Source organism: Tauraco erythrolophus, chromosome Z, assembly GCF_009769465.1.
Source record: "Tauraco erythrolophus isolate bTauEry1 chromosome Z, bTauEry1.pri, whole genome shotgun sequence".
In the NCBI taxonomy this organism is placed as follows: Eukaryota; Metazoa; Chordata; class Aves; order Musophagiformes; family Musophagidae; genus Tauraco; species Tauraco erythrolophus.
Genome location: NC_141496.1, coordinates 60587351 through 60659439, shown reverse-complemented (window position 1 = coordinate 60659439; position 72089 = coordinate 60587351).

Below are 72089 nucleotides of genomic sequence, written 5' to 3'. Positions count from 1 at the left end.
GACTTTTTACATGCAAGGAGGAGACAGGATGAATGGAAGGGAAAGGCAGAGGACACCAAAGCAATCTCTGAGGGCCACATGGGTAGCACACGGTGAATCTAAGTTGAAGAATCCATGTGCAGTTCCCAGAACAGTATCCAATTCTGCAGTACACTCTCCTTTTATGAATGGTGTCTGACATGGTAAGTTTTTCTTAAGATTCCCTTACAGAAATGTGATTTTAAAGGAGGGAAACTATTGTTTGCCTTAGCAAAGTGTCCAAAAACTGTCTCAGCATTCCATAAATGGGTGCATAAAGCATATTTCCTCTACTAAGAAATATCGTATGACTTTTGGATGCCAGGAGCTGTGACCTTCTATATAGACTAATATAAGCTCCAGTTGTAATCCTGGATGCAGACACACATACTGGAAAACAATTCACAAAGCTAAAGTACAAGCATGATGTGGTAGCCATTTCTTGGCTCATCTAAAGTAGCTTATTTAATGTTTTACATTTTTCTTTTCCTTGAAATCTCAAGAGTTATAAATAGATATTGCTAAGCTTTCAACTGGAAAAAGCATTAAGAAGCATATCTCAGCTTTCATTTGGCTGGATTTTGTTTTTCAGGAGATCTCTAAACTTTTTCTACAGCACTGAAGATTAATTCAGGCCCAATTTAGCAGCAGGGGAAATCATGCTTCTAAAATACAGAAACATAATTTTGTCAGGATTAACCAGAAACCAGTGAAGAAAATGGAATTTGAACTCATTTTTTCCTACATGCCAGTTCAATGCTATGAAGGCCTAGCCAGTTTGCTTTAATAAAAAATGCAGAAAAAATAAAAGGAGTGATCAAATTTCACAGTGTCCTGAGATATTACATACATCTATTTGTGTGTGTGTGTGTTTGTGCGAATTGTACAATTTTGGAACAGCATGTTGTGGATGTGATTTTGTTGTGGTGAAGATGGTATCTTTAAATAGAGACTGAAACTTTGGAATGTTGCATTTCAAATCCAGCCCCTTCCACTGGCCTTGTGATGAACAACTTCCCCTCCCTAAGCCTTCATTTTCCCTCCTTCAAAGAGAAGATAATGTAACTGACCTCCTTTATAAAGTACTTTGAGATTTACTGATGAAAAGTACAGGAGAAGAGCAAGAGAACTTAAGTTATTTGATGTAATTAAGAACTTAATGAAGCTTAATGCCATGCTGATGTAACATTTGCATTTTCTTTGGGTTTTCAGTGTTTTCTTTCCAGCTTAGCAAACTAGTGGATAAGGGATGAAGGAATAATTTCTTGTGAAGAAATAGAGAAATAGATGTCTTTGCCTTTCAAAAATTAATAGCAGTGTTAAATCATACAGCCTGAGGCCACAGCTCTTGAACTGCTAAAACCAAACTTTCACTCTCAGCATTGCTTGACAGGCCTACGAAGTCCCAGGCAGAAGACTTGAGGGAATCCATGATAACGAAAAATGTAGCTGCAGAAGTTAACGCGGGCCTTGTTTTAAATGTAGGCAGCATTGGGCAGGGACCTGGGCTCCTCATGGGGCTCAGCCTTCTTCCTCAGTGCTACCCGCAGAGCCTCTGTGGCGATGGCTCTTCCCGTCAACTCTGGGGGCTACATCTGCTTCGAAATGGAAGTGGAGACTTTCCTGGTTTAAATCAGCAGCTGAGGCCTGAGGGAGAATAAACAAATCTGCAGAGACCTGTGACAAAATCACAAAAGTTGAAACTGCTGCTTTAAAAGCCTGGTTCTCAGTAGGACTTAGGAAATCCATTCTCTGCACAAATAAAATTAATCATGCAACTAAGATATCCCAAGACGCAGGGTAAGTTGTCCATTATTAACTTTATATTCTTGCTTCGAGATGAGTTAATATGTTGAAAGTTCGTTCAGCTCTAGCCATGTGAGAACACGGCCATGGCAGTACAGAAATACTGTGATAGATAGGCAGGATGCTGTAAAATAACTCGTTGGAAGATGCTTTACCCAACTCAGTGCTTTTTGATACTACTGGCAAGCTGCCTTTGGTCTTTCCCAGTCAATTCCTTAGCATTTCTAGATTCATCTTTCTTCAAGGAGGCTATAAAGGAACGTCTTCATTTCGGCCTTGGTCACTGTTCATTGCTATACCGCTTGTGTGATGCAAAGATTTATTTCCTTTTTCTGACCTCCCACTGAGGTTGATTTGAGGTTTGTATTTCCACAGCACAAGAAGATGGGATTATCTGACTCTGCATTCTGCCTAGTCGCAGGCAGGATGGAGCTCAGTGTGAGAAAATTTACCTTCCTGCTGTATCTAGGACAGCACCAGCTCTACAAGCAGAGAGGTACCTCAGCTAAGTTCTCAGCTCGTTAGTCCTCACATTGGAAATTTTGGCAGAAACTATTTTTATTCAAACAAAGCCAAGGTTTTCAATATTAGTTCTTCATGACTGGATTAAGCAAATGGAAGCTTCAGAGATATTAGAGATAAAGGGTTTGAAACTTGCAATGTTATTACAAGGAAGGGAAACAAAATATTGTAGAGAGAAGAAATAGGCTGCTTCTGACATGACTACTGCTTCATAATGATTTACTTCCTTCTGTTGACTCTTCTTTGAGAAGCAATTTCAATTTCAAGATAATTAGAAAAGTCCTAAAAAATATCTTACCAGGCAAAGGTTGTGTTGCATCAAAGCCCTAGAGATACCTTACCATACAATCCCATGGGTTTGCAAAAGAGTAATATCTCCTGAAATATACTGGAACACTCTTCTTCATAAGCAGTATTTTTTAACATCGATTTGAGACCTATCAATTAACTTCTCTGTAACAGGCAATTTTGCCATCCTCTGAAACTGGGGCAGAACTTTCTAACATATCACTGCTCTGGTGTATTGAAATTGTGGGACAGAGAATTTATTTCCCACCAAATTTCCCAAAGAATAATGTGCTAAGAGGAATCGATTACAAGCAGACATGTATTGTGCCATTGGGAAAGGCAGCTTTTAGCCATAGCTGGAGGCTGTGAAGATATCTTTTGACATAGAAAATATCGAGAACACTTGATAGTATTGCAATACTTTTGCTGGCCACCTTCAGATTTATCCTACGATTTGCCCGCTTGAGGAAAAAGGATGTCATTTTAGGCCTGATTAAGCTTCTACTTTTCTACTACAATTTTTTAAATACTAAGACTTCAAAGGGATACTTACAGTGCTACACCCAGTTATGTAGGACAAAACCACACAAAGAATCGATTCCTCTCCAAGTTGCTCATAGCCCAATTTTCAGGTTTCTGAGTCCGTTTCCCTTCAATGTCCTCTCTGTGCTAGGATGCTCTAACCATGCTGCAGTGGCTGCAGTGAGTGATTGGATATGACAACAATTTCCAACAGCTGTCTTCTTTTCTGAGCATTAATCCCTTACTGTGGAACAGAACACAGCACGTATCTTGAGCTGATTTTGGTCCCCTGATGTTGCACAAGTTTGAATTCATGTGGTGTGTTTGGGGAGGCATGGGGAAGCAGAAGGAGGAAGTTCAACAGGAAGAACGCACCACTGAAGTTTTGAGAGCGTTCATAGGCCTCCTATTCATTCAGTAGTGCTAAGTCAAATTGAAAATTAATCACATCCAAAGCTACGGCAGTGTTTAATTATGGTTTGTCTGTATTGTACATTTCCTTTATTCTTTTAAGTCTTAAATTTAACCCAAGCTAAATTTAGTAACTGAAAATCCTTAATTAGCCAAAGCTAGTATGCTAGCCTAGCTTCAGTAGTGAGATTAAACCCAAAAATAGGTAACCCCCAAAAGATAATAAATGTTTATATGGCTTGCGTATAGATATGCTTGCAGTTTTCATTACAAGGCTGGTTTCTGACTCTTCATACTAGTAACAGAATAAGAACGCAGGGAAGGAATTTTCCGCATTGCATTAATTTTGCCCCAACTCTGTTGCCGCCCATGTTACACTGTACAAAGTGGGAGCTGAGGAGCTTCATCTCTGTAAGTGTGTGGCTAGCACTACGGGAGCAGTCACATGCCCAGGAGTGCACAGGAGTGTAGCAGAGCTTGCTCACCTTGACTCCTCTCCACAGGAGCTGACGAAATCCATCTTTATAAATGATATATGTTCTTAAACTTTCAGGGGCTATTCCTAGTTCACCTCAGTGACTTTTAGTGGAGCTGGTAAGCAGCTGGTTCCCCTTGTCCAGAGAGGGGAATTTTCTAGGGGGCAATAAACCAGTTTAAAATCTCTGGAAATAACCTTATGCTAAAAAGTGGGATGGGTTTGGAAGAGATTCTTGGAAGGAGACCATGACTGTGGCTGGAACTTGCATCTCTAGGGTGCTAGTAGACACCCTGTAGGCCAGTGTACCCAGTCATACAGTGCTTCTTCACAGAGTGGTTTCCAGAGTCCTCACTGTTTTTTCCCTTGCCCTCTGACTGTTCTCCCTATCAAACTGTCCTTCCAAGCAAAGCTTCCCAGTGTGGCAAGACATGCAAACTAGACTGGTGTTTCCTTAGTTTGTTGAAATATATTATCCGATTTGGTACTTGGACACTTAAAATACAAGATACCATCATTCACCCAGAGCACAAAAACATTTCCTTCTAAAAACGCAACCGTGGCCGTTTTGTAATTTCGATTTTATTTCCTTGTGAAATAAACTTCCCAACTGGCTTACATTTTGATGGCAAACAAAATGACCTCCATTTTCCCTTAGAAACTGTGGGAAAGACAATACGCGTGCTCAACAGAGCCAGCCCTCAGCCTCACTTCCCACTGGAGGCTGGAAAAGCTCCGGGGCTCTCAACAGTGCAGCTGTCTCAGAGGCCTGAATATATGTAGGAAAACACCACTGCTCCTAAGATAGAGCTTGTGCGTACATGACCACACACGTGTTAGTTATAAGACTGCTGTCATGCTACCCCTCTGCAATCATGTCCTCCATCTCTGCTTTTGACTGCATCAAAACTGCTGATATTAGTCAGGCTGTGTTTTATTGGAAACTGGGCCTCGAAAGCGGAGCAAGGAAATACGTTTTTCAGCCGTTTGTGTTGCAGTGCATGTTGCTCGATTTGTGAAGTGGGAATGCTTCATCCACTGTCAAGGCTGTCTCATTCCTGGTGTTAAAATATGACATGACCCAGTTTCCTGCTGGAGGAACATGACGTTCTATTTATATATTGCTCATGATTTCTGCACTTTTTATTGCCAGAATGGAAAAGTTCAGATCATCCTTCCCAATTCATGCTCCAAGGCCACGTTTCAGCTTCTTTCCCCAACAAGAGGCAGCAAATCCATTGCACCATTTCCTCCTTCCTTGCTCCATGACACGGATGAAGCCCCTGTGAAGGGGTGGATTTCCTTGTCCTGGAGGCACCGGCAGTGGGGCTGCAGGGGCTGGGCAGCCGTGGGCTGCATGGAACCGCTCACAGCCACTTCCAAGAGCCTCCCTTTGCAAGCCCTGAGGAGCCTGCGCTGGAGCAGTGTCTTCCTGAAAGGAATCACGGCCATGGGGAACTCGCACCAGAGAAAGGGAAGGTGTGAGAGGGATGAAGCAGCCAGGAGAAGCTGGTAAGTGCTGCCCAACCCCCTGCCCCTCTGCGGTGCTCGGTGGAGCTGGAGGAGCCTAAAGGGAAGGGGGGTGCCTCACCTGGCAGGGTGAGGAGGAGACGTCCTTTCCTGGATCTCTTTTCTTGGATCATGATTGAGCTTTGAATACCTCATCTTCCAATATCTACTCTATGGGAGACATATTTCTTTGAAGGAAGGCATGATTCTTGCTTCCTTCTAATTAAGCAGTTTCTTAATTTCTAAGTGTTGGCCTAGTGGCTCAGGGTTTTCTTTTCATGAGGAAAATGAAACATTTTTTTTTTAAATTTGAATACATTAAAAGGAGGGGAGGTTTGCCTTTGTAATAAGGTGTGAAGAACTACACATCCACCAAATTCCATATTTTGTTTGACTTTGGTTTTCTTGTCCCATAATAGGTTAAAAATGAACTATTGCTATCTGGAGGTGTTGCAAAATGTTTAGATATCAGTTATATCCTGTATAAGCAATGGATGTACCTTTTAAGAACAGGCAGTGTTCCTGGCACAGGAAGCATCCCTGTGTCATGCCCTATTCTTGCACCCTCTTACACCCTCTCCTGAGCCTCTGTTCTTGGCCATCTTCGGTGGCCGCTATCTTCCAACAATACTGGAACAAGCAGGCCCTTGGTTCAATCCAATTCAATTCATTTAACAGTTTTCTTGTGGCCTTCAGGGAGTATGTTAAATCCTTCCTCATTCGTTTCCTAGGGATTTCAGGAAGCCGAAACTGCCCTATCTTTACAAACATTACTGAAAGACTTGACACCAGCTCCCTGTTCCGCAGGAGATACGAATGACATGGAGAAATCATCTGCTTGTAATATGGCTGTTTATACTGTAAAAATTATTAAAATCTAGAGGATCTAAGTTTTTTCAGCTTTAGTATTCTGATCACAGGTACCTGATCTGGTACACAATTCTTATCATGGGTTTGTCTACTCTTTTTGATCTTTATAGCATAAATAAAGACCTGTTTATCCCAAAATATAAAATGGCAGTGGCATATGACCAGAAGGGCATGAGGAGCTTGGAAGACATTTTGGGCAAAACTCTGGGATCCACTAAAACAAGTGGAAACCCAAAGCTGAAGCATGGAACAGTATTAGGGTTAATGTAAGTAAATCTCAAGAAAGGAGACCATTTATGCAGTATTTTGTATATATTTGGTGGGGAGTGAGATGATAATGTTATTCAGGGCCATCTTTGCACTACAAAATGCATAGTCAGAGAAAGCTGTAATTGCATTACATTTCTGTAGAATGAGTACAAGAGTCCAGCAGAGGAGAGCTACCCTTCCTTCAGGCAGACATGCACCCAAAAAGAATCAGACTTTCTGCTGACGATGTTCTACAGCTTCCACTGCTCTCTTTGCAAAGCACAGGGAAGGGTATAGCAACAGAAGCAGTCTGAGAGGAAAAAGAAAAATTGCTGACCGAGCCAGTGATGGGGTGGAGGCTTTGGAGGTGGTTGTAGTGATATGAGAAGTAACCACTCGAGAGCTAGAGACTATGCCTCCACTGCCCTGTGGCTTGGCTTGAGATTACAGAGACAGCGTTTCACCAGTTCAAAATAACTCTCTTACCTGCACTGAGGTGGACTGAGGGCTTGCACTGGAGCTGCTACAGGTGTTACAGGTGTTCCTGAGATGACTGTGTTTATGCCATTTACCTCCACTTAGCAATGTGCATTTGGTGGCATCATGAGGCTACTGTAAATGAAACATGCAACATGGCTGGCAACAGACTGAGCTACAAAACGTTTCTTTCTTTCTTCTGCAGTTTTGTTGTGTAAGTGAGCTGTTCATACAGAGGTAAAGCAATGTTTGATGGCAGTCCTTTGTTCCATTCATGGGTATGAGGTCCCACCGTTCATATTCTCTTACTCCATGATCTAACCTAAATTTTTTGCTGCTTTATATTACCTTTCTCCTACTTCTGTCCAGTCCAAATGTCTACTTGTTGCTGGCACTCATGATACTAAGCTCTGAATGTACTCACTGCTCAGGTCTGGTGTATGTTATTCAAAGATACTGTTGTTTGCATTGTTATGACTGCAGAGTTTGTTCCAAAAGAATGACTGAATTTTAGAATAATTGACAAAAATAATCCAGTTTATTCTAACACCTGTTCTGTTGATCTTGTAGGAGTCATGGCATAGAAATCCTCTTACAGTTAGGTCTATTTGTACTGCCAGTTTCTTTAAAGATTTTTGTAAGGTTTAATTCAATCTCTAGGATAAATATGTCTGGCTAGTAGCACAGTGTCAGGCAGTAGTGAAAGAACTGATTTTCCAAAATTTGATTGAGTAAACAGATTATTTAGGAAAAACTGGGGGAAATTGTCCAAATGGGAAAAAAATGTCTCTTTGAACAGCTTCATAGGAGACTTTTAGGTTTTGGGGTTTTTTGTGTGCATAGTGATGAATGACTAAGTCTCAGAGTAGTGACCCAGACAGGTGCACAGGGCCCAGGATCACAAGTTTCTCATGTCTGGAGCTTCCATTGAGCACCACCACCCACAAAAGATTTCCAGATTCTGTCTAAGCAGTGAGACAGACCTTCTTGCCAGCAGACAACTTGTCCCCTGTTGTTTCTGCCTTGCACTCCTTGGGTAATGTCTTTAGGGGAACACATAACAATGATGGAAAACATGCTTTTCAACTTTTGTTCTCACTAGTCTGTTCTTGGAAGAGGGAAAGAGTACTCAAGACTTGGGGCAGCCCTCACTTCTTTCGGAGATCTGGGACCTCCCAAGTAGGATATAGTTTAAAGTGAATTGTTTTTTTAAAAAAAAGAAGGAAAAGGGATATATGGGAACAACAAGGGGAAAGTAAAAGCTAAAATGGATAATTCAAGACAACATATGAAAAGGCAGGAGAGAGATTTTAATAAATTACAAAAACAAGTAACAAATTAAATGTAAATAGTTTTACAATCGTATTATCATACACATTAATTTCTGCAAAAATTTGATTCCCTGTTTTGGGCTTCTTCCCTCAAGCCCCTTCTCTCTGTAGCTGGTGCCATTCACAGTCTGTGGTGAGGATCTGAGCCACTGGAGCCAATTTCAATTCCAAATCCAAATACAAGCAATTGTGAGCTTGCAATTCCTTTGAGGCTCACCCAACTCCAATTTTGCTTCATTCCTCCGGGGGAAGCATTTTCTCTTTGAAGCTACAGTCCAACCCACTGCATAGCAGGATATAGATTTAGGTTCTCCTTTAGGCTAACCTGTCCTGGGACATTTTATGCAGTGTCCCTTCATATCACACTGATAGAGAAAGAGAGCTCTGACATATTGAAACTCTAAGTGATGAGGTGGTGTTAGGAGTTTTAGGAGTTTAGAAGGCTGGAAAATATTCAGTTCTCTAGATCTCTCTGTCTAAATTAACATCTAAAATCAAAAGCACTGTGAATTTAATTAGTCCAGATGTTTGAAGGTGCAGTATTAATGGTAATTTATCTTCCTTTTTTTTCCTTACGTAATCTTGGAATTATCATGAGAAAGATGGTTACCAGAGGGTTATTACATCTACTGTTTTCTTGTTGTCATATGCCACAGGCAAGAACAATACTTTGAAGAGAATAGTTTCTTTCTGAGAACAAAGATAAACTACTGTAAACTAATTGCTAAGCTGCAGCACAGTAGGTAGTAATGGAAAAGTACGGCATTAATGAGTTGTATGAAGCAATCTTGTCTAAAAAATGAGCTTGCTCTAAAAGCACTGATGGCAAATTACAAGTACTTTTCATATAGTTGTACACGTGGATCCCACAGTGCTGGGTGTTGTATAAATGCAAAAGGCTAGCCCAACGTTCTTATGGACTAACTTCTAAGTAAATAATAAAATTGTGAAGGGAGGACTAATTCATGTTACTATCCCAGAGGATATTGGAGAGGTAAACAGGCTATCATTTTATGCAAAGCTAAGTAAGAAAGAGTAGTATAAAACCAAACACTCTGGCACCCAAAGAACCTAAACTTTATCCTGAACAGTACAATTATCTTTGGGATTTAATAGAAATGTGAACCTCCAAGAGCCTTTGTGACCAGAGCACCTTAGTGTTCACCAGGACATAATAATGCTTGATACGTGTCTGACTGGGTGAGCAACATGGTTTCTTAATTGGTCAGAAGCTGTGGTTGAAGGCAGAAAGAGCTTGTATATCTCTTTTTCCTATCTTCTCTGTCTTCCAGTGGAGTAAGAAATCTGTAGTGTTTTATTAAAAGTATTTGTTCTATTTAAAGTATTCGGAAAGAAGGAAAGATTGTCAGAGTAGACACTGCATTTTAAAAATCCATTTTGAAAACAATTAACATTTTTATGAGTTTAATCCCTGAATTTTCTGAGATTCTCAGAACAAAGTTTACGGATTTGAAAGTTTCTCTTCTCAGTTTCTTTGAAGTTGTGAAGTTAAATGTAACTATCATCTGTGTTCAAACTAAAGGAGGATGTGGACAAGGTGTTTCTGTCCTCTGTTTTCCATTCGCTTTTGATTACTATCTCTTCTTGTAAACTTTCTATGGAGAAACATATGGAGAAAACATTGCCTTCGTTAAAGCTAAGTGAGAAACATCACTTGAGCACACTTGAATACACCACAATTCACACAGAACAACATCCTCAGAAGTATGTAGTGACTTTTGACTGGTTAAGAGCATGATTTTCAAAAAGTGCTGTGTTCCATGAGGGGAAACTATACCTTGTCTTCAGCCTTCAAACTCTCATCATTTTTTGCAATCTAACCTGCGATTACTAGTTTCATGCATCTTCTTCCTGTGAATTTTCATCTCTTCTTGTTTCTGTTTTTCTGCTTCATAAAACAATGGACTGATTTGAAAGAAGCAAGGATTTTTTTTTCTTTTTTTTTTTTTTTGAGATCAACTTCTTTTAACCAAATCAAAAGTCTTTCATTTTTAGGAGGTTAGTTGAGGGGCTACAATGGGCCCCAAGAGTATTTAGGACAAAGACTCTTGCTGATTCTTTCATTGCCTTGACAGAGCACCTGGGGCAAATCAGATAATTTGTTTGGCTGTTGCTGATCCTCCACTGAAGTATATGCTGAGGGCAAGGGGTCATTCCACGACCTGTTGACATTCTTAGGAACATGTGACTGTTCATTGAGTTTTACCAAGACTGGGCTTTATCTAGGCTTCAAAGTTCTGTCACATATCAGCAAACTGTGTTTAACAGTAATATTTCTACATGCTGCCTTTCACCCAAAGAAATCAAAGAGTTCAGAAATCAATTAAAGTTTTGCAATACCTGTTGGCATATTTCCTGTAAGATTTGTCCTGCTCTAATTAAGGCAGTTTTTGATAAATTGGGATCCTTTATCACCCCGTAAGCTGTGGGGCTCAAATAGTTCCACTAGGTTTTTTTGAACAATCTCTCACTGAAATGATGAAGATTTTTCCTTAAAACTCTCCGTTTCCTCCCCCACAACATGCTGTTTTATGCAATATGCTACTTTATGCCACTTCTAGAACAGACAATAAATGAAAACTACCACCCTTGTTGTCTTGTCTTTGGATGTGGCAATGTATCGCCCTCTGAGCTTACCCAACCACACAATTATCCCTAAATTAAAAAAGAGAGAGGGAGAGCAAAGAAAAGCAAGAATGCAGAGTGGGTGGGAATTGGCTGATAGGAAGGCAGCTGGCATATTAAACACAGACAACTGAAGATAGAACGACATGCGGGTGCTGCCTTGCCAAATCCCTACAGGGGCAAAAATGCCAACTAGATTTCAATGAATAAGCAATTAACATTATATTAGATTACTGCAAATAAACACTGATTTGGTAAGAAGCCAGGCAAATCATTAATATGAAAAACAGGGGGATCCAGATGGGGTAATTTGTGAAAGCTCAAACCAAAGCCATCCTGTCTGGGCTGTCAGTTTTACAAAATCAGTGTCAGGGTCAGTCAGTATCTGAATGTTGTTGGTCTAAATCCACGTGGCCAGATGCTCCACAGAGGTGAATCTGGGAGCATTTCAAATAAATTAGTGTAATCAGGCTGATTTCCACCAGCCAATCTGTCTCTAGAGGCTCGATGTGCCTTTTCTGGTTAAGTATCATTGCTAGTTAAACTTCTAATCACTTTCAATAGCAATGAAACAGAAAGCAAAGGAAACAAATGCAACAGAAAGGTATATATGGGTGGACAGCCTGAAGAGTAAGATCATGGAGACAGAAACAGAGTAAATTGATGCATGGTGTCAGGCGCTGCCCAATGCTATGGCCCTGCTTCAGTTTGGAGGACCAGGGAATCTGAAGTGAGGTGAAGAGGGAAAGGGAATTCAAAGCCAAAGCTCCAGTTTGAATGCATTCCTTTCTCACTTCATATCCCACTCCAAACCTGTTCCTCACCAGTGTGGGCAGGAAATTCTATTTTCAATTCTATCAGAAATCAGCTGTTGGAAGGTGACCAAATGAACCCAGGAGCTGGCCACTGTTATCTGCTTTATTGCTGTCCCTGTGCCTTGATCCAGTCCCAGGTGAGGAAGGCTATACAAGAGAAAGATGCTACAGCTAGCTGAGCCAGCACTTCCCTGGGGGGAAATAGGATGTATAACTTGGTGCAGAGAAGTTTCTCTCTATTTTCTGGGACTAAACAGGTTTGCCAGGGAAGCAGCAAAAGAGCAAGTCAATTTTTTATCCTGGAACTCGATAGTATCTTGGACAATTTAATCTGATCCATAGATGAGTCCTTCAGGTGCTGTGATAAAGATTTTATCGATGTATGACCTTTTTAGGCGAAAAGCTTTACTTTCATTTTGAGCATATAATTGAGTTCTGAAAAAAGTTTCAAATATATCCTTTAAATCTTTTCTTTCTTGTTGGGGAGAAATGACGCTGAGAATATAGACTTTTTATGCTAGAAAAGACATCTGTGTTCACCTCCAATAGGGGCTCTATTGTACAATGGTCTTTATATAAGGAATGCCACTGTCCCTATGCTGGTGACTGAGAATGGAGGCCATGCCATGTAACTTACGCTAAACAATATTGCATCAGGATGTCCACTGATTTTGTTTGGCTTGACTTGAAGCAATATCTCCTACTGTTTCAGCAGAAATAATGCTGGATGGACGTACTGAATACCATTACTCCAGCTTACGCTGGCCTTCAAGTCACTAGCTTTAATTTTGCTTTGGCTTTAGTTTATCTGGACTATTTCACTTTACATTCCTCTCTTCTTCAGAACTGAGGCTGACTGGAGCTGCGGGGAAGAAGGTTGCATCAGTTTAACAAAAGTCCCATGATGAAGCAGTGCAGATTATAGGAAACTTGGATTTCATTAGAACCATGTATTTTTTTTTTCATAAAACTCATTCAAATTTAAGTTTCACTTGGGGGGAAAAAAAAAGTAGATCTTCTGAAGATATGTACTAGCTTTTTGCTAAGAAACATACTCATTTTTGCAAGTGAATAAACCAAAATATCAGCTAGCTTAATATTTCAAAACTGTTAAAAAGTTTTGAAACTATTTTAAAAGAAGTTGTGAAAGGTCCTCTTCTATCCTGACTGAGGAAGGGGAAAAAAACATTTCAGCTGTGGGGGCACTATAAAAATATTTCTTCTGTCCTTTTTAATCAACCCTTTGATATTGAATGACCATAATGCATGAGAAAGTAACAAGCCTTTGCCTTAGCTGTGATCATATATGGATATAGGTGAGAGGCTGAAAAAAGAAAAGTGAAAACTTTTGGGCAGACAAGAAAGAAGAGCTTATAATGCTAAAAGCCTCTGATTTTATGGCAGCAGTATCTGTCAGTTTAAGATATGATGCCTCCTTCTAAGCCTTGTACTACGATATCGTGATAGTGGGCATTAGTTGTGCCAGCTCTCCACTTTTTACAGCTTTACTGACTATGAATATGTTCCCTAAAATATATTAGAATGCATAAAGTACATTAAACGTTGGAATTTTTCTTACCACTCATTCGGACTATCAGATGTTACACCAGGATTGTGTGTCTAAACATGAGTTATTCACTGTGTTATGCAGACTTTCTAGGTTTACTACTTGACAAATTTATGGCCTAAGATGGTTTCTCTTTGAACACCTGATGCTGTTGGATGTTTGTCCTATCACTGAGTTGAAAAAGTTTGTTTTAATCTTTGACAACATTTTGTACGATTCGTTGAAAGGAAGCAGCAGGGCTAAAGAACTGAAAAAAATGCTGAGTTAAGACCTGTCTTTGAATTAAGCGCGATGGAAATGTTGCTTTAGATAGAGGCATGTCACTTCTGTAGCCTGCCGACATAGAAAGGTTAGTATTGTGCAAATACATAGAAGCAGCAGCACGTGAAAGAGAGGAAGAAAAGATTAACACAAATGAATCTGAGATCATGAGCTTTCCCAGAACTTAAAATCTGAATGTTCGTGAAATCATATCAGTGTAAGAAATTACACCACCTTTGCCCCCACACACTTGCTGTCATGGCTACACTGTGTTGCATTTTCAGTCTTGGATGTTCCTTCTTCTCCTAAAGTTTTAAATAGATGACTATACTGAATCACAACAAAAGTCCATCCAGCCCTGTAACCTGACTTTGGCAAAGGCCTAAAAGGTAGGTCCTAGAGGACTGCTATTTTCCTGTAATCTTTTTCTGGTCTCCAACAGTTTGAAATTCAGGATATTCCTAAACTGAAAGTGCGTTACGCCTTTTCTGTAATGCTCAACAGATTTGCCTTCTGCTAACTTATCTCTCTCCTTGAAACCATGCAAACTTTTAGCATCTTCAACATCCTCCAATGCAGAGCTGTACAGCATAATCACATATGTTGCCTCTTCAGACCATTTCTTTTTGCTCTGAAACTGTCATGTCCTAGTTTCCTTTCACACCTTATAGTTCCTGTACTATACTACAGAAGCATCAAAAAAAGGACACATGGCCCAGCGTGTGGGACAGAAGAAATGTAGATTTGATTTCCTGTGATTTCACACATTTTCTGTGTGGCCTTGAGTGGGTTAGTTTAGCCTAAAATGAGAAGGAGAGATCTTATGAGAGTCTTCAACCATCAGATGGGTGGGCATAGAGAAAATGGAGCAATGTTCTTCTGAGAGGTTCAGAGTAAAAGCAGGGAGGGGGAAAAGGCACAAGTTTCAAAAATGAAATTCTGACTAGATAAAAATAACATTTTTTTCATCAAGATGTGATCAAACCCTGGAGTAGGAGCCCAGAGAAGCTATAGGATGTCTATCCTTGGAGCTACTCAAAACTTACCTGGCTTTGGAGTAACCTGAGCTGGTTGATTCTGCTTTAAGCAGAAGTTAGACTAGAGCCACTTGAGGTCTCTTCCAACTTAAATTGCTCTGCAGTACAGTGATTCTAAAGTATTTGATGTCTCTGTGGCTCAGCCTATAACATAAGGGCACTTCTCTACCATTGCTGAGTGCTATGAAGCAAAATAAATATAGTAAGAAGTTCAAACACCTGGCAACAAAGACATGATGCTGTCAGCGGTTCAGTATTGAGGAGAGATCATGGGCTTGAAGTTTCAGAAGGCACCAGCCAGTTAGATCATTGCTTTTAGCTGTTAGGACATGTCTTTTCTTATAGGTGGTAAATAAATGCCTTCCTCAAAACCAAATTGCTTGCAAGTTTCTGGTTTGGAAAGAAGTTTTCTTCATAACTTCACAGAGACCTTGAAGATTTTGTTCGTCTTGTCGCACTAGCTTCTAGCCTGAAGAGTTGGTAGCCACTTAGCCTGTCCAGAGACATTGTGAGGACTGATGTTTACTGTCCTGGCTGTAAATAATGCACACCAGTAGGGAGGTATGTATAAAGTTTGGTAAACTGTGGTCAATAGGAAACCAGACTAGACAACCTTAAATCCTCAATTCTATTGGTCTTATCCTATGAAATGAAGAAGAGTAGGTAGATACGCACTTTCTTCACTTTGCAGAAGTAAAACATGCAAGAATTGTTTCCTTATTGCTACTATATTGAAGTGTAATCAATGGTACTCTTCAGGGGAGAAAGTGTCTGTATTTGTCTCCAGAACAAAACTATTTAAAAAAAAAATTACCCTTAGATGGTGAGAATTCAATTAAATGTGCCCTGCTAACTGGTGGCTTTCACATTTTGTGGTAAAGCTATGTCAATTTAAAAAAAAAAATTCCTTTTGAATATATATATTTGATTTTGCTCTTGGTCCTGAGATACAGCATGTTGTTTCACACCTTATTCCATCATCCTGGACGCTTCATCAGAATAAAATATGTTTTCATTTACAAAACTATTTGAGAAAGACAATGAAACAAATAATCTTTTGTACAGCTCAGAATCGAAGCACAGCCAGATTTCTTGAGTCACAAAAAGGTTCACAGGATCTGGCAAAAGTGCAGGGGAGCACATTTTAAAACCAAGTTAGCATGAGAATTAGGAACTCTTCAGTCATTGAGGTGTAAAATTGGACTGTATTTCTGGTACCTGCACACTGTCATAAGAGTTGGGCTGCTTGTATCAGAGCCAATCTCAGGAAAAACGAGCTTTATATTTCCTTTTGGTGGTGTTCCTCTCCCATGACTTCGGTGAAACTTTGGAAAGGGTGAGAAACATGAGGTGCTGTGACATTTCTTGAGGCCACAGGTTACTAGAAAGCACAGAGAAATATGGAAAGACAAAGTTTTGCCAAAGGGGATTGATGAGATCAGAGTCTAATGGAGCAGCTTGAAGGACATTTCTCTTTAGCAGCATGCAGAGATTTGAGCTGGCTCCACACATGGTAATGCTGACATCTGACATGCTGTGGCTGTGAAGCACCGTGTCCTGACCTAGCGGGAATCAAAAAGGATCACAGCTCTTATGCAACACTGTGACCCTGATAATAACTCTGGTGCCACTGGGATTTACCAACTGGGCCTGTGTACCGTTGTCACTGTGTTTTATCGAGGTGAAGACAGACCGGAGCAGCTTCAGCTTAAAGTAGCTCCTTGCCAGACTCAGCCAAAACAGGGGAAATTGGAGTTCAATCTGAGTGACTCACACCACTTTCATTAAGCTGCTTTAAAATTACGCTGGGGCTAAGCGGCTGCAGATTCATGGCCTGGAAGATGGAACTTCTTTCGAATTACCAAGAATAGAGGTTTTATACTGTGGGGGATATAGAGGGGGGTTGTTATTAAAAAGAAACTTTGACAAATAAGGCTCCAGTTTTACAGACAGCATGTGAAAGACAACAATGTATAAATTGAAATTGTGGAAATTATTACACAATTTTAATTCCAGTGAAGAATTCCTCCCTTCCGCATAAATCTGTAGATAATATTCTCTCCAGTCCTTGCCTGGCTTCTGTTTTTTCGAACCCACATGTCTAAACAACTGTCAATTTCAAGTCAATATGTGGCTAACATGGATCTGCTTGTGGTGGGGTGCTAAATTACCTCCTCCCCTACTCTCAGCTGCAGGTTTCTGTACTCCTGTGCCATGCAGTGTGCTCACAGTGGCATGTCCCCACTCAGATTACAGCCATGCCCTTTCCTGGTTATAAACGTACAGGCTTACAGAACAGAATCCCTTAGGAACAGTCCCTGATGTATTGTATAAAAAGATTTAGGTTAGATAGGAGCAGAAAAGGGAAATTTTATCAAACCTTGCTCTGCCCAGAATGAAAAAGGGGATGGGAGACCCTGAATGTGAGACTTTTCCCCATCTTTGTGCATAAATATTTTGTTATTTTCAGTCTGCTAGATTTCTGTTGCCTGAGTTATAAGGGTCTATATGCATTCACATGTCTAAATATGAACACCTTCTAGCGCTCATATTTACCTGAAATGAAGGAGTAATGGAAGCAGGTCTAGAAACAATAGAGTCATGTTTATTCAAGAATGCAAATCTAAATGGCCTTGGCTATAGGTGAGGAATTTGCAGATCTTGTAAATTATCACTACTTATGAACCAGAGTGCAACTATATGAGAAACAATTAAAAAAAAAATTAATGTAGTTAGAGAGGCTTTAAGCTGGGTTTTGGTTGGGTTTTTTTCATTTTTCCTGAGATTGCAATGAAACATTTGGAACAGTTTTGCTGCCGCTTCACTCAATACATAGCAATTTAATTCCGACCCAGAAACAGCACCATCTAGCGATCTGTAGTGTTTTGTACCCAAGGGAAATTAAGCACTAGTTGATGCTGAAAATGGTGTTGCAATCGCATATTATGGCAAGTTAGTTAATCTACAGATAATTTGAATTTGCATAGTAAAATTAAGGCAAGTCTTCTGAGGCAGTAATAATCATTAACTGTGAAATGAAATAAACGATTCAGAAAACAGACAGCTTCTTCACTGCAACAAACATAGTAGCTTCTCTGAAGCCACTGGAGTCAGAATGTAAGTGGTAATCTGTCATAAGGCAAAGGTGATGTGGGGCCTGGTGGGAGTGAAGTGCTGGATTATAAATTAGACTCATAAACCTTGCACTAAATTACACTTGCTGTTTGTAATGTTAAACAGTGAATTAATCTTTTTTTCACAAAGATGGGAAAATCCTTATTCAAATGTAAGGCATCTTTTAAATGTGGAAGTGACCTAGAAGCTTAATTGGAAATCTCTTTTGATGAGATTTAAGTTCTTATGTCCCTGTTGGACTTTAAATTCAACCTGTAAAAACTGGGCCATCTGATTTTGTCATAGTTCTTTTGGGGTTGTGGCTCTTTCTGACCTAATCCCACAAATCTTTTTTACTATTTTCTTTAAATACAAGTACAGAGACAGTCGAGAAGATGGGTTTATTTAGTGCTGCAGGCCATCCAAATTGTCATCTTCATTGTTTTAAATAGATATTTATCCCTGTGGAAGAGTTAGAGTGTTGAAAGAAGGCCTTGGATTCAGCAAAAAAAATGTATTTTTACAAAGATAAACAGGATTGACATGTCTCTGAAATATGTTTTTTTCTACTTAGCTTCTGTTTCGTCACAGGATTGATAATGTACCCTACCCCATTCAGCCTTTCTGGTTTGTAATTGAGGAGTTACCTGCACTGTTAGCCACAGTTATTTGTCTGCTACAGTAGAAGAACTGCAGTATCTGAGCACAGTAACTCTGGAGCCTTAGAGACAGGAAAGACAAAAGTCTTTGAGGAAAGTCAAGAGAAAACTGAAATTCAACAAGTATCCAAGTGGCTTACTTCCACCAAAATAAGTTTGAGAAGCTAGCATTCAATTTCCCACATCAAAATTTTCACTGCAATTAGTGTAAAGGCTCCTAAAGTAATGCGATCTATCAGACCATTAGAAACGAGAAACGTATTTTTTATTACTGTGTTAATGATTTAGAGGAATTCAGTAGTCAAAGCTATTAATGTCTACATTTTGCCCATAGAAAGTCATCTCTACTCTTTTTTGTTTTTCTCTTGAGAGTAATAGGGAGGAATTTTTTAGTTTTGAGACAAATTTCACTGCCAGAAATGTAAAAAACACTAAGCCACATGGTAACTTCAGGAAACAAACAGAAGACAAACTGAGAACAAAAAAAAAGCCCAAAACCAAAAACAAACCCCCTATGCACAGCAAAATTGCTTATTTTTCTCATATTCATGAAAAAAATTGAGAGGGCTAAAGTATGGGAGAAGCCAAGATGATACCAAGCCAGAACTTTCTTGTGCTTCTTTCTTTTCTTTTTTTACTGTTTTAACTGGGAAAACTTTTGAAGTCATTGATTCCAATCTCCTGGTTTTACATTCAATCTTCTTTTTGGCTCGCTCTCTTAATCAGCTGGAATGTATTAGCTGAAATCCAAATGTTTCTCAATTAACAGTTCAGCTTCAACCATACTTATTTTTCCCAAGGAAGAATTTTAAATTCAATGAAAATGGTCACTTTGTTTCAAACTGGTTCTTTTGGCCAAAATAAGAAAAATCAAAATCGAATTAATTTGTTTTTCTTGTTTGATCAACTCTAGCTCTGATCCCTTTAATTCAACAGCAGTCAGCTATTGTAAAAGCAGTTGTGTAAGTAGAGAAAGGTTTTGTGATATTCCATTCCACTGCCTTGATGAGAAGATTTTATAAAATTACGTAGTCTCTTTCAGTCTGTGTGTTTGCATCTGTTGAATGAAGATAAGTTATTCACCTCATGTTGCATTCTGGCAATTTACATTTGAACTGCAACTTACATATGGAAAATACCACCGATTCTAGCTGGTGTAAGTCACCATAGCTCCCGAATATCTTACTAACCCTGTAATTTCTTTGCTACATGAAAACTTGCGCTCAGTTCTTGCATCTCAGGCTCCTAGTACAAAGTCAGATTAAAAGGTAGCTGCTCAGAAATTCCTTAGTCAGCCCCAGGGCAAAAGACAGACACTGTGTTCCCCTGCAACGTGGGATTGGAAGTCTCTGCTGTAAACACAGGCTTTAAACTCGCAGCCTCAGCACCCTGGGGGCAATTGCTACCTTGTGGGGAGAGTATGGGATCGTGCCCATGGGGCTTGCAGCCAAGGTTGGGGGCTCGGCACCTGCCTGTCCTCCTTGGTGTGGGGCAAAAGCCCCAGTGAGGCAGGCCAGGGCTCTGAGACTTGCCCTGATAGTCTCTCCCAGCACTTGCATGGGCTGCAGTGCACACTCTTGGCGTCACATCAGTAGCTGTGGCAGAGAGAAGTCAGGTAAGGAGAGCTGACTCCAGCTCCCTGGTCCTGGAGGCAGCCCCAGAGACACATGGCCCACGGACAGAGTGCAGAAACTTGCCTCCAAGGCTTTTAGGTCTCTTCAGCTTCTGCTTGGAGGATTCCTCTGCCCTAGTGAGTCAAGACATTGAAGTGGGAGACTCCAGAGAGGTGTCAGAGCTACTGTGTGCTCCTTCAGCACACAGGTTGGGGCAGTGCTCCTGGACAGCTCAGGGACTCATACCAGTTTCCATTCCAAGAAGCGGAAGTGAAATGTTGCCTCCATTGTTTCTCAAGGAAGCTTCAGAATTGTAGCATTTATTTTTCGAAACCCTAATTTAAAAAAAAAAAACAAAACGAAAAAACACTAGAATTTCCATTGAGTTCTAGACCCTAATCAGCCTCTGTTGCTCTTTCTTTTTCACCCTGTCATCTGACCATCAGCTTTAACTCTTCCACTGATGTTCTTTTTTTTTTTTTTTTTGAATATAGGAGAACAATTTAGGCTCTTATCCTTTTAACTGAACAAGTAAACATAATGTCCAACATAATTAACTGAGCCACAAACATGCCTCCCTGTCCAAAGACTAAATTAGGATGGGAGAAAGTAAGGAAAACAATCAGTGTGATCTCATCAGATCTATCTAAATAATAGGTTAAAGAAAGGACAAATTTATAATTAGATGTATTTCTGTTTCACACTCTCCTTACTGGCTTCATAATTTGCATTTTATTTTCATTAAAAATAGATGTAGCTGTCAGAGCACAAGCACACACCCTGCACATTCCATACCTGCCCTGAACACACACCCATGTGGGATCACAGTTTTCTTTTTGTACATCTAAACCATTGTGTCAGACTGTATTCTCATATGCTACTGTTATAAAACTAGGAGCAGTGATCCTCATCTTGCTACCTTTCAGGAAATCAGTATGATATCCATTGTGACTGCAGGGAGCTGAGTAATAAAAATTCAGACTGACATGGTGAACAAAGCACCAAGTTTTCTCAATCTTGTTATTCACTGCCAAAAGGTGGGATGAACCTCTGGACCAGCCAATATACAGTACAGGTTAACTTATTTGGCAGCAATCAGATCTTAATATCCTGATTGAAAGTCCACTAAAGTTTTTCATTGTCACTTCACACTCAGTAATCTCAAGGATGTGTTCAAAGTCCAGGAAGAACAACACTGCCAAAATCTGGTCTATTGCTTAGAATTACTTGACTGGGGATTCAGCTTTGTTTCTTTGTCATTTAATGTAAGATATTTTATTCTTCACAAAATTATTAGTGGTTGAAAACTGGATTCTCTGGATTCTCATATGTAACTTGTCTGACCATCACCAGCATCAGGACACGTATATACTAGCAGCAGTAATGCTTCTAGATTCTCCTCTGCTCCAGAAATTCTCACTGTGCTTATTTCCCCTTTTTCACCTCAATCCTTTATTGACTGTTCACCCTCACCTTCACTGTCTGCCATTTCTATCTCTGTCTCAAGAAATAAACATTCTTTCATAGAGTGAAATCATAACGTGAAAAACGTGTGATGGTGGTGCCAAACATTTAAGCATGATCTTAATTTTAGCAAGTACCAGTGTTGTTTTTATGGAGATCCAGACAGGATTTAGAACTGAAAATGTGAAGACTGAATATGACATTCTGCAAAATAAAATGGTGGGGTGTAAAAAGAGCTAAAGAATTTTTTTCTTTGTATGCTGTCTTCTACCAGGCAGAAGAGATGAGATGAGATGAGATGAGATGAGATGAGATGAGATGAGATGAGATGAGATGAGATGAGATGAGATGAGATGAGATGAGATGAGATGAGATGAGATGAGATGAGAACAGAGGAGATGAGAAAGAGCTGCATATTTATACATTTCCATGGTAGAACAGACAACTCAGGTAAATCTGTCTATACTAATTGAGCTGGTAAGAGTACATCTTCCTATGCAGACATTCTCTGTTTGAAAAGGGAATATAACAAAGTACAGAAAAACACTGGGGAAAAGTTAACTAACATGAAAGAACAAGAAGGAAGATTTGTGTCTCCTAGACAATTTATGTCACCACTTTATCTCAGTAACGAAATCTGGGAAACAGCACTTCCCTGCCTTTGAAGGTAGACACAAAAGACTGAAAGGTTTTCAAACGCTGCAGTGACAGTGATCCACAGGAGCACTATGGTTTGTATCAGCTGTGCCAAACTAAGCATGATTTTTCCTCTCTCTGACATCACTTGGGCAAATCAGTGGTCTAATCATGAGTCTAAACAGCCCTGACGCAAAGGGACCTGAAACTTGATTAAGTTTTCGGGTGGGAATTTAAATTTGAACTAAATTAATTATTATTGATTTTAACACCTTTTTGCCCTTCTGTCTTTCAGTTGGTGGGTTGTTTTTTTTTTTCCTTTATTCATGTGACACATTCCTGCTGCATATGAGAAGAACTTAATGTCTCTGACACAGCCAGAAACTAGTCTATAAAGTTCCTTCAAACATGCTGCTTCTTGCAGTCCTACCTCTGAGTATAGAACATGGTAAAGGAGCCTCACTGTGTGGCTTGGAAAAGGATAAGCGCTGAAGTCCAGCAGTTGAAAAAGACAGAAATAAGGAAAAAAAAAAAAAAAACAAAAAACCAGAAACCTCCAACCCTATATTTCTTCAACTCCGAATGCCCAAGGGAGATTCTGTGAGATTAAAAATACTTCTGATACTAAGCCAACTTGTACAACAGGATTACCTAAAAATGTATTAGAATCTCTAAAGTGCCCTGCATGTGTTATTTCCTGGAGAGACTGCAAGTAGAAAACTGATTAGCAGGTTTTTCTGAAATTCCATCAGTGTCAAATAAAATAGGCTTTGCATTATCTTGAATGCTGGACGTGTCAGAGTTTGAACTGTTCTTTTAAACGTGTGCAAAGTTAATAAATGGTTTGGAACCAAAGAAAGAGATGGCAAACCAGAACTTCAGCTGGGATAAATCAGCATTGTCTTAAATTTCTGTGGGCTGAGTCTTAGACATCTAATGCCAAAAGATAGTTAAACAAGGTTCAGGGCATATCGTTTGGCAGAAACTTCTGTTTTTATTAAGAGGAAACTCTGACAGGCATGTGAAAGCTTTCTGTTTGTTTCTAAAACTGAAAATCTAGAGAAGCATATAACACAAAATAACAGACACAATCTGAAAACTAGACGCTTTTCTAGTCTTTGAGAAGAGAGTAACAAGGTCCTAGTGGCACAGGATGGGGCAGGGAGGAGGAGGGGTGGGAAGTAATTTTCTTCAGACTTCTGGCTTTTCCGATTCAAAATTCAAAATCCTTTACCAAGACTGGTAAGTCTCATAATATGTCTCTAATAAATGTTTTGCTTTTCATATTTGTTGGACTGAAATTAGTATTGGCATGTAACTGCTGAAATGGCTATCTTCAGCAGCCTGGCAGAAGAGTGTAATGCTGGAAGCTAGATCTGGCTAAAGATCACCGCTGCAAAGTGTCACCACTGCAGCCTGCAGTGGGATTGTGTTAGCCCCTGGTTAGCAGCTCGGCTCCTCAGCCCTGCTTTCATGCAGCAGCAGCATGGCTGTCTTGCTTGGAGTTGTAAAGCTAAAACGATTCTTACTAACACAGATGCTGCTACACCATGGTCCACTGGGTGATAGAGACATATCTTTGGAGATTTTCAAATTTTTTTTTTTTTTTTTTTTAATATTTTTGCGGAAGGTTAGATGTCAGGGAGAAAGGCAGGGAAGTGTTTGGAATACAAAAGTCAACACACTTTCATTGTGTGCTTTTTCAATGGAGATTGCTTCATTTTATAAATGAAGATACAAAGTAGGTTCAAATTTGCTAAACTTGTGATAGAAAAGTCTCTTGCCAGACTTCCGATGTATTAATCTTTTCTGAGAAGCTTAGACTACTGACTTTGTTAAGTTTGAGGACTAAAAGTAATTGATGGCCTCTAGAAATCCTCTAGGAAACATACTTTCAGCAAGGGATTTGGTTTGGTTAGTTTGGTTTGCAATGGAAGCAAATGTTGCTGTAAAATTTCTAGGTAATAAATTGGATGTGCCATAATCACAGCCGATGGCAAGGCTGGACAAATTTTGTAGCTGCAGCCAAGAGGCAAAAAAAATAAAAAAAATTACTTCTGAAAGACTCTTGTCAACCCATTCAGTTTTCACTCACTTGTGCAACCAGATTTGTAGACATAGGAACTGAATGGTGAGTCAACTTGCTGAACCTTATAGCTTATGTATAAACAATAACAGTCTGTCTTTGTAGGGTGTTGGAGGTTCCTACCCTGCCTCTCCTCCTCGTGAAGGATTACGAGAAAACTCTACCAAAATCTTTCCTTTCATCAGCACCTAAAATACTTTTTGGGTTCTAACTAATGGGCAATACTGCGTATCTGGCATTTATCGTATTTCATATTGAGCATGCTTGTGACTGCAATCTGGCTGTACAACAGCAAGTGTTTTTACCCATTAGTCTTACAGTTTATTGCCCAGACAAAATTTTCACTCATGAGGTTCATGAATGCTTGTGTTTCAGAAGTCTTGGAGTAGCAGCAGAAAGTGGAGAACACCAGATTGATAATTTATGCACCTTTTAAAAAGAACTGTGCATCCACTCTATGCTAAATGGATTATACGGCAAGGCACAAGGCCTTCATTGAGTAATAACTTGTGAGAATTTATATAAATATTAAGAATTAGTACACACACATACACACATGTAAATATTCTGTCAGTGTGAAGTCTGGTTGAGTATTTAAGGAAGGAATAAAAAGGAGCCATCAATGGAATCAAATACACTAAGCAAAGCTGAAAATTGCAGTTTGCTCTGGAAATAATGAACTACAGCTTGAAAATACTCCCTGACCTTTCACATTTACAAAGCTCTTGATCTCAGTTAAATTACTTGCAAAAGTACTTATACGCTTGTTCAGCTCCACTACATACAGACCTGGTTCAAGCTCTGAAAGCACCATGACATCACTCAAAGTATGTGAAAGAGGCCTGGATATATGTTGTTGTTTTATTTTTAGTTTGAAGTGTTTTACCTGAATTGAATGACCATAATGGGACATATTTTGAGGTAGAAATACCTACCACTCAATATATTTGTGGAATTTTAGTTTGCTCCTTGCTCCTTCCTGCTTTGAGGAGCAGTCTGGATTAGGTCTATGCCTCAGAGTCAAGAGTCTCACATTTCACATCTCATGTCTGGTGAAGGGAACATTGTGTGCCTCACTGGAAATAGAGGGCGTAGCATTTCCATCCACACTTCCTATCTAACTTCCATCATCATTCCAGTCAGCTGTCTGGTCCCAGTAATGTGTCTAAGAGTTTTCGCAAGAGAAAAGAGATGGAGCACCACTCACTACTAACATGCTCTGAGTGTCTTGAACTTCACTGCAACTTGAATGTTGACTCTAGCTCCACCTAGATACTTCAGTACTGCATTGTTGGCAGCTTGACAGGTAACTTCTGCTGAAGAGTATTGATTCATAAAAATAAACCACAGAACAAGAGGCAGTAGGCTTCATGACTGAAGAGGTTACACTGCATTGCTTTGGGCTTTTGAGAGGCTGATTACTGCTGTTTCTACTAGTTACAAACACTAAGAACAAGCAGATTTGGCATGCTTTGTTTTGTAAAATAGCAAGTCTGTTACATGCAAAATAAACAGGACCCTCCACCAAGTTGAGGTGAGAGATGTGACCTTGGGAACATAAAGCCTAGAAAGCAGCAGGGACAACAGAGATTACAAAACAGAATATGACATTTCTATAGTGTCTTCCTCCTTTTTTCAGTCACTGAACTCACCCTGAGGATACAGAGAATCTCTCCTTAGCACTGGAGTTTGAGTCTCCATGGTAGTCGGGTACAGGGAGCACAATCTCATCTCTTGAGCCTTTAGCCATATCAGAGGACATTTTATCTTATGGATCCAGGAGAGGGAAACCCCGCAGATTAGATAGCCATAAGGTATTTATTTGAAGTGTGTGAGCATATAGAAACACATGAAGGCTTTGCAGAGAGCACACATTTTTTCTACGCCTTTGTTATTCATGAGGAAGGGCAATTGTTTAGGGAAGATTAAAGAAAAATCCACATAAAAAAAGCCTTCCCTAGTGCCTCGTCGCCCATTTTCACCCTTCTCTCAGCTCTCCTGGGCTACTCTTCTTGCACTTCAGAAAGATGATCTTTCTCCCTCCTTTATCTTCTTCACAATGTAGATGGCTGAAGAAGGGAAAATGAGAAGTATATCTCTGCCCATTTCTACAGCCTAGTCACGTTTACCAAATACAGCCGTCAGATTATTATCTTGCTGACGTCTTCCCGTCTTCCCCCTACAAATAATGGTTTTCTTCCATTAGTTGTTAGAGTGAGCGTCTTTCAAATCCTCAGCATTTACACCACCTACTGACACACTTGCTGCACACATCTGTGGTACTTCAGCTCCTTGTCCAGAGGAAAAGTGAGTGCTTTTACTCCAGAGTGGGGTGGGAATTTTGATGAAGATGGACACAGGATTGGCACACAAAGGCAATGTATTATACAGGGACTTCATCCATTGTTGTTTTCAATGAATGTGAGACCTCAAGGTCTAACCAAAGATGACATATGGGGGATGTTTTTGACTCAAGATCCTGCTAGCACATATAAAGCATAAAAGTTCAGAAGCTAAACAGTAAATTCCTCCTTAATTTCTCAGTGAATTTGTCTAACTTCTGCATACCTTTATGAAACATGGGAAAAAATGCTACCCCATAAGAAGAGATCTTTTTCCATAGCAATTATGATTTTACATGTCTCTACCATATTCATTCTCTTTTGTCACTCCTTCAAAAAGTCTTGCTTTGATGCTTTTATGAAAGCCATTTAACATTTTTTACTAGTGTATTCTCCGGTTTTGTGTTCTTTCTAGTTCTTCCATGGTGTGGATCATCTGCATATTAGATGGTGGCCATTTTAGAACAAGGGCTCCTTTACCTAATTATTTCATGTAGTGTCATGGATCTTGGACTCTGGGCTTTCAGGCACTTACCATAACACAGGTGCTTGGCATCATGGCACTGATGTCCTTCTGTGATATTAAAACCACTAAGGAATGTGAAAATGTAGCTGATATCTCTGGTAGTGCTTTGTGGTAGATCTTCCATAGCACACCCATGCATTAAAAGAAATGAAATAGTTAATGATGAAAGTGATGGCCAAAGGCTGAAGTAGTGCTGTGGTACATAAGGGGAATCTGTTTACCCAGCATCCATGAAAACTAGTAGTACTATATAATTATTTAATAAGTACTTCACAAATATTGTTTATCTTGACTAACCAGCACGTTACTATATCTGCTAATGAGTAGACTTCCCTGTTATTCAAAGATGCACCATAAGTTTCCAGACCATAAGTTTTCATACTGCACAGTTTTTTAGAGGAAGTGTTGCTGTAGTAGAATCTAGGCCAGGTGCAGGTCATTACAGTAATGGACTCTGGCTTCTTGCAGAAGGCAAACCACACGTTTCTCCAAGTGACTCCACCTCATTCTCTGGCCATTGGTGAATGAGTAAGTGCTTTCTTCTGGAGAAGGCATGCCAGCTTCACTTGAAAACACCCCGTGATGGAGAACTTAATGTATCGTACCATCATCACCCCCTATGACTGGGTTTCCTTATTTGCAAAATTGCATGTCTTGCTTTAGGTTGAACTGTGTCAGTTGCCAGTTCCACCAACTCAGCTGCACTTGTCAAACTCGCTTCATAGTTTTAGGGACTTCTCTGTGTCATGCTGAAACCAAAGTGTTAGTTTCTTTACTAGGCTAGTGTTTTCATTGGTATTCCAGTTTCCAATGTTAACATATGTCTAACGTTTAACTTCTATTGTCATTCACAGGCACATGTGTGTATCTGTACTAACCTCAAGAGAAAGTATGAATCTGTTATAAAATGCTGCAAACATATCTTCTTTGTTTTGCTTCAGATATCACCTATCAAGGTAACCCAGGTTGTCCTAAGCCCGTTTGGAAAATAAACTTTGGCAAGAAACTTGATCCTAAACTTTTACGTTACAAACACCTTCTCCTTCACTCTTTTGGTCTCCTGGGTCTGCTCTTGGCTTAACCTACTTTTTGTTGTCACTGAGTGAGCTGCTGATAACCTGACTCTGTTCTAGTCATGCAGGACAGTGACTCTCTCCTAGCTGTATTCAGGCCAGAATTTCTTCTTTAAATGGCATAAAACTGGAGGCTTTGCCAAGGTCAATGACAATTGAGCCATAAGTTTTCATAAAAACTTAAAATTGAAATATGTAACACTAAGAGAAGTGGAAACAGATTTCTTTGGTTTTACTGTGAGCAATTTTATTTGGGACAATTCCAGTTAACACATGACGGGGAAAGAGAATGTTAAAACTTTGGAAAGGATCAGAAAAATGTTGTGTTTAGCATCAATAGGACCCAAAACAAGCTTCAAACTTCTTGGCATATCACTATACTTACTGGCATTTAAAAACAGGGTAGGGATTTTTTCCTTAAAAATATCAAAACTGAGAATTTCGGTGTTTTCAAATAAAAAGTAAATTATTCAAGAAAGTCAATGGGAAATCATGAAACATGCAGTTTTGGCAACCCCACTGTTTCTTTTTATTAGCTATTTTACCCAACTGACATTTATCTACACTTTTCATCTTTCAGCTACAGGATAGCATTTCCCCTACTCGGTACCTCTCGTTGCTTTAAATTAAGATCTCAAAAGCACACACTTTTCAGAGAGTGTATATTTCCTCTGCTCACAGTCAACACTGTGGAAAGCAACATTCACATGCTTGGGGTCTTGTGCTTGTTATTAATTACCATAACGAATTAGAATGATTACAGCCCTCTACAAGGGTGTGAATTTCCCCCACTTTATGCTTTGAGATTACAATAAAACCCCTTTAAGCTCTCCACTTCAAAGATTTTAACAAACAACAATGAAAATAAAAAGGAATAATTGCACCAGCTCATGCAAGCATGTAACTCCCTGTGACTTGGGACAGACAAGTCCATTTGTAGGTGGTCCTTTTACTTGAATGTTGGTTGACTAAAACTCCTGCTTATCTTGATGTTAGAAAGTAGGAAGTGGAAAATTCAGGAAAGGACGAATCAGAAACTCTTTGTTTCATTGTCATGTTCTCAGCCTCTTCTGACCTAAGGGGCAACTTTGACTGAAAAGTTTAAACATCTGGTACAGCACAGAAGTAACCACTAAGAGTATGAATTTTTAGTAGCGCAAAACAGTTTTATTTTTTTCTAATTCAAGATTATGAGACCATAGCCACTAGCCCAAGTCTTTAAGTCTAATGCCCTCTGCTGGCCATGAACCGATTTTCTTAGCGTTAAAAATAAGGTTTAAGTATGAGAGTTAGTTCTAAGCAAAACTCGTGTTTAACTGCAATCTTTTAATTTTTTTTTTATTTATTGTCTTGTGAAGCAGATCAGATTGTTGGCTGGCTTAAGCTGTTCCTATATTTTGATAGATGGTTGCTCTTTGCCAAACCTTCATACTTCATGTCTCTCAGGAAAGAAAGCTAAAATACTAAATCAGGAAAGAAAGCTAGAAAATGAGTCAGCCAAGAAAGAAAGCAGAAAATGTTTATCATTTTTGTGACAGTGTAACTTCATGCCCACACTAAAATCAGGGCCAAGTTATGAAAAAGCCATGCAATATCCTTGTACCAATGTGTCTTGAAAAGATTGCAGCCATGATGGAAAAAGGGAAAACACAGAACATGCCCAAAGTCATAACAGAAAAAAAAAAAAAATCTTTGATAAGGTCCGGATTTCAACCCATATTTAATGAGTTTTCATTACCTGTGACAAATGAGACAAAGTCAGACTTGAAGGCACCTGAGTTCAGTTAGGGAGGGGAAGGGACAGTGGAAGCATGCTTACTCATGCAAACTATGAAGGCATGAGTACATTCCCCTTCCTGGAGCACTTCCATGACTTTGTTTTCTAACATAAGGCCACAATTTACCACCTCTCTTACTACTTCATTTCCTTGAGACACTCCTGTCATGCAGTTGTCTGTCTTTGCATAACTGTCCAAAGGACAAGTTTATCAATACAGACCATCTCACTGGAAGTAAGCAGAAGAGCTCTTCTGTTTCTTTAGCTGATACATGTTCTGCTTAAAAGCAGGTGTGCTTTTAATAAATTTAGGAAATGATGAAATACAAGTGACTTGAGGATGGGCAGTGAGCTTGTAGCCAAAAACTTATTTTTCATAGCTTATCATGAAATGTATTAATTGACTCCTACAGTTTTTTCTACACATCGGCCTGGTCGGAATTGTGGGTTGGGAGGTGAAGAATAGGCTTGAATCCACCAGAGTTATGGTTTTAGAGTCACAGCAGCTTAAAAGGCCACAGACCCCAAGCAATGTGGCAGCTTGTCAAACACACATTTCAGCTTCTACAAACTGATAAGGCTACAGCTCAGGTTTCCATGGGAACCCTATAAATGGGATTGGGATGCTCACCTTCCTTAGGCCAAACAACAACTGCATGCATGACAACCACAGTCTTTTCCTGCAAGCATTGACATCCCCTGAATGATATCAAAGCTCCACACCACGCTGAAAATCATGGGGAACCTGTCCTTTGGGAGGACGCGGTCAAGATTTTTGACCAAACTCCTGAGCTTCTTGTGTCCTGGAGGAGAGGGCTGACCTTAGCAGGGGTGCAGCACACACTCTTTCTGCTCACGAAACAGCAGTGAGGTCGGCAGATTTACCACGCTCTGCCACTTGGGCTGTACTATCACCGTCCTGGAGACTGACGACCCAGACGGCTGTTTTCAGCGGTGAGGGTTGAGCTCACCAGCTGTGAGCCATCTCTGATCTGAGAGCTGTTTAATAACTGTCAGGCATGTAACACTAGAGCCAGCATGCAGAGGACTATACCCTCCTCCTGGGCTGTTAGCCCACCCTGTTAGAGCCTTGTATAACCTGAGAGATACTTCAGGAGAGAGGCTGCACAGTCTTCCTGGAGAGGGGTTTTGATGTCCTGCCACATTCTCATTACCAGCCTCCTAGACATTGATACGCACTTGCTACCCTTCTTTGGTCTGTTTTGGCCTGATTTTGCCCAGTACATCTCTTTGTGTGTGGATTTTCCCTTTAATGGATGGGGTAGATCACAAGGATTGACCAACAGCTTGTCTTGGACTTCACTCATTCTCTCAAGAGACAAACAGTCAGACAATCTTATTTCTGCTGTGCTGACCAAGCAATCATCAGAGTATGAAAAATTCCTGGAGCAGGAGCAGTGGCTGTCTTACATTATCTGTATTTAAGTGTGTGTTGTTTTTCTCATGGATTAAATCTGTTCTCTAATTATGACTTCTAAAAGCAGGAACATGGTGATTTGGGTGTTTTTTTCAGCTGTAAAAGCCAGTCTCCAGAATACCTGATGAGATTATTCTCATGGAAAGCACAGGCATGCAAGCAGATGCTGTAAGATAGGATGTATGGAACAGTGGAGAAGGAAGGGGCTTAAAAGCAGTGCTTATAATTTTTCTTTCAGCAGAAGGTGGTGCAAACTTTCCTAAGGAAGGGAAGGGAAAAGGAAGGGAACAAACTCTTGCAACATACTGTTGGACATTTTGTTGGACAACAAACTACAGGACATTTTCATCTTAGGGAGAGAAGCCCCAGCCCCACTTCTGCCACTGGACCCTGCAGTCAACCTTGTACAACCCTGTGGTTGCTGGGGCTCCCTCTGAACAAGCTGTGTCCATCCCTGCTGAGGTCCTTGGAAATGCGGGTGAGCTCCTCAGATCAGGTTTGAGGGTCACAGCCTCAGCTTGGGCATAGGATGTATGTGCTGGACATGCTGGAGGGAAGGGATGCCATCCAGAGGGACCTTGACAGGATGGAGAGGTGGGCCTGTGAGAACCTCATGAAGTTCAGCAAGGACAAGTGCAAGGTCCTGCATGTGGCTCGGGGCAACCCCAAGCACAAGTATCTCATGAGACCCTACCAGGAATACTGCATTCAGCTGTGGAGTCCCCAACACAAGAAGGACATGGAGCTGCTGGAACGGGTCCAGAGGAGGGCCACGAAGATGATCCGAGGGCTGGAACACCTCTGCTATGAAGACAGGCTGAGAGAGTTGGGGCTGTTCAGCCTGGAGAAGAGAAGGCTCTGGGGTGATATTATTGCAGCCTTCCAGTACTTAAAGGGGGCCTACAGGAAAGCTGGAGAGGGACTTTTTAGAAGGGCGTGTAGTGATAGGACAAGGGGCAATGGCTTTAAATTGAAAGAGGGGAGATTTCGATTAGATATAAGGAAGAAATTTTTTACATTGAGGGTGGTGAGGCAGTGGAACAGGTTGCCCAGAGAAGTTGTGGATGCCTCGTCCCTGGAGGTGTTCAAGGCCAGGTTGAACGAGGCTTTGGGCAACCTGGTGTAGTGGAGGATTTCTCTGCCCATGGCACGGGGGTTGGAACTAGATGATCTTTGAGGTCCCTTCCAACCCTAACCATTCTATGATTCTCTGATTCTATGATTCTATGTATGAGGCTGATCACTGACAGTCCAGCTCTGTGGAAGAAACTTTCCTTGGATCAAATAACATACTTCTGACCCTGCCAGAAGGCACAGATCTGTAATTTTACCTTGTAATTTAAAAAAAGCTGTTGTCTCACCTTCCAGCCATTCTAGCGTGTTTTTTCTAGGAAATGCTATCTTCACATATCTTCTTCATGAGATACAAAATCATTGTTCTAGAGTGGTGGTGGTGCCCTCATAACAAATACAAGCATACCTTATTCTAGAGCTTCTGCTTTGTTAGTTTACTGTATATTACAGAACAAATTTGTCAAGACAAATGGCTTTAAAAGATTTCTCAATATAGTTGCACGTTACTTTCACCAACAGAAGAAATATGAGGTTGAGGTTCAGTAAGTTGACACAACATTTACATGGTTTTTGCCATACCTGTTTCCTGTTCATATTCTCTTTTGGGGTTCCGAGGATGACCTTCTGAGATGAGAATAGCTGAAGATGTTTTCTGTGTCGAATTTCTGTGTCTGTCTCTCCTGTGTGGAGACACGGAGACATCTTTTTTTTTTTTTTTTTTGTACTGTAGTCCTCAGTTATGAAAGTTTTTTTCCTACTCCCTTTTGTGCTTGTGTTTACATTTTACATTCCTCTTAAGCCTCCCTGCACTCTGCCCCTAAGGAACTCAGATTGTTTTTAAGCCTTGCTCTGAACACCTGGTTTATCTGTTCTTTGGCTAAAGGATTTTTCCTGTCTCCAGACTACCACCATAGGGAAAAACTTGGAGGGACATTTTTTCCACAATCTAAAGAAATGCTGCTACTGCTCTGTGAGTAGACAGCCCTGACAATGTGGTCTGGATTTCTTATTTAGCAAAGCTTTCTCTGATACATCACTGTCTGAGCCTGAATTGAATGCACATAAACATAACCTGCAAGTCAACATGAAAGAAGGAGAAAGCATTTTGATGACAGCCCTTGATCAGTTGAAAACGAGATTTGAACTTTGCATGGAAAGGCACGGAGGCATGCTTCAGGGGCAGAAGCCTGTGTGGAGGGGATATTCAGAGGAAAAAGGAAGGACAAAGGAAGTAGAGGTCAGTGACTTTTTGGGCTAGGGACATTTGGAGAGAAAGGGACAGCTACAATTGTGTTTACAAGACGGGATTCTTAAAGGATCAGTGACTTCACCTGAACTCTGCTAGTCAATACCAGTTGATGGTCTGAATTCTTACAAGGTGTGTTTATGTTATCTCAATAAGCGCGCACAGGGCATCCTCTCATCTGGAGAGGGCTCAGAATAAATCAGTGAGGTTAGATACAAAATGTGAACCAGGCCACTCTGACATGTCCCCAGCCCTGTCTGGTGAAGAGTCAAGCCACTCCACACAGACTAACTGAGGTGCTAGAAACATTTTTAACACCTTAATCCCTCTGATTTTGGGTTGTTGGGATTTTTTATTTATTTTGTGTTACTTGAAAATTTCTGGCAGATGCTGCAAAGTCTTAATTTAATCCACAACGGGTTAAATGCCCACTGTGTGGCATTTTACAGCACAGAAAGCAGCAAAGTTAGACAGACTGTGCTGTAGGCATGTAACAGGTATGAGCCAGTACCTCTGAGGCAGTAAGAGCACTTTAAGCTTTTGGAACAAAACCAGACTTTAGTCATTCTTTCCTAAGGGTAGTACTGTGGAGGTAGCCAATTGCTAGTCCCTGTGCTGTTTTAATTTATAAAGCTGAACGTAATAGTGCACACCATCTCTTCTTAAGAGTGGGTAAGAAAGAGCATAAGGCAACAAAAGCAAGTACAGAACCTAAACAAAACATCTTGGTAAAAGGGCATCTCTCCAATCTGAAGACTAACCCTGCTGTTTTCTCTTAAAATGTCAGTTTGCTGCCTTTCCTTATGTTTGGGTTGGTGACTAAGAGCTTCACCCGTTGGTGGGAAAGTCAATTCTCTCTGACACGTTCTTGATCTGAAGAGAAATAACCTGTGCAAGCAGGGACCATGGCACCCAGTGTGAGAGCAGAGTGGGGCTGGGTTCAGACAAGGTGTATTGAGGCACCATGGAGCTGGCATCAGCCTGGGAACAAGCATCCTGGCTGGCAGGGCGAGGTCTGGAGGAAGTAATTTTTCATTGACGTGTCCCATTACCTCCTTGGAGGGCAAACTCTGCTGGACCCCATGAGAAAGTGCCACGTGTTATCACCTGCCTTCCTCCAGTCAGAGTCCTCGCAGGGATTGTCCCCCTGAGGGTGTTGCTGGCCAAACAGGGAAGCTGTGCATACTTGTATCAGCTTCACCAGGAAAATGAGTGTCTCTGTTCAGCTCCATGGCCATGGACAGTCCTGCATGGGCACTAGAAATGCAGACCGGTGAGCTGATAGTGCTTTGCTTCCGCGAGATCAGCAAAACTGAGGATGCCACGTGGGCAAGGATGCAGGGGCTTGGGAGGCGATACTTCTTACTCCCCAGGGCCCAGTGTCTTCCCAAACCAGCACTTTGCCTCCTTGATGAGCTACCACTCCTATCAGCTGCTGCTAAGTGTGGCTTTCCTGACAGCAGGAAAGAGCTCCTCTGAGAGGGACAGATTCTGCCCTGTTTTGCCATGTACTGTTTTTAAAACAGATTTAAAAAAAAAAAAAATCTGATTTACTGTGAGGTGAGAGATACTCAGCTAGGACTTTAAGGGAAGATTATTTTTAGGGATATTTCTTCAAAGCTGGTCCTAAGACACAACATACCATATGTAGTTATTGATTAGCGGTATCTGAAACAAGAACAAGGCTTTTATTGAAATGAAATACTGAGGTAGGATCCTGAAAAAACTGGGAAGGAAGTGTCAGTCTGCAGTTATTCTTATAGGTTAACATCTATTAAAATAATCAACAATAAAAGCAAAAATTTTACGCTAATCGAATCATTAAGTGTGTTAATCAGTGACAGCATATGACATGAGATCATTTAATTATGTTTACGCAAACTATTTTATTTTAATATGAAGTGTTCAGTGATAGCACTGTAAATCATTGATGGAACTTATTACATGTGTCCGGCTGTTCCTGTGAAAGGCAAGGTCTTTTCTAAACATAGGTGAAAATAGAGGACAAAGTCTCTACTTGCTTACATCAGTGCACACTACAGGCATAGTACTGCCTCGTACTGAGCTTTAAAGAAGCTACTCAATGAAAAAAAACAAGTCGCGACAATGCCAAACCTAAGGAAAATCCTAGCAAAAAGATGTTTACACAAAAAAAAAAAAAAAGTTCACACATTTAGAGACCTTCCTCTTTACCTTCATCTCAGAAGTGTCATTTCTGTGACTTGTGCTTTGATTTTTGTGACTTTGCATGGCCCCCGTAACGTGAGGTGAATGTAAGAACACTGGAAATGGATCTAAACATCACTTGTGGCAGTGGCGCCATGCCCAGGGACTCATAATCAAAGCATTCAAAGTGTACAAACCGTAGGGCGTTGTGCAGGCAACATCAAACAAAGTGCCTGGCACCAGAGAACTCTTCCTAAGCCCTTTCATGAAAGTAGGCTCTTACAGTCAAAACAGGATGACGTTCCTGACTGACATCTTAGAAAACTTGAATGATTTATTGTACGCCCTCAGCATAAAAATGCAGCTAGTCTCTTAAATCTCTGACAACCATTTATTCATGAGAAATTTATCTTTATATGAGATCATTAAAAACATGGAAGTAATAAATAAATAGACACTGAAAACACATTTTAAGGAAACAAACCAATTAAACATTATTTAAATAAACACTGGAATAGCTTTACAGAGGAGGCAAACTCATCAATACCTACAGCGTTTTTTTAATAGAAGGTTGGAGACAGCTTATGCAAGAGAAACTGTCCTGTAGGTCATTTTGGGCATTTGTAATGGTCTCTTTCAGGTTTAAAATTAGGGACTTCAGCAATCCTCTCTCTTTCTTTACTTTCCATTGTAGGCATAGAAAGAAGAAAAAACTGTAATCACAGCTGAGATAGAAATGGTACTTCTTTCTAAGAATATTTCAGATTTAACTATATTTTTCTGTTTTGCAGTGTATTCAAACCAAAACTGTCCATGTTTAAACAAGGAAGAGAGATGAGATACTCACTTTCCTAGTCACAGTGGCCAACAGAAGAGAGAGAACTGAGTGTGCGTCCAAGAGAATCTACATTCAAATATGTTTGAATATCTGTCATTAACACAGCCCAAGCAAAAAATCGTGGTTACTAGCATTATGGGTTTGCCTAAGGCCCAGCTTCCACCTCCTTTCCTGTTGAAACTCTTCCACTTCTATCAATGCATAATGAGCAAACCAGAGAATGAGCAAGTAAGGTAATCTTTTAGTAGCAGGGATAGGGCGGGCACTTATACATTGCAGGAGGCTCACCTTCTAATATGTCCTTGATCTATCTGAGTGATAGCATCTGCGTCCCTCCTCCTGATCTTTGACAAAGGTCCAAACCAGCTTAACTCACATTGTTTTTCTGTAAGACAGCAGTGCAGTGAAATATCAGATGCTTAACAGCTTTATCAGGCCTCTTGAGATACTCAAGTGGTACAGTTGTACTTGATCGGATAGCTGTATTCTGGATGGACATCTGGGATTTAATTTCCTTTCCTCTGAAACCCTGTAAACAGCTATATGTAGAAGGACAGCATGAAAATTTCCATCAGCCCTTCACTATCAGTGACTTCTTGTCAAGCTGTGGATTTGCATCAGAGAAATTGAAGAAGGGTGAGTCCAAGAGGGATATTTGCTAAAGGTTCAGCACCACACTAGCGCTGCTGTCTTCTCTTTGGTGTTATCTGCATTTTTGGAAATCGCATGGCAGCTTTCACACAGAGCAGAGTCAGAACTAATAAACCTTTCTGGAACCATACTGGCTCCACACAGAACGAGAAGCAGCCCAGGGAGCCTTGCAAAACTCCCCCAGTGGTTCCTCATGGAGGCAGCTCAGCAGCACACAAACCGGAACCCACAGCACAAGGATAGGCCAGTCAGGATCACATCTTGGGACACCTCAAAGCAGGGATCTGTAGAGTAGAAATGGAGTCTGTTTTGAAATCCAGCATTGGCCAGGAGCCCCTGCCTTCACACAGGGAAAACAACACCCTGAGTACAGACAAAATGGAAGGTAGCAATTTTTCGTGCACCTAGTTTGCCAAAAACTCCAAGCTAACTCTGCAGCTCAGGTCCAGCCGAGCTTATTAGCTCCAGCACAGACCTTAATTGACTTAATGTGCAATCTTGGCCTCGAAGCCCTGTGAATTTCTTATAATGCTTGTTTGGTATAGGGCAGAGTGTTTGCATGTGCCCATCTCTAATAACGCACCGTACTTGAGGTCATAAATCTCCTCTGGGAAATACATATTGCAGAATCATCTCTAGCTGAACTGTTCCTGATAAATACGACTGAATCAAAATAGAGTCAAGGCAGAAAGTGAGATTTTATCCTGTACTAAATAGTGAATTTCCCGCCTTATTTTAAGTTAAGAAAAAGCTTGGTGTCTCTGATGTTCCTTCCTTATCTCAAGTAATGAAGACTTGATGAAAGTGATCTGTATTTCATCTCATGCATATGTGAATTAAGCTGTATTGCTTTATACAATGTGGACCTCACCATAATGCTTGAATTGTACACAAACGGGCACGTTTTTAGGTTTTTTTTATCTGTAGCATGAGTAGGCATTGTGTGACAACAATAGGTCAGAAGGTTTAAACAAACTTGGAGATGCATAATTTCTACCACATTGCTGTCATGCATGGAACTACTCAACGAAGAAGCTATAGAAGGGGCATAATCCAAGACTTCTTAGAAATACTGCAATATAAATAGATAATATTTTAAAATATTTTCAAAAAGTGGAATTCCTGGAGTCAGAAATAACTGTCACCTTCATCTCAAGCTGGTTAAAAACTATTGGCTTTTCCACTTATTTTTGGACATACAAAAAGTATTCATGTAATTCAAAATTGAATGTATACTGTGGTTATTCAAATAAAAGAACAAGCTGTTTTCCTTCTGGTTTGCATTTTATACCATTTTCCAGTGGGACAGAGAGAGAAAACAACTAAATAAAATAAGAGAGAAAACACTTAAATAAAATAAAAGACAGGACTGTCACTGAGGCTCAGGTTTAGCAATGACGTGCCCTTGCAGTGCCTCCCCTCACTGCCTCTCTAGCTGGCTCCAGAAACAGACAGCACATCAGCCAAGGACTCTCTTATGATCCATTTCCACCTCATCTAATGTCTTCTCTTTACACCTACAGACCACAAACATTTGGGTTTGTTTTTATAATAGCGTACGTGTCATCTGCAAAACAAAACGCGCTTCTCACAAGTATCTCCACGAGGCAGAGCTACAAAATGTGGCTGGTTGTGACAGTGTGGTGGGAACCAAGGGAATGAGCCAAAGAAGCGACAGGCACAGAGGCAGAGAAACCAACTAAATAAAATGGCAAGGGGAAAATGTTTTCAATGGGAAGCAGGAACCCAAAATATGTGAGAGAAAGAGTTTTCTCCAGATACTTTTTTTTTTTATTTTTTTTAAAATAGGCTTATTTTGGCTTTGTAAGAGAAAACTAGGCTGCTTCATGAGGGTGACTACTTTCTTTTCGGTGAGTGAGAGGTAGCAAGAAAGAGACACTATCTATTAGGAGTTCAAAACCACAAAAATCTAGAAGCTTTTAGTACACTTTTTGAGATCATATAGCTTTCAAGAAAGCTTAACCTAATGAGATTTTCACTATAGTTTACTGCATGGGCTGAGAGAAGCTGCAAGAGCTGTGGAGCATCAGACTGGTTGTCAGGAATTCCTGGCACTGAAAGCACCTCTGTGCTATGTTAGTCATTTAAACTCAGAAGACCCATCTGTGTGACAACCGTTTCTGTCCACCGTTTAGAAAATGTTTTGAACTTATGATAACAACTTTTACTGCCAAAACCTGCTGGTAGCACCTATTATCTATAGAAAAAATTAGTGATATAACATAGTTTCTGGATTGGACCTGGCTTTCACCCAGGCAGAGAGGAAAGCGGGTAGAATGAGTTCAGGTCTGTCAGCATGGAGACACATCCATGCTAATATCAAGCCAAGCAATGATTCAGCTAATATGATGGTGGTAATGCCTTTGCTGGGTAAGCACAACAGTGCAGAACAAAAGCCAAGTTCAGTGGAGTCTTGCTGTGCCTGTAGCCATAATGGGCAAAGTGAAGGAAGGAAAAGTCAACTTAGTTTTTCTATTCAAGTTATAGTGACCACTGAGTTAACTGGTTCGTAAGGGAGTCTGGACTGCTATTTACTTGCCAGGACTGTAGCTGGTTGTTCTTGGTTTTTTCAGCTATAACTAAAATTAAAGTGAAGCAGTGTTACAAGGGAGCCTTTTATTGTGAAATTTAAAATCTAGGAGGTTTTCAAAACTACAGCTTGGCATAAACTCTGGCAAATTTTCTTCTTGACGGCAAGAATCACAGCATGCAGGTGAAGCTGTGTCGAGGTGACTATCATCTAAATAGTCATAAATTAACAAGTAGTTGGTTTATACTGTATGTTATTCCTTTATTTTTTACATAATATATGAATGGAAGTAACATTGGCATGTATGTAATTAAAATAACTGGCATTAGCTTAGCTCAAGTTGGTGCACTTATTTCTCTCCATATGGAAATACTGCAACACACAGGTTTTATGATGCTGTTAGATCTGGATAAATTAAAAAAAAAATAAATTGTAGGATCCTTTATTACCCTCCTGAAGTATATTGTGGTATGACAACAATATCTTTTGTAACACTTTGAAAAACAAATTATTTAAATAAAAAATGTATATGCTTTCTATGTACACAGTGTGAAAAAATCAGTCAAGATAGCTGCAGCTCTAAAGCACAAGATGTAAATTCTCAATATCAGTCCATGAAACCTTGGAAAGTATGGCATTTTTTAAGCATATGTCATTAAAGTTCTCTAAGATATTTGTTCAAAAAATCTCTTTTCAGCTTCCCATAAGATTGTTTGAAGGATGAAGAACAAACAAGGGGACAAGAACAGAGAAGACTCAGGAATGTAAGTATAGATATATCTATTACTAAATACACATATATATCATAAATTCACACTCACGCTTTTTTTCAGTTTAACCATTGAGGGAATTGTAATGACTATTTATAAACTTTCTGATAACCTCAACCAATCCTTTGTACTCAGAATAAATCAGTAGTATTAAAAGAGAATGCAGAATTTAGAGCATGCCATTTTTTCATAGTGAACTCTAATTTACCCAGGTTAATTTCAACTTCTGCATCATTTTCAAACTGTATGTACCTAGACTTCTGAAGATGGAAAGATGTCTTTAAGCCAGAATCACTTTTTGCCCCAGTTAAAGAAGTTTTCCACGCTTCTGCAGAACAAGCTCCTAAAAAAAACTTTTTAAGATGGAGAAAATCTTTCAATCTGGGTTAGTTATAACCAAAACTATGCTTCTACCTGCACCAAACCTGTAGCAGGCCTCTTTATGTAGCTGATATTTTTTCTTGCCCTCTTTCAAGCATCACAGCCCTTAGGCTAAGATGGCACATGAGACTTCTCCAGCACTCCAGAGTAAAACCAGCTTACCACGATCCAGAGGATGACACACTGTAACATGGTCCCTTGCAGGCTTAGGGATTTTGCCAGTGCTGCTCCTTGTAGGAGCTTAAAGGTGTCTGTCAGCTAAGCTGTATCTCTTGGCCAGTGTCCTAGTTTTAGCTGGGACAGTTAGCTCTTCTTTTAAGCAGCTAGAAGAGCTCCGTGTTTTGATTTTACTCAGAGGGTCGCTCTGAGAAGAATGTTGATAGCAAGTTGATGTTTGTGGTTGGAGGTGATACTCCAAGGACTTTTCAGCGTGCCAGAGTGCAGAAGCACAGCGGGATAAGGGGGGAGCATAGCCGGGACAAGGGGGACACGATTCCCCTTGTGATTTGTGGTGGAACTTAAGATTGAGGGCCAAACTGGCCAATCAGTATTCCATATCATGCAGCGTCATGCCCAGTATAAAAGTGAGGGGCAGCCGGACAGAAGGGCTTTTGCGCTTTGGCTCTTTCGCTGCTTTTGCTCTTTCGTGCTTGCTGCGCTTTTGCTCTATTGCCTTTTTTTTCCTCTTTCTTCCCGTACTCCCACTCTCGGAGTACTATCTCTCTCTGCCCCTCTCTATTTCGGGGCCTTGTGTTCATCCAGGATTGCAGCTTCAGGACGAGACGGGCTGCGGATAAGAGGGGGTGGTGAGCACCTACACTGTGTATTAAATCATCTGTATTAAATTGTTCTTATCTCAACCCACGGATTTCCTGTTTCTCCTTTAATTCTCTCCCTCATTCCTGGGGGAGGGGGAGGGTGAGTGACCGGCTGTGTATGGGGGTCCAGTTGCTGGAGCAGCCCAACCCACGACAGCCAGATTTTGCATGGTTTTTTTTTTTTTTTAAATTCAGCAAGAAAAGGTATGCAGAAGGCTTAGGAGCCCCAATAAGATTCTTGAGTGTTGTTGAGGACTTCTGTTTTTCTCTTCATCTAAAATGAAATCTGCCTGTCAAATAGAAGAAGAGTAGTTTAGGAATCGTCATAACTTGAAGCAAGGGTCTTGCTAGTATTCTGGTTTGGGGAATATCAGGCACTCTGCGAGATAATTTATCTGACTTCTTATGCAGATTTTTCAGTTCTCGGTTTACTTCATGCACACAGCTTAAGATTTTTTTCAGACATCATCATCACAGAGCTGGACTAGGGGAACTAGCAGTCTTTTCGGTGCAAGCCTGTCCTATATACTATGTCTCATTTGGAGACATCTTTTTCTTGGCAGCTACAATTTGATAAACTACGTTTTCTTCTTAGCTATGTCACTGGTACAGCATTCAATTTAAGACAAGTAATTTTATTTCTGTAGGCTGTAAGCCAATCTTTTAACCTAGTGTTTGGGGGTGGAAGGTGTTAAGGCCTCATGAGGTTCTTCAGCTTTTGAGTTTCCTCACAGGATCTATGAAGTTTAAAGCGCGTTTTAGACTACAGGTTGAAAACTCCTAAGCAGCAAGAGAAGCAAAGTCCTTTTCTATCCTGCAGCTGAGATTTTCTGTTAAGCTTTCTATTCTGCTATTTGTGGATTGAGTTACCCCAAGATCCCGTATCATTTTCTTCAGTGTACCCACATCCATTTTGCAAAAAACATCAGTTAGATTACCATTTTCTCATAGCAGTTCCAGGTCAGCAAGTATTTTAGAGCATGTCAATCTGTGGAGCATTTTTTCATATTTCACTGTTTCCTGAGTTTTCTTCTGTCAAGTTTAAAGTCTATCATGGTTGTAATGGCCTGGAAGCAGGAATGGAATGGCAGTGGAAGAACTAATGTGATGCTGAAAATACCATGCAGTCTATCAAGGCTCAAGCCATAGTACAATTGCTTTTTATCCTGGAAGGCTCGTCCATTCCACAAATTTCACTGGTGTAAATCCCTTACTTATTCACATCCTTAATGTTTTTCCACTTGCTTTGGACCCATTTCTGTACAGCCACTGTGATTCATAATTTGCCTTGGGCCATATCCTTATGTCGTTAAAAGAAAAAATAAATCCACGACTGTTTTCAGGAACACAAGCACAGATAGAATTCAAATGTGTTGACAAATAGTCTGTTTGCAGTTGGAAGAAATAGTATCTTCATGTTTATTCCTACTCCAGTCTATTAGTTTTTGCTTGGAGTTAAATATCAGTTACAGTAAGTGAACAGAGGAAAACTCAGCACTCATAGTTTGTAGTTTTCTCTACAATCAATATTAATCAATTTTGTTCAGTTTCAGACACAAAATATGCACTTATAACAGGCATTGTAACATCTGTTGGGCTTTCTGAGAGTCCATTGACAACAAAACAAAGAAAAATAAAAAGTGAAGAAAGAAAAAGAGAAAGAAAACATAAGAAAAAGTAAAAAAGATAAGGAAGTTTTTTGCTGCAGTTGCAAAGGTATTCTGACCTTCCATGAAGCACCAGAAGGACATGCATCTTCAGCTGTCAGTATGTAAACATACAAAACCAAAACAACGTATGCATTCAATCAAGGTCAGATTGTAAATGCTTAGGGTGAAAGAAGATCTGTCAGTATGTGCTTGCCTGAATAGCTTTCCTTTGTTAGCCAAACTGAAAATAATCTTCCTTGCAATCTGCAGAACCTCTCAGTGGACATGCAGATACTTTCAGCCTGCCTCTGTTGGCATGTTTAATCTGGAGACTATGTAGGAGTTCTGTGAGCAAATAGTTCTTTTCTTCCACCATGGCAATTCTTTTTATGTCTGAACTGGAGGTAGAGAAGGGAGGAACGAAAGAGTGTTTCCTGAAGAAAGATGACAAAAATCACCGTGCTCATCACTAACACTTTGGAAAAAGTAGGAGTGTTGTTTGGACATGCTGCATTTTCATTGGCTGTGTTTCTCAACTGTGTCAATTTTATTAATCAGGTACTTGGATGTTGGTCTTCTTCACTATCGTTTAGTCTGGATGGATAAAGAGAGATTATTGACAATCTTCCACTTCCTTATGAGGTCAATAAAAACTGAGCAGAGTCAGATAGGGAAACATAGATCCTGTGTCTGAATCCTTTCTCACTGAAATATATGTGAGAGAGGTATTTGTTTTATAATGATGTGTAAGTATTAAAACATAGGTATTTAATTCCTATATTTATTTTCATGGTGTCGCAACTCTTGTAAAGCTGAACAGTACATTTCTGGAAAGTCATGGCTGTTTCCTACTGGTTTGGTCTTACTCTTCTGTTGTCACCTGCACTTAACAAGAAGGCTATCACCAAATTGTTAACAACACACAAATCGCTTTCTTCTGTTTGCCATGTCAGTATCACTTGTTGCTGGCCCAGCTTCAGCCCTTGCTCGGCGTATTCTATTTTTGCTGTTAGCACGCTGTGTGCTGTCGTTAGAGGCTGATTCACAGTTTCAGTAACCAGTGCGGGATGGTGCACCTTTTTAATAAATTACTTTTCTTAGTGAGGAACGAGGGCCCAGGCGGACCCTAGATAGTGTCCAACAGGAAGGTCAGGGTTGTAGAAACTGTGCTGTGAATGGATTTGGGTGGGATCAAGAGAAGCAGTATTCAGCTAGAGGGATGATCTTCATCACAAGCATTCAGTGTGTTGCCTTCATCCCCCAGCACCAAAAACCAGTAAGAAACAGAAGAGCTATTCATATTTTAATAATGTGTCACAAAGCCTCCGAGCCCTGTCCCACACGAAAACATTGTTTTATTTGCCAGTAGTCTGTAGGACCTGTGTTCCTGGCTGAGAACCTTAAAGTGCAATGCTCTGCTGAAATCTTGACCAAAAAGTTGAAACCCAAGGATGGAAGGTGTAAATGTCAATGGACCAGAATATTTTGTTTATCACTGTATTTATGAAATGGTCCCTTAAGCTGCTGCTCTACCGCAAGAACTAGTTTCTTCTCTTCTTTTCAGGCACGAGAATTGCATTTTACATGGCACTAGTACTGAAGACAATGTGGTCTACCTTCAAGGCACTGTAGTTCTGAAAATCTTAATTTCTAAATACATCTGATGTTTTTCTCACACACAGATGTGCAGAAATAAAGAACTAGAGTAGAAACAGTGAAATTAGCATTCTGCATGGTTGTTTGCCAAATGGTAGACCATGGAAATTAGCTAATAGAAGCATATGGGTGTTTGTTGTGTCTTAGAAACACAGAATGCACAAGTTTCCTAAGGCAAATAAATGGACTGTAAGAGAGTATGTGGGATGTATGTGGGATTTTTTTTGTCAGGCCTTCCTGTGAAATCTGTTCTTGAGTTAGAAAACATTCCTGGTTGTGGGGAGGGAAAAAAAAAAAGACAAACTAAAACTGATTTCCCTCCCACTATCAAAACCACAACAAATCAAAAGGGCAGGTCCTGTTTCCATTCTGGCAGCCAGCTATAGTATTTGATAGTGTTGTAACATGGAGATTTCACAGGACATCTTTACCTATAAACAGTTGCATGAAGAACCACTTGGTGCAATCCCAAAACAAGTTCAGTCAGCCTAAGCAGGCCTTCTCTTCCCTCTCCTTCAGCTTAACATCGATGTAACATGTTCCCGCTCTACGAAAATGACGAGGTTTTTTCCATTCATGTTTGTAAACACACATAGTAAAACTGACTCAAAGTTGCTATGTGGGGAACAGTGTTTAGTTTTCATAACCTTGAGTTCACCAAATCGTGCCTGGTTTACAGTCTCAGTGTTTTATTTTAAGCCATCACTATCACCTTTTGGGGGGAGGAGGGAACTGATGATACTTGCTATATTTGCTTTTCAGTAGAAAGAGGAGAGGGAGAGAAATCCTGCTTGAGCAGGAACAGAGTTCATTTTTTAAGATCTGCTTGAAAACTGTGTCAGTAATTTAATTTTTTTGTTATGTATGTATATGTATGCTTCTTCTCATGAGGAAAGTTTTGCTTGTCTTTATTTCTGTCTCACTTGTAAGACGGGAAAAATGTTTTGCCAACTTAATCCAGAAGGATGAATAGGTAAATATGATGGGTAAATTCCTATAGATTTAATAATAATTATTAATAAAAACAAACAAATAAACAAAACAAAACAAAAATCCCAAACAAACCCAACCACAAGGCTAGAAAGAAGAAACAAACAAAAACTGAAGTGACTTCACAAACTACAAAGCTGCCATCAACTTCTAGTCATTTGGTCATACTCTCTGGCTCATTTTTCTTCTTTGCCCTGCTATGAATATACAAGGCATAGTTATTTTCTTCTCTGTTAGGCGTTTCCATTCACCAATGATTGTTTACTGTTCTATGCACTATGTCTTGCAGGGCACAAGTGACTCATAAAGCATCAAATTAGACATCTCACACGGACGCATCCACAGAATTTTCAAAGCGTGTTTATGTAGAAGATGCTTAAGAAGTGCTTTGCAAGGAATTTACCACAGTATTTTCATAGGACTTATTAAGATCCATGGCTCACAAGCAGGCAGCATGGCTTAGATTATCTATGGGACAGTATGCTGCATTATTGTGCTGTAACCACAAGAAGAGTCTGTTCCAGAGTTTGCTCCTGAAGAAATGTTGTGAGGAAACTCGAAAGGATTTTGTCTCAGAAACTGGCTGTCTCTCTGCCATGCGTACAGCATGGCAAAGCTGATCCAGCCTTGTATGTGTAGGAGGCATTTTTTTTCCCTCCAGTTAACCCAAAGATGAAATATTAGAGAAAACAGCTGCAGTTTAAGTTGAGTCTGAGTTTGGTGTGGCAAGGACAATGAGAGTTTCTTCACTCAGATAAGCCGTTTTTCCACTTACCTGACAGGGGAAACAGAGCTTCTGTCTATGCTGTTTATCGTAGGCCTGAAGCATATGAGAAGAAAACACTCAAATGCTGAGGCAATGTTAATGGTTTATCTGCCTGGACATCCCTCACACCATGGCCCACATCTTTCATATATCAGAATGTTTTAGCTCCTAGGAAAAAAATCATAGACCGCTCAGCAAGTCTTCTAGGCATAACGCAAAGAAAGAACAGAATCTGATCTATTACCCATACTGAGCCATTTCTTTGGAAAGGACAAGTGCATTTCCTGGTCTGGAGAGACTGTCAGAGGCAGAAAGCACTGCAAACAGTCTTATCATGAACTGTTCTTAAGAGAAGCGGGGGAGGGACAACAGAGATGTGTTCAAACAGCGTCCTCCAGAAACAGGCTGCAAGCCTTCAAATACTGTTCCAAAGCTATAAATCAGATGAGGCAAGGAAAAGAAAAAAAACAAACTCGGGAATTTGCAAGTTCAGCAAAGCAACTGTAGGCTGATACGCAATATCACGTGTTCCAGCAACCAGAGAGGGAGTGAGAGGGAAAGGCATGTAACAGAGACGGACAAAGGGAAGGAAACAGGATTTTGATCCTTAGTGTTTCTCTGGGGGCTATTACAGTGAGAGGTCATGCTCTCAGCACTCCAACTGCCTTACCATTGGCAAGCACTTTCTAAGCCTCCAGGGGCAAACTTAATTTCAACAAGACAGTGAGGTAATGTAAGGGAGTAGGAAATATCCTAGGAAAACAGTTTGCTTGGTGTGCTGTGATATCTATGGCACTTGGGTTGTCCTAGCACTGCCATTGAGCATTTTTTCGCTTTGCAGTGAATTATTCCTCTTATATGTGCCTCAGCTTTCCTGTATACCTTTGACAATACAAATTTTCTTTTCATTGTTGCAAACCAAATTCTCTTCCCTGCTATATCGTACCCTACAGAGGTTCGCATTTTGATTTCAGGCAAATTAAATTTGTGATTACACTGTCATGGATAAAACCAATCTGTGCTGTTTGGTTGTGCAGATTTGGCTAGCTTTATGCAAGTAGCATGATCCAGAGATGAGCCTGCTCAAAGCTTAGTGCAGGGCTCTTTGTTATATCTGCACGGCTGAGTGGTGAGAGCTGGGAATCTGGCACAGCCAGATCTCAACGTTCCACAGGGAGAGAGCTTATGCTATTAGAACTGAGTTATTAGTGAACTTATCTTCTTGTGTGAGGTTACAGACCATGGTAAGGCCACTTACAGCCTTTGTAAGACGAACTCTGTCATCTCGTGCATTCAATACTGTGGTGGGTTGGCCTCAATCAGTAACTAAGCATTCACCAGCTGTTCTCTCACTCCAACCCCACTCACTCACCCCCTCCCACGGTGAGATGGAGGAGAGAATCAGAAGAGCAAAAGCAAGAAAACTTGTGAATCAAAACAAAAAGCTTAATAAGTGAGGCAAAGCTGCACGTGCAAGCAAAGTAAAAATTTTCTTTTATCTCGGACACTCAAACAGTTCAATAAGGCACCGCCAGTATAGAAATGATGCTGCAGCAGGACGGCTTTCAGTGATTCCCACAAACCTAAAAGATCATATTTAGAATGTGTGTAAAACACTGTTTTCCAAAACCATGCTATACTACTTTTAGTTGTACACTAGTAGATTCTCCAGGGCTTTTAAGAACACAGTTTCTTCACAATCATTAGATTCACTTCCATCTCACAACAACTGAAACAGAAACCATGATCCTGTTACTGTGGGAAAAGGGGAAGATGGAAATTAGGAGGCGTTCTGCTTTTTATCTCCTCTGTAGTTCTAGCTTGAACAGCAGCTAAAAACAAAACAAACTACAAGCACTTTGATTAAATATTTCAATAATATTTTTTCTTTTCCTAATTCATGAGTCACGAAAAGCAAAACTTTTTTGACACCAGCTTGAAACAACGCTTAAAGGAGACACCTTTAATATTTAAAAGACAAGGAGAAACATCAGAAAAAGAAATCTATGATTACTAGTAGCAGTATGTTAAGAAGAGAAAAGCTGTTTCTTTGCTGAACATGTTCTCCTTGTTGAATTTATTTTATTAAATTACAGTAAGTTTTTTGTTTTGTTTTCTTCTAAAGAGTGGTGAGAGACCACAATGGATCTTCTTTAAACTGATTCTTATTTTATTAAAGATAATGAAAGGTTTATTTCATCTTCTAAACACAGTACCGTCATTCTGGCGACTGCATAAACAGATATTCTAAGTGCAGATTATAAATTGTATCATTACATATAGAAAAGTGCTTGTTTTAAAAGTGCAAGGTAATTACAATACTAGGGATACATTGCCAGAAAAGACAGTGAATTGTTTGATAATTCCTTGAATAAAATACTCAAAAACGTATTTAATCTTTATTGAAAAGTGTTTGACTTTCTTTTTTTTTTCTGATAAAAGGCTGGATTTAGAACTGTAGATGATAAAACAAAAGAAGCTTAAATATGACTTGATTACAATCTGAAACAGCACATGCAGGATCTGATAGAAGAGGTTCACTGACTGAAGCAAAGAGAGTAAAGATTGCCTGGAAGTTGGTGATAGGCAAATTCAATTAAGATGCAAATTATAAATGAGAATAATTAACTACTGAAACATCTTACCAAGGGATTTTTTTGAAGGGAATACTTTTTTTTCTCCAGAGGGAACTTTCTTTTACATAGAGAGCAATCATTTTATGGAAAACTTCTTTTGGAAAACATGTTTATTCTTCTTCCCCAAATTTGAACTTTCCTCAAGAACAGGTCTAACATTATTCTTATTTTGTCATAAAATATACTGTCAGATAAAGGTTTGGGGCCTAACATCCAACCCACATGCTGTTGTACTGAAAACTCATTTAAAACAGCTTTCTTCTTAGATAGTAATTTCAAACTTTCCAATCACAATTTCAACTGAAACAATCTGAACTCAGATATTCCATTTGATATTTCTTCTAAGGGAAAAATCTTTTTTTCTTTTCCCAGACATCTGTATTCTCCATGACTTGGAATTCCTAGCTCAAGAATGGACCAATTTACAAAGCACAGGATGTTGTTCAGCTGAAAATTGTTAGATTTGAGATGGAAACAAAATTCTTTGATGTAACTATCATGCTGGAAGACTTAATGCTTCCTAGGCACCTGAAAATAAAATATCTCTGAGCTGTATTCTTATGTGTTACTAGAACAGTGTAGCACAGCTGAGGTGAGCTGATATTTTGGCACATTCTTTTATTTTAAAATAGATCATAAGTGTAATTTTTCCCTGTCCAAATGAACATATGTGGTGTTATCTACTTAAGTGTCGCTTTAATTCGACATTCAGAAATTAAGACTTTATCACAGTAACCTGCTATTATTACAGTAGTTGTTTTGGAATATAGGTAATCTTCTAAAGCAGAAAAATCTTCAAGGATTTTTATGTTTCAAATTTTAGTCTTAGCTAAATATAACTGTAAACATATATATAAAAGATGTATTGAATTAAAGAAAAGTAACCCTTTCAGGAGGAAGTTCAGTGAATCAGATGAAGCAACATGAGATCTAGTAGGCACGTAAAGATTGACCATATGGTAGATATTTGAGGTAGAAGATCCTTGAGTACTTGGGGAGTAAGCTACAGAGTAAGACTCATACTTTATTTCCATGCTATTGTATTTTCATTTGTGCTTTCCTTAGCACTTGGAATTGCTAAATACAAAAAATTCTATTGAAGCTGCTAGAGGTATCTTGAACATTGTTACTGAATATATAGACAACTTCTCTTAAGAAATAACTTAGCAATAGATTTTTCTGTCTAGTATATTTTTGTTGGTTTTTTTTCTCTGTCTTGTTTGTGTGGTGCAAATGTTGATTTTCTTTAGAGGCAAGATACAAAGACCATGAAAAAATTACAATTCTAATCTGTCTGAATTAAAATATATATCATGGGTATTAATCATTCAACAAGTACATAAGGGAAACACAAATATGTCGAACTGACAGTAGCATGTCAGAGCTGTAATTGTTGAAACAAAAATGGGGTGAGCGAAAGACTACAATTTATCCACCTTTTCAAAAGCAACACAAAACCTGCACAAAGGCTTTCAGCCTTCCCTGCTGCACCAGGTTGCCAAACATAAAGACAAGTTACAGCTAAATTAAGAACCGATTAACAGATCAGAAAGAAATTTTGAGGAGGAAATGAGTCTCTGTGCTTCATTGAATTTCTTGTGGAGTAGGGAATGTTCAACCCCCACATGACTGCACGGAAGGACAGTCCTGCATCATAATTCCTTAACTGTGACCACAACTCTTGCCTCCCTGAAACTGAATGACCTTTAGCTTGGGTTCTGTGAAGGCCATGTTGCCCACAAAGATGCTGGGAAATCCTACTGTTAATGACAGCAGAAAATCTAAGGCAAATTACTGAGTTTTGAGCATCTTCCCTGTCTATGTCCTCAATTACAGAATATATATGAATGGGCATATCTCAGCTGTCCGGAGCTCTTTACAGATATCCAATTTGTTGTTCACTAAGAGATATGTGTTCTTCGCTGCACTGTAAGCAGTTGACCACTCTACGTGAGTTCCTTGAACTTGGTAGAACTGAAAAAGCCTAATACATTGAGGAGAAAAATGAGAGGAAAGAAACAAGGCAGCGATCTGCTTTCTTTGCCTACAAAAAGGCCTTGTTCTTCAACACTTTTGTGAGATTCTTTTGAAAACTAAATAGCATATTATACCTTTTGCTAGTAATCTGGACTAATTAAGGTGAAGATTAAAGTAACTGTAGGTCAGGTAGCACCTGTAAGAAGTTCTTTGCACAAGTTAGGCACAGTGTCTTTCAGACATAAGGACTGTAAAATTTCACCTGATGAACCCAAAATTGCTTTGGTCTCAGGGAAGGTTCTTTATCTTTTCCACTGTGGTTTTGTTGTGCTTCATGAGAAGTCTATGTTTTGGGTGGGTTTTTTTATTATTATTTTTCAAAAAAAACCCAGGTTTGATTAATCAATATTTGAGCTACTTCCTTAAAACGTAAACTGCATCAAAGACTTCTCATGCTGATTCACCCTAATTCAGTTTGCTCCCCCTGTTAAATTGCATCGATTTTAAGCCAGATCTTACCTAATCTGCTGGAATGTTTGTCTGTACATCAAAGGACAGAATACCATGAAGGAAATAACATGAATAGAAAAAATGAGTGGCAGAATAACTATTTGATCATAGTTCCATTCCTAATTTTACTCAAAGCTAAGTTAATAAATGCTTTTGCAGACTATGTTTGACTGACTGCTGTACTGTTGCCTTCAGTTCCACATCTCCCACATCTTACAGCAACTCCCCTCTCTTAGAACAGTGTAGGTAAGTTTAAGTCATGAGCACTTTAATTCCTCATGGCAAAGCCTTCAGTGAATGAGAGAATAACATGCACGAAGGCTTTTGTTTAGATGAGTGCAAACTTTTGCTATACTGTTCCTGCTCTAAAGACTGATGATGTGTCGAAGAAGTGTTTTATACGAAATGTGCCAACACTCATTATAGAGAGAACTGGAACCAGACTTCCTTGTCCTTTGGGTCCCTAATCATTGGATCAGTGGGTTGCAGGCTTAAATTTTGGACTATGGTCCAAATTAGTGGAAATGGGGATTTTTAGGGAGCTCATCCATTTCTGGGTTTTGCCATAACTGACTCAGCAGTTGGATTTTTTCCAGAAATGACTGCGAGATAATTACGAAAATCTGTGTTTAAATCACAAGGAGTATTCAAAAGTTCCTCTTCTGTGCAAAAGTTGCAGTGATTTGGTATCTTTACATGTCCAGTTGCCTTTAGAAGTCTGGCCTAAAGGACACAGAGTACAATTTCTTTTAAGAATACAGTCAGAGTTCACTTGAACTGTTTTGAGAGCACATGTTTCTGTCAATGACTCTTTCCATATCAGGCTTTCTAATGTTAAAGCAGAATGATCTGCTTTGGTAATAATGACTATTGTAATTTGACTTTGGTCAGTTTACGCTTTAATTAGACAATTATCTATGGTAATACATATGCTTAAGTCCTTAAATAACTAATTTTCTGAATGTCATGGGCAAGTGAGCTTCTTCGTATTAAATGGGAAATTGCAGATTAATAGTAGATAAATGTCTGATTTGCTGACATTGTATAAGAATATTTTAAGATAGTAAAGATCTCCCTCCTGGAGAGAAGCACAGATAGAAAAAAAGAGGAAACCTCGTAGGATTTTCCAGATGACGTTTTGTCAAAGCAAAGAGAACTTAGAGAAGCATCTTACCAGTAAAACTTTTTTCCCTCTACTAGAGTTTCCAACAGTGTCATTGATTTCCATTTTGAAAGCGAACTAGCAGCTAGCAGAATGAGACTATTCTACATCAGGAGAAGAGGGAAAAGACTAGGACTGGGACAGCCTGGATTCATTTGTGGGCAAGGTGCAAGGAAAAGTAAAACTATAAAACTGACAGATAAGAAGGGGATGCTGCAGACCACTCCTGGCTGCAAATGAAGGGAGCTTTCAAAAGATAGCTCTTCTGCACCTGACTTGCTTTGGAAATGAGATTGGGAGGTGTAGGGTGGGTTTCATTTTTGCTTCATTAAAATTTCCTCTTTTGTCAGAAACGAGCTTTTCTGTACATGCTTAAATTCATGAAAATGAAAATAGATAAAATACGGAAAATAGAGCTAATGTGCCCCTGCTGAAAAGGGTAAGTTCCAACCCATGCATGGGGATCTGAGTGCCCTGGTGTGCTACTATGTTTAGAGTTGTGGCTGGCACTGTAAAGGAGGAGAAATCTGTAACTGAGTTTAAAGGCCTCTTAGTCAAACTCATCACATGGGAACTTCATTGACTTCCAGTACTAATAACATTGGGCTCAATTTCTTTCTCATTTTTAACTTCTTCTTATTTTTAGGCATATGATTAGACTTCAGTTAAATGCTGAGCTTGTAGCACTGTTTCACCTACCTACCTGTTCCTCCATGAGTTCTCTGTTTAGTGTAACGGTACAATACAATTGAGTCATCACTGTTAGGATGTAGCATCTAACACTGATTATAGATACCTACAGTCTAAAATTACAATTATTTTTTCATTAGAATGATTAGAAAACCCCACTAACATCCTCATGGTTTTCTGGTAATGTGCTTAGTGTTTTCGAAGTGTAATGTTGGTACTAAAACCTGCAGGTGAATAAACTGCATATTTAAGTTAAAACTTTATAATTCTGTGAGTGTTTTAGTCATATCGTTCTGCTAGAGATGTTGTTATCTGTGGCTTATTTTGTAACTGTTACACATCAGAAGTTGATTCCTTTACTTGTGGGGCACATATAAAAACTACACAATACAGATCTATTTTTTTGGCAAATTGTTAGGAATCTTTGAAAAGGCAGTTCTATCTTGGGGCACAAAGAATGTCTGCCTAGCCAAGTTTTTGTAAGGCCTTTTGTAATTCAAAGCAAAAAATGCAGATAAAGGAATGTAAACTAAATTTGAGACAACAGAGTGTGTAATTGAATAACAGGCAGGACTGCTCAGCTAATGAAAGCATTGTAGTTCTGCTTAGCCCTGAATTCATTGAGCAACAACAGGTTGTTCACATTTCTTTCTAATGCTACTTAATTCATTTCTCTGAAGATACAAATGTGAGTTGCGTGCCATCCCAGATAGGAGCTTAGAAATGCCAGCGAGGACAACAGCATTCACCATGTCACTCGCATTCCAGGTGATTTGGGGATAATGCTCTGTAAAGGCCTTGGCAAAGGTATTTCTAGAGCTCTTTGATCTCGTTACAGAAGGCAAGGTGTGTCTACAGATTCTTCTGCAGGGAAGATTTAGTTAATTGCTTTTGCGCAATTTCTGGTTTGTCCTCAGCATGGCACGTAGTATTTCCACACCTAGTGTAGCAAAGGACGGTGTGTCACCTGTCATGCCTCCAGTTTTTAAATTGTTACTAAATACTATGTTCGTGGGAATAATTAAATTTCTACTTTGTGATATAGTGGAATTAATGTCTTAAACCAATGAACCACAATCCTACGTTGGCTTAAGATAATGTGATATGATACCTGACAGTCAATGCTTTCTGTAGAAACGGGCAAGACCTGACTTACTCTGTTCATTCAGTTACGTTCTGTTCTCAGTCACTTACAAAAACTCATGTAACAGACATAACTCAAAATAGATTCTAGGGATATGATTCAGAGAAGAATCTCACTCCCAGTAGATAATTTCTGGTGAAGTGCTGTCAAAGAAAATCAGAAGGACGAAGCAACTATGTTGGTTTTTGTACGGTGAAGTCATAACTTCAACTTCTTCAGAATCAGAAACGCAAATCCAGTTACCAAGGAGAAGTGGCTTCAGTGAGCCAGTTACCGCAGAGGAATAGCTGAAAGCGGCTAAATAGAAGTTTACCTCCCACACTGGCCACCAGCAAGTGTGTGAGCAAAGGATAACAGAACGAAGATAAGCACTGCAAAATCCTGCAGCCACTCTTCCAGTTTATTAGGGTCAGCGAATTAGGAACTTCCTAAGCTGAACATCACATCTCAGGGACCATATTTAATGACCAGCCATACTCTATCATCTGTGAGTTTCTCGATTTCCTTCCTGAAATTTCTCTTATCAGATGCCAGTCTTTCCTAGCATGCAAAGGTAATCATGATGTTCCGCTGCTATCATAACAATGTAAACTCACCAGTGTTAGTAAAGCTTTTTATAATCATTAGAGTGAATCCCAAACGAAGGGCTATTAAACTCTCTGTGGCAAAGCAGAGTATAACAGCAAGGGTACACTCCAAATATGAATTCTGTTTTAAGTTATCTCAGAAAAGCATGACAGGAATGAGTTCTTAATGAACTGTCAAAAAAATGAGAAGCAATTGAGCAGATATTGTCCGTAACTCTCATTTGGGGTAGGGGTATATAAATTTCTGTGGTATCACACATACCTTTTTCAGAGGATTAGAAATCAAACAAGCTTTCAGCCCTAAAGGAGGTTGAAAGAAACCCCAAATCTGAAGTGTGACCTGATACAAGAAGTAGCATTGGTTTTGTGTTCCCAATATGGGCCTTAGAGGAGGAAGGCATGTTTTGACATCATGAACTCGCCTTAACACGCCTGGCTGAGAGTTGTTAGAAGAGAAAGTTGATGTTAGCAAAGAAAATCCTAAATTTGGGTTCATTTACTTAATGGAATATTAAAAAAGCATTAGGCACATTGTCTTTCTAGCAGATAGATAGGAATGTGAATTAGTAAAAGATATCAGCTTTCTAGGGGTGAAGAAATTTTCATAGCAATAATTAAGTGACAAAAGTCTCTGATAAAAATTTTAGGTGATAACACTTCTATTAATTCTTCCTTGGCTGGTTAAGAGAGAATGTAGTTCAGAGAGCACTGTACCTGATGTTTAGGGAACCAGAGTCTGTTCCAGATCTGGCCACTAATAAGCTCTATGATCATTGAAAATTCATCTCTGAGCTTTAGTGTCCCTCCAGGATGACCATTTTCTTTTACAAGTGGATCTGCAGCCAAGCTCTCATGTGATTTAATTTCTGAAGAGAAGTATGACACTGTCTTTCAGTCTACATTTTCAAACCAACCATTTATTGAACTGTATAATTTAATTTCTGAATATTGGCTTTTCAAGAAATGGAAGGTCTGTTAATTTCATAGATGACTTTTTTGAATGGAATAACTTAAAAGCCGTTCAGCAACCCAAGACTTTATTCTCTCATCCTATTATAAAGTATCAGCAGTGGCAAAGTGTTTAATTGACAGCAGTTTGAGAGCACTGGTGTTAGCTGAAGACAAATGATACTTTGCATACATATTTATCTATATCTATATATGCAAGTCTGGAAGTCTGGTAGTATGTCTGGTAGTAATTCTGATAGTATGGTACCCACTTGCTTTGAAGAGGCAGAGACATTGTAAGTGACTGAAACCATGACCACAAAACCTGTCTTTGTATGTGCAGACCAACGGTAAGATGGCAGTGGGACCCTGACTTTAGGCACAGCATTAGGGCAGCACTTGATAGAGGGACCACCTTTAAAAAAAAAACAACTTGGAGAGTCTCTGTTACTGAAGCAAGAGATGTGAACCCCTTTAGATAGCAGAAAAATTATGACAGATTATGCCAAATCTCCTTTTTCTCTCTCAAAAAAAACCCCATCTTCCAATTGGGAGATAAAGAAGTGGGAAAGCAAAGGTTGTTCCTTATTTCTGCAGAGGAGGAAAAAAAAAAAACACCATTCTCAGTAGCATTATCAGACTATTCAAGTAGAATTCACCTACATCCTAAAGAGATGATGTGTCTTTTTGGTGCAAGGAAATGCAAGGAGATAAAGGTGCTATGACGGGTTAGAGGAGAAGCACTGCTGGCTTGTCGAAGATAGAGCTGAGCTCTGCAGCAGCTCCTATTACAAAGTGTACCAGGTCTTCTAGCACAGATTTCATCTGAAGCGGGAATCACTCCTAATGCCAGAAGGGAGTGGGAGTGCCTTAACTCCCAGATAAATTAATTACAGTTAGTAATTAGTTTAGATCTAGCGTTTAGTAATCTTCAGCTGTATACAGCACAAATGTAAATGAGTACACAAAGCTGATGATGCAAGAGTTGTTTGTTTACAAGAGTAGAAAACTAATTGAAGTTATCATCCTGTTGAGTTTCAGAGTATAGAGAAGATTCATTGAGATTTCAGCCTCCACTTCTCACCAAATCAGATACTAAATATATGTCCATAAGCATATCAATGTTTTAGTTTTTTCTCCTGGATGAGGGTTACTGGGGAACTGGAGATGTCTGATGCTCTTTTTTTCATTTCACAACAGAAAATTCCCCATAACATAAAATCAACGTTGTTGGAGAAATCTTAATCAAAAATTTGATTGTCTTTTTTCGTTTTTTTTTCTTCTGTAAAAATCAATAAATGAAATGTTCTGAAATATGTCTATAGGAACCTTCCTGAGAATTTGAGTACTTGACATTCACATTTTTCAGCAGAGTCTAGATCCCATTCTTAGACCACAACATCCAGAAAGCACTCCTTTCACGTTTTTTGATAGAGGGATAGTAACATAATGCGGCTGCCATGCAACCATCATGGGAATTGTCTATTGTTCCAAAAGTATTAGACTCTCAGGAAAAAAAAAAAAAAAGAATAAATTTTCTGTGGAAAGTAAGCATATTGTCTGGGGACCAGAAATAAGATTTGAAAGCCAAATTTTCCTCTCAGACAGTTTCCGTCAATATTTTTCTGTCTATCTTAATAAAAGCTGAAGACACATCATAGTGTACTTTTATCAGATTTCATTGCTATGATGTCCTTAAAATGTATTTCTTCAGGTCCAAAAACCATGGAAAGACTGGAGAAGTAGAGAATGGGAGTATGTGGCACAGAGCCGATGACAAAGACAGGAGATTGGGAATATGACTAATTGAATTTTCAGCTTGATTCTGTGACAACGAACTCTCGGTGAATTGGCTCAGGTAATACGTATATATTCTCAGAGCATCTGATCCCCTTTTCACAAGGTAGGAGAATAATGCTGAAATTGTCACTTCACTACCCTGTAACACTCCTTTCCAGCTAGTTCAGACTCAGCCTGGTGCAAAACAGGTTATAAACTTTCTGGATCCATTACTGCCATTTACTGTGTGTTTCTGCACTGATTATATTTGCCACAGCTTGTCCTCTAAAGCACATTAGACCCTCAGATGAATGCCCAGACCTAGATTCTGTCCTTTGTTCCTACTACACTGATGATCAAGGAAGGAAGGAAGGAAAGTACAGAGAAATAAATAGAGGCAAAGAAATAAGTAGACAGTAAGAAAGAAAGGAAAATCAAGAAAGCAAGCAAGAAAGAAAATGCAAGACAGTAAGTAGGAAAGAAATAAAAGGAAAGAAGAACTAACCATAGGGGGCCAAAGTAGTCTCTTGTGACTTGCTTCCAGTGGAATTTCTCCAGAAAATCATTTAGCCCAAAGGGTAATAGCAGTAGATTCCCACAGTGTCTTGAGGAATTGGTGTGAATGACTCATATCTTGTTTTTTTCCAGTATGTTTCATAAGTTTTTGTTATGGTTTGAAGTGGGGGGGAGGTCCGGGTGGCAGAAGCTGCCCATCACACCGGACTCCCATCCCCCTCGGGGCTTGAGCCAACCGGCGCCTCTGCGAATTACCCTATTTACGTCGGACAAAGGAACCGGAAAGGTGTGCCTTTGCCCAGGAGCAAGGAGACGGGAGGGGGGCACGGCCCCCGCTCCCGGCTCCCGGCCGGGCCGGCGGCCTGGGCCGGGCCGGGCCGGTGCCCGCTCCGTGCCGGTGCCCGCCCCGTCGAGGATGGCGGCGGCGGAGGCGCTTGGGGAACTCGGGGAGAGCCCCGCTGCCGGGACGCCCACCGGGCCGAGTTCACCCAGAAAGAACTGAAATCTAAGAGAAACGGCCACACAGATAAGAGGTCAGTGAAGATGGAACGGAACAACGTGTGCCGCGGCTGAGTCCCCCTTGCAAGCAGCCCCTTTGCAAACAAGTCCTCGGTGGAGCAAGCAGAGACCCACTCGCAGCCCGTGGAGGGCCCGCGTCGAGAAGAGATGCCACAGCCTGAGTACGGTACGCATCTGGAGTCCGTGGGATGACCCCCGCCGATGGGGAGGTGCTTTGTTAAAAGAGATGCCTGAGCCTGAGACTGTTGTGAATCCTGGGCACAAGTCGAGGCGCATTTACGCATTTTGCATTTACGCATCTAAGTCTGTACGGAGGCGCATTTAAGGTCGATATGATGACCCACGCCGGAGCGCATTTAAAGTTTGTTTATGACCCACGCCAGAGTGAGTGGCTACAGCTCCTTAAAGGTCCAGGACTGGTAAAGCACGCACTTGGGCAAATCCGATGGGGTAAGGATTTGCCCCCCAGCGGACAGGATTCACGCTTTCGCCGTGAGTAGGGGATCCACTGGATCAAGGGACAATGGTGTAAGGACTCCTTTTCCTTTAAGAGAAGCGGCAGTAACAACTTGGAATGAACTGACCTGCACTCCCCCATTCCCTGCCCCCCTGCGCCGCTGGGGGGAGGAGGTAGAGCCGGGAAGAAGAGGCAAAGGGGGGGAGTGGTGTTGTTTTTAAGACCTGGCCTTGTTTTCTTGTTATTCTCTTAAGTAACCCTTTTTGTGTGCTTTTCTCTTTCTAGGTAGCTGTTAATAAATAGTTTTGCATTAAGAAAAAAGCCTCTTTTGCCCGGGACCGTGGTTGGTAGGTGCTTCTCTGTTCCTGTCTCGATCCTCAGCTCTTTTATTACATTTTTCTCTCCTCTCCATTTTACTGGACTGGGAGAGCTGCGTGGGTTTAGTTGCCGGATCGGCCTAACCCACGACAGTTTTACACTGGACAGAATTAACTTTGAAGCGGACCCTAGTTTTCCTGAGCTCTGAATTAGCTTCTGGCAGTGACATATTTTAGTGGGGGCAAGAGTGGTTTTGCTTTTACGTTTTTCAGCAATACAGAACTGGAATCTCTGTGCTTTGTAAGTTAGTCATCAGCTACTTAACTTTTGTTTGAATTGTATGTAAACAGCCCTATCCACCAAGCACAGCTTTGTTCCTCTGCTGAGGACTTGGGGCACATACTCGTAAGTGAAATAAAGCTTTTATTGTGTAATGTCAGCCCATTAGGGATTGAATATGAGGATCGTCCTCCCCAGCTCTGAAAGCATGAATTGCAACGTTGAAGTGAGTTAATTAGAGAAGACTTCTGTCTGTGAGCTGCAGTGAGCTCCCATGCTGTATGGACTGAGCACAAAAGGAGCAACTGTGGCACATGCTCCATTGCCAGCTACACATGGCATAGGAAAGAGTGGGTGTATGATGTAGATTAGCTTCAAGTTTGCCCTACGTTCAGTGTCTGATACTGTCCTAAAGACCATCTGGCCATGAACAGTACATGGCCAGTGCTTTCTGTCTGTGTGTGCCTTAGTGTCAGGTGTAGCAGCTGGTTGTGTCACTCAGAGCTGTACCTAGGATCTGCTCTAGCAGTGAATCAAATTCACCACGTGGCATTTGGCTCTGCATATATTGTCATCTTCCATAGCTTTTACTTTTTTGGCATGGTGCAGAACTAAGTCCCAACATTATCCACAAAAGCAAAGGTTCAGTTTCTTGCAGTGCTCCAAGAAGCCTAACATGATACTTACAAGGCATGCAGAATTTGAATATCCATTTGCCTTATTAACATACAACCTGCCATTCCAAGTCAGTTATAGAGTGACTATAAAGCTAAACCAAAAAGGCTGATTCTTGATGACACATCTCTGATTCAGCTGGTCTCAAAAAAGCAAGAGGTTTCTTTGCCTAATCCTGCCAGCAGAAATCTGACACTGTTTGGTGGTTAGCAATGGAACGCTTTATTAAACTTCAATCGTTCTTTGAAACTGAATGGTTTCGATTGCCACACAAAATGAAACTGCAGTCATTTGCTCAATGGTAGGATGTTGGCTACACAATTCATTGAAAAATACATTGTAGCTGTAGTAAACACATGGCATTGTATTTCTAATTGGATATATGGTAGGAGCCTGGTTTCCACCTTAAACAAGTACCTGCCTGTCCTACTGTTTCTTGCATTCAGCCAGAACATGAAAATTCCAAAATATTGTAGTGAGCTAAATCCATTGGCTTGTCAAATAATAAACCAGCAGGATCACTTAAGGAAATTATTTCCTTTAACTGCCTCTCACTCCTTTTTCAAATGAAAGATAGGCTAAATCTTCTCTGCTAATATATAATAATTTCTCTTGAATAGCCTATTGAAAAAGTGGAAAGCATCCTTTCCAGGGAATGCATTTTATTCACTGAAGTCATCATGCTTTTGTTTTTGTTATATGCCACGACATTACCTTAATACCTGCCCGTGAACAGACACTTCACTGTAAGAAAAAAGTTGATAACCACATACATTCAAAGTGTCGATCAGTCTGAAAGTCATCAAAAAGAGAGCACATGAAATACTAGATGGTTAAAATAACTGTGAGTTCAATAGGAGCCGGGACCTTGACGAGAATTTTGGAGCTATGTCTGATCATGTATTTGTTAACAGTGTCTGTGCAATAAGTCTGATCTATTCAGAGGACTTGGCAAGTGACTGTCTGAAGCATTGGCAGCATGGAATGCTGGGCATCCCGTAGGAAAAAGTAAGATTCAACAGTTGTTATGTGATGCCACCAAATCCTAAAACATCTGGAAGCTCTGCTGAGGCTGGTGTGCACTGCTGTGTGTACAGAGAGGCCTGACACCAAACAACATGATTTGGACAGCTTCACATTTTCTATTGCCTATATTGTTTGAAGTTCACTTTGTTGCAAGGTGTGACTATGACATGAGCTTTTTTACAGGTCTATGAGACAGAGTGAAGTTTTATAGACACTCGCTGCTTTTGTCTATGATTTGACACCGATTACAGCTTCCTGCCCTATTTTCTGTTTCGCAGACAGTTTTTGAACTATCGCATCATCTTATGTTTCAGTTTTCCACTACTCAGTTTCTTCATTAGTCTCTTGAATGGCGCTGAGATTTGACTTAATTATGATGCTGCTGAGTCCTTCTTTCAGCTGCAGGAGAGCATTAAAGAACTGAAAGGAAGTGAAATCCCTCTAAAGGAAACCATGCTGATTTGTTCTTATCATACTGCAGTCACATGAATTCTCTCAAACTGAGAGAATATTTTGGGATGCATGTACCAAAGTAAATGTTTGAAAGACTTTACCTGCTCTGAGACAGTGAAACTAGGGAGCAACGATCCAAAATAGAGCAATGTCTTTGTATGGTCGTTGATAGTTGGTGCATCAAAGTCTGTCAAACCTTATTTTGAAATTACCCTGTAAATGTTCTTTTCAGATTTTAGAACAATCTTATGAAACCAGTATCTTTCAGATGTGTTTGCACACTGGGACAAGAATATATTCCTCCAAAACTGACCTATCTATATTCCAGGAAGAAAACAAAAGAAGAAAATGAAAAAGTGTGATGCGAAGATTACTTTCAGAATGTTTTCTACTGAAGAGGGTTCTAGTAGGAAACTTTCTTTACAGTGATATTGAATAAGTACTGCAACTCACAAAAAAACATTTCCAGCTAATCATGGTTTCCTGATTCTGTGCCTTTAAGAAAACTTTGATTTAAACACAAATTGGACTGAAAAAGAAAAAGAAAAAGAAAAAGAAAAAGAAAAAGAAAAAGAAAAAGAAAAAGAAAAAGAAAGAAAAAGAAAGAAAAAGAAAAAGAAAGAAAAAGGAAAAGAGAAAGGAAAAGATAAGAACAAGGAAAAGAAAAAGAACAACAAACAAACAGCAGGAGGCAGGATCATGCGGGATTATGAACTGCTGTATTCCCCGCATGCCCAGTTCTAGAATTAGACTTGCCAGGAATCCCTGCTCAGTCACACGGGAGCCATCTCTTGGATTTGTAGAAGCTGCTCAAGCCCAAATATTTCCTGTGAAACAATTTGGGCTCAGGAACCAGCCTTTTACAGTGAAATGTTACAGCAGTTCAGTTCCAATCAGCTGTAATAACCAGCATGATCAGATTTGGTGAGAGATAGAAGCCCTACAAGGGAACAAAAGAACTGCTTTGTATTTTCAAAATAGTTACTCTAACAAATGTTAGTGGGATGCTTTTAGAAGAAAATATTCCTGCGATGGGCACAAAATCACTCCTGCAACTAAGGCAGGATGATTGGACTAAACAGGATTTCATTCTCTGTTCTTGGCAAAATGTGTGCTGATGGCTATAATTTGTAATTCTGGAGCCGAATCAAGGCAACTCATCATGATACATCTGCTGAGTTCTGAATATGCATGGAGTGAGCATGTGTGCTTTCCTGAAAGCTTTTCCTAGAAGCAAAACGTGTTGCAAAGATTTATATATCTATTGTGTCATCTTTTGACGTGGCTGATGAAAATCAAGGCATAACCCCATGCAGGAGTTTTGATTGGGAGATATGTATTGGCAGAATGGAAGAGAAAATGTTGAAAAGAAAAATTTCATGGTGGATTATTAAGCAGTATTTGGCAGATACTAATTTCCAGTCCCAAATATATTTATTTTATAAATGGCTTGCAAATGGTTATTCTTTTTTCTCTATTGACTAATTGCATTCTGTGTATAGAAGCAATAATAAAAATAGTAGATGACAGCAGTTACAAGTTCTTGAACCTTCATGTCAACCCTCAACATAAATACTCAAGTATTTTCTTGTACTGTGTGGCGTCAGGGTTTTTTTTTTTCTTTGATTATTTGTGGTGGTAGTAGCATTGAAGTGACCTAGCTAAATTCCAAAGAAGGACTTTATTACATTTAGCCTATCACCACCTGCTGATTGCCTTTTCTCCACAGTGGGGAAGGCCAGTTAAACATCAGTTGCGTGCTATCTTAGTAGGAATTAGGAATAGTAATTCGACTTAGCCATGTATTTCCAGATTAAAGAATTCAATGTTTGAAAATGCAGAATCAGAAAACAGTGCGATGGCAACCTTTTCTAAAAACGTAACCTTTACCAGAGGAAGGAAATCACAGCTTTTACAGAAGCCCATCTGTAATGCCCAGGAGAAGTACCACTCTGTGGCGATGGAGGACTGTATACCTGCTGAATACATAATCTGCTGCAAGGTAATGCTGTCCTCTGCAGTTTGCATTGTGACTTTCTAAGCCACAACATAATTCTTTATTGTTCACTTGGAAATGACCTTGGCTTTGATAGAGAACATATCTTCTGAGATGTTAGTCCAATACATTACCAGTGTGAGCAAAGACAGCAAGTACCACTCATCTTTGCCAGACACTGAAAGGGGAAAAAGGACAAGCTAAAGGATATAGCAACCAACAGATAATGGGCAATTTGGGAGTGCTGTTGAATCTCCCTCTCCTCCGTGTGGTGTTAAGAGGGTTACAGTCCTAAAACTTAAGTGTAACACACTTCTGCTGCTAATGCTGTAAGAAGTAAATCAGTTTGTCATTCACATTCCCTTAGATGAAGAATGGTCAAATCCTTGATGGCAGAGGAATTTCAAAAGCAGCTGTGTTTGGACTTCTTCCTTGTCTTTGTGTACCAAGAACTTTGCAGGGAAAATGGCTGACTATTAACGTTCTCAGCAAAAGATGGAAAACCACTATCCAGGTGGGCTCAAACAGATCTTCAAATGTTAGAGATTCCCAGTGCAAATGGGAATCTACAAAGGCAAAACTTGTCCTCAGCCTTGCTTAGTTTCCCTCTCATGGTATTCCTCAAACTACAATAAGATTGCAAAGTATTTCTGTGACAGGGTATAAACATCTTCATCCTTCAGCAGCTAATGTTACCGTTCCCAGCACGAGTCTGATTACTTCAGCTTCTTTCTCCAGGCAAAACATAATAAAAAAAATGAATGTATGTGTATTTCTGTAAACAAATACACACATGCATAAATCTGTTCATATTAGCCATTGCGTAGGAATGCGTTTCTCTGAATTAGCCTTTAACCATGCTATGGATGAAGTGATGGATCTAGCAGGAGTTTGTTTTGCATGCTTTTGTACTGACTGTTCCTCTCATTTTGGAATAACTCCAGAGTAAACATTGCCAGTGAAATGATTGCTTTGCATCCTTCTAAGGAAAAGAGTGGAGGAAGTGGAGGAAAGGTGTCTGTTACTTGTTAAATATCAGCACCCAGAAACCACTATTCCTCTTTTTTTTTCTTTTTTTCTCCTCTCATCTCTTATTTGAGAAAGGAAACTCACTGTCGTGGTTTAGTCCAGCCAGCAGCTAAGCTACCACGTGGTCGCTCACTCACTCCTTTCCCCTCAGTGGGATGGGGAGGAGAAATCAGAAGAAAAAGCTGAAAAACTCGTGAGTTGGGATAAGGACAGTTTAATAGTACAGCACAAAAAGAGAGAAAGGATAATAACAATAATACTAATAAAAGAGCAATACAAAATGAATGACACAATTGCTCACCACCCAAAACCCGGAACCCAGCCTGTTCACTATCTGCCATGTCCCTCCCCTGGCTAGCTTCCCCAGTATATACTCTGAGTATGATGTCATATGGTATCTAATACACCCCTGGCTAGTTTGGGTCAGCTGCCCTAGAAGTGTCCCCTCCCACCTTCCTGTGGAAAATTACCTCTATCCCAACCAAACCCAGGACACCGTCCTTCACTGAGTGCTTCAGTCTTTCATTCGCTAGGTCGTATTGCATATGCTCATACTGCATTAATCTCCAGGCTTTAATGGCAGGATTTCGTTCAGGAATAGGTAGTTGCTCCTGCTCATTTGGGTAATTCCTTATTTATTTCCTTTTAACATTTTTTCCTCTGTTGCATGGCATATCTCTTACTTTCTATCTAAAGGAAAGAGCTGTTTTTGACTGCTTTCAGAGACAGAAGGATGTTGAGTGCCAGAAATTAAAAGGTTAGCTGGAGTAATCCTGCTTGCTTGAGGTGCCACATCAACATAGAACAGTGTCATAATTCAGAGCAACAAAGTTGAGGGCTGTTTTGTCTCACATGGACTCCACCTAGAAGTTATAATCCCCAATTTTGGCTTAAGCAAGTGCCAGCAGCTGGTCACCAATGACAACCAACCAATGCTCACACTGTATTTATGGTTATCTCAGAAAGTTTACAGGAGGCCCAAGGCAATGCTCCATGAAACCCAAACAGTGCATTCCTTCCCATGGGCACATCAAGAAGGCTAGTTTCATGTGAGGAGTTATGAACAGGCAGTGACAGTTGTTACCACTGTAGTAAGAGGCACACTGTTGACAGTGTCCCTTGCTGTATCAGGAGAGCAATAGGCTGGCTCAGCACCTGTTCCCAGAAGGTTCAGTGAACCAGCACTTCCCAAACAAAAGTCCTCTTCCTGGACTCTGTGCAGTCCACTGTAAAGACACTAGACCGGCAGTCCCCAAGCAGGGCCTGAACCAATATCTAGTCTCTGCAACTTTGAAGGAAATAGTTTGGAGGTCCAAGATTAAGCAAGGCAAAGAATTCCTGCACTGATTTAATGTTCTGAAACTCACTGAAACTACTTTACTCACAAATGGCATTCACGCCACTATAAAATGAGGGGGCAGAGGAAAGATACACTCTTTCAGACCTTCAAAAGCTCGATGTTTATTGATCATTTATTTGTTTCTGGGTCAGCCTTACTGAACAGGTATAGTGTTATGCAGAATTGACCATTATGCAGAAATGCCCAGGTAGTCTAGCTTGTAGAAACGGAGAACAATTTAGTTACATTAGCACTTAACTTTCCCCTCTATAATTAAGTCTGCCGTGCTGACACTGAAGATCACTCATTCGAAAAGGAAGTGAAAATTCTGTAAAAATGCTTGCAAAGAACTCATTCCTCTCTGCTCTGCCTTGAAATTCAGTATTTAAATGTCAATTTCTTCTGAACACTTCCATTATCAGATGGAAAGCAAGTTTTGGTATAGTGGAACTCTTACATCCTAGTTACAGGCTTTCTGTGATGCCCTAGAATACCATATCATCCCTCATGCCCGTCCCTCAGGGGTCCGTGTTGGGCTCGGCCCTCTTCAACATCTTTGTCGGTGACGTGGACAGTGGCATTGAGTGCACCCTCAGCAAGTTCGCCGATGACACCAAGCTGTGTGGTGCCGTCGACACGCTGGAAGGGAGGGATGCCATCCAGAGGGACCTCGACAGGCTGGAGAGGTGGGCCCATACCAACCTCATGAAGTTTAACCAGGCAAAGTGCAAGGTCCTACATCTGGGTCGTGGCAATCCCAGGCACAAATACAGACTGGGTGGAGAATGGATCGAGAGCAGCCCTGAGGAGAAGGACTTGGGAGTACTGATGGACGAGAAGCTCAATATGAGCCGGCAATGTGCTGTTGCGGCCCAGAAGGCCAACCGCGTCCTGGGCTGCATCAAGAGGAGCGTGGCCAGCAGGTCGAGGGAGGTGATTCTCCCCCTCTACTCTTCCCTCGTGAGACCTCACTTGGAGTATTGCGTCTAGTTCTGGAGCCCCCAACAAAAGAAGGACATGGACCAGTTGGAGAGGGTCCAGAGGAGGGCCACGAAGATGATAAGAGGGCTGGAGCACCTTTCCTATGAGGACAGGCTGAAAGAGTTGGGGCTGTTCAGCCTGGAGAAGAGGAGGCTCCGGGGTGATCTTATAGCGGTCTTCCAGTACCTGAAGGGGGCTTACAAGAAAGATGGGGAGAGGCTGTTCAGGAGGGCCTGTTGTGATAGGACAAGGGGTAATGGTTTTAAATAGAGGGAGGTAGATTCAGATTGGATATTAGGAAAAAATTTTTACCATGAGAGTTGTAGAACACTGGAACAGATTGCCCAGAGAGGTGGTGGATGCTCCATCCCTGGAGACGTTCAGGGCCAGGTTGGATGGGGCCCTGGGCAACCTGATCTAGTTGGACATATCCCTGTTCCTTGCAGGGGGGTTGGAGTAGATGACCTTTGAAGATCCCTTCCGGCCCTAACCATTCTATGATTCTATGATTCTATGATTGACCACCATACGTCAGAATGCGGAGGGTGTAGGTTTCATTCAGGTTATCTCCTTGCTATTGCAAAGCAAGTCGGGGACAAACTAAATTTACAAAAAGCTCTGAAGCTGCTAGTAGAAAACGTGTTTCCCAAGAAACGAACTCTGTCAAAAGTTGGCTTTCCATCCAATTGCTCATGCAGTACTGCCATCTCGTGGTCCTTTCTGCCACAGCTTGCAGGGAAGCAGCAGTTCCAGTGGGAACAGGCTGCTAATCCTAGGCAGAAGTAGGTGACGCTGTTAAGTCGTGATCCTGGCAGATGCCTACTTGAATGCATGAGCAAACTCTGCTTAGTTCATGTACCAACGCCTATGGGAATACTCTTTAGAGCTGAAAAGGATCCTGCAAGTGCATAGGCTTGGAAAGGAACTTTCAATGAGAAGGAGCTTACCCTGCAAAGGCAATAGCCTAATTATGCTTTCAGACAGAAAAGTAACCATAACAATGAATTATTATCTTCACCTGAAAAAAATAAATAACAGCTACAGATGAGCGGTTGGATTAGGAAGAGAGCAACGTCGGATGTACTAAATCAAATAAAGAACTGCTGGACCAAGTGCCTGGTGAATACCATCAAGTGGCTGTCTTTTAGAGTAATATTCTCCCCCTTGCCCAAAGACCTATAGATTCATAGATTCATAGATTCATAGATTCATAGATTTCTAGGTTGGAAAAGACCTTAGAGATCATCGAGTCCAACCATCCCTAATCCCCATTAAACCATATCCTCAAGTAGCTCATCCACCCTATTCTTAAACACATCCAGGGATGGGGACTCAACCACTTCCCTGGGCAGCTTATTCCAGTGGCTGACAACCCTTTCAGAGAAGAAATACTTCCTAACATCCAACCTGAATCTCCCCTGACTAAGCTTATGCCCATTTCCTCTTGTTCTATCTCCCATCACTAATGTAAAGAGCCCTTCCCCTACCTCCCCACCATCTTTTCTCAAGTATTTATAGGCCGTAATCAGGTCTCCCCTCAGCCTCCTCTTCTCCAGGCTAAACAGCCCCAACTCCCTCAGCCGCTCCTCATAAGTTTTATTTTCCAGCCCCTTGACCAGTTTAGTTGCCCTTCTTTGGACTCGCTCCAGGAGCTCAATATCTCTCTAAAGCGAGGGGCCCAAAACTGGACACAATATTCCAGGTGCGGCCTCACCAGTGCCGAGTACAGGGGCAGGATCACTTCCCTGCTCCTGCTGGTCACACTATTCTTGATACATGCCAGTATCCCATTGGCCTTTTTGGCCACCTGGGCACACTGCTGGCTCATATCAAGCCGGTAGTCAACCAACACCCCCAGGTCCTTTTCCGCCAGGCAGCTCTCCAGCCACTCCTCCCCGAGCCTATAGTGATGCTTGGGGTTTTTATACCCCAAGTGAAGGACTCTGCACTTGGCCTTATTAAAGCTCATGCCATTGGCCTCAGCCCAACGATCCAGTCTGTTCAGATCCCTCTGAAGGGCCTCCCTACCCTCGAGCAGATCGACACAGCCTCCCAGCTTGGTGTCGTCCGCAAATTTACTGAGGGTACATTCAATCCCCTCATCCAGGTCATTGATAAAGATGTTAAACAGAACCGGCCCAGCACTGAGCCCTGGGGAACCCCACTGGTGACCGGCCTCCAGCCGGATTTAGCCCCATTTACCACCACTCTTTGGGCCCGGCCATCCAGCCAGTAAGTGTGTCATCCCCAAAGACTGAATTGTTAAGTATTTTGAAAGTGTAAAATGCTCAAAGCAAACTGTTAGAGGATGTAATGGAATTTAAACTATAAAGAATTAATCATAGGCAAATAAATTAACAGAGTAAGACTAAGGTTGTAATTCAATAGATTTATGAATCACCTATTGAAATCAATGGGACAACGCACTTGCTCAATCTTATACGTGTGCTTACGTACTTCTCTGAGTCAAGACTGTATGGTGAAGAATAAATTACCCCGCAAGGTAATTGACGTATCAAGAAAGACGTACGTTTAAGATTGAGACATCTTGATTGCTTCGTGTTAAGATGCTGAAGATGCTGTTGAATAATACACAAATAATCTATTAAAAATCTTTTCATCTTATTTGCTCTCGTAGTTATTGACCTAAGACTGTTGCTGTGTAAATATCATTTAAGACTAAGACATGATCTGTTAACAGATATGTTGGATAAACTTATGCCTATGCCTGACTGGTGACCCCAAAGAATACCCCATTAGTGCTTGTGCTTGGGCCATTCAGCTGAATTTGGTTTCTCAGCATCAAAAAACAGAAAGTTGTTGTGAGTACATAGTAATGCTTCCACTAGAACTAAACACTGATGACTTATTAAACATTGTTATGAAGATGAAACTTAGTATTTTTATTAATGACCATTATTATGGGTGACATACAACTTACAATCTGCAATTTATAGACATCTTTACAATTAAAATCTTTCTGGTTTATGCTTCCCTTTTCAATTGGTTGAGAAGGCTTTGAAGGTTAATGGCATTACAGTGGCAAAAAGGTGCCTGAACTTTTGATTTGAGACAGTATTTATCTTGCCTTGAGGGTTTGGGGTTTTTTTCTTTTTATTTATTGATAAATTGACTGGTCTTTTACTGCCTTTCCTGCAGTAAAGCTGCTTTCTGTACCCACTAGCCATCACTGTACCTAACACTGTTTTTGTTGTGAGTAGGAAGTGAAATGTTAATAGAATCATAGATTCAGAGAATGGTTAGGGTTGGAAGGGACCTCAAAGATCATCTAGTTCCAATCCCCCTGCCATGGGCAGGGACACCCTCCACTACACCAGGTTGCTCAAAGCCTCATCCAGTCTGGCCTTGAACACCTCCAGGAATGGAGCATCCACAACTTCTCTGGGCAATGTGTTTTGGTGCCTCATCACCCTCAGAGGGAGGAATTTCTTCCTTATATGTAATTGAAATCTGCCCTCTTTCAGTTTAAATCCATTACCCCTTGTCCTATCACTACATGCCCTTGTAAAAAGCTCCGCTCCAGCTTTCCTGTAGGCCCCTTCAGGTACTGGAAAGCTGCTATAAGATCTTCCCAGAGCCTTCTCTTCTCCAGGCTGAACAACCCCAACTCTCTCAGCCTGTCTTCATAGCAGAGGTGCTCCAGCCCTCGGATCATCTTCGTGGCCCTCCTCTGGACCCGCTCCAGCAGCTCCATGTCCTTCTTGTGTTGGGGACGCCAGAGCTGAACGCAGTATTCCAGGTGGGGTCTCACGAGAGCAGGGTAGAGGGGCAGAATCACGTCCCTCAACCTGCTGGCCACACTTCTTTTGATGTGGCCTGGGATACGGCTGGCTTTCAGGGCTGCAAGTGCACGTGGAGCTTCTCATCCACCAGCACCCTCAAGTCCTTCTCCTGTGGTCTGCACTCAGTACATTCTCCACTTAGCCTGTACTTGTGCATGGGATTGCCCTGACCCATGT